This window comes from Erithacus rubecula (assembly GCF_903797595.1).
Source record: "Erithacus rubecula genome assembly, chromosome: 2".
Classification (NCBI taxonomy): Eukaryota; Metazoa; Chordata; class Aves; order Passeriformes; family Muscicapidae; genus Erithacus; species Erithacus rubecula.
The window spans coordinates 37,758,179-37,830,267 of NC_136685.1; the positions used below are offsets into that span (position 1 = coordinate 37,758,179).

Sequence of the window (72,089 nt, forward strand, 5' to 3'; positions counted from 1 at the left end):
TGAAACAAGAATAGACTTGAAGCTGAACATAACCCTTATCTGCAGCTTCAGGTGAGTCCAATTCTCTTTTCAATTTATTTGCCTGTTTGAGTATTGAGATAGTGCTTCATGGTGTCATCATTCTCATGTGATAAGGCATGTCCCAGAACACCCAGCCAAGCATGAGCTGCAGAGTATTCCTGGGACAGTACTACACTGTGTTGAGGTTCTCATTAAGCCCAAAACCAGTTATTGCTATAAGGTGTGATGGCTGCAAGGGCTTCCTGTGGAAGGGGAGAAACCTGAATTTAAGTCCTTGTGTAATGAATGTGTTTTATTAAAGTCCTGGTCTCTTGATGAAAAGAGTGTGCATAAGATAACTGTATCATCTCTGTAGGCAAGAGTTGCATTAAATTCCTGGACCCTTGCAGGGCTTTGGTGTGGCTTAAGCAACTCCATCACAGTCAGATGAGGACACAGCTGCTCCTATACACGTCCGAAGAACCTACTTCACATAGCCTGGAAGTGTAGACACCTGCTGACCCTCAGTGCTTCCAGGGACAAGGAAGCATCTAACTAGAGGTTATGTTTATTTCATTTCTCTAAAAATTAGTATCTCTTTTGTCTCCCTGGTCACTTCATAAAATTTTGGATAATAACAAATATTTCTTTCATGATGTCAGAAGATATATTGTTAAAATAAACTGTGAATGTAATGATCAGAACAGTTAGAAAATATTTGGATTTCTCTGCTTACAACTGCTTTGTATATTCTGTTCTTACCTTTGGGGAGATATTTTTAACTCAAATATTTAGAATATTTTACTTATTTCCAGATACCCTACATGTACCATGATTAGTAGGTTTAGTTGCAAGATATTGTAAAGTTTATGAATTCTATTGAACAAATAGTGAAATTCACCTCACACAAATTGTATGCTAGAAAACAACACCATTTACAGAATCACCCAAATTGAACACAAGAAAGAAAAGAACAAGACTAAACATTTAAAAAGTATTGGAAGTAATTGAGGGGTTTGGGGTTCTCCCCCCTTTTATAATTTGTACCTTGTATTTAGCTAAGCCAGTGGCTAAAGGCCAATTGAGAGGACAGAATGAAATCTCTATCCTCAAAAAGCTGAATATCCAGGTGTGCCTTTTTACTTAAGCAAGGTGCAAATACGTATTTCTACTCTGGCACAAAGCTGCATAGAAGATGGCACCATCTTGTGACTCAAGAAAGCACTCCTGTGTTTCATTTCCCTCTGCTCTCACAGCTGGAATAACCATTCTTCCTTTAATATATTAGTATATATATATAAAAATATATATATATAAAAATATAAATTTATATAAATATATTAGTTATAAATTTATATATATTAGTACATATATATATATATATATATAAAGTATATTACAGGTGATTGCTTTTCTCTGAAAAATTATGGGTGCAGAAATACATTTGGGACTAGGACTATTTTTCCCTTGGTGATGCTCTGGTGTACCTCTACTCTTGAGCAGAGGCTCAGCCTTGCATTACAATCACCACAGATGGTGATATGGTTCGTGCTGATCTTTTGCTCCTGCAGGAACTTTCCTAATGGCGAAAAAAAGCTTTCAAGGAAGTAGACTCCAAACCAGGCCCTGGCCATGGTACTATTTGTGGCCTCTGTGTCTGGGGATAGTATTTCATCAGTTTTTGTACTGTGTTTTGCTTTACACCTTTGTACATATTACAATTTCAGCCCCCCCAGGAGACATTCTGCAGAATCTGTTGCTTAGTAATAGTAACCCTCATGGAAATTAGCTTGAACTTCAAAAGAACAAAACATCTTTCATTAGTCACAGGTTTTCAGTTAATGAATTCCTCTGAGAAAGTTGATTAGAAAAGCAAACTTTCCAGAATCAAGTGCCACCAATGTTGACCTAGGATGATTTACCCTCTTGAAAGTGTCATTTCTTTGTCCTCTTCAAATTATGTTTGAGATAGTTTCTATCAATAGTCAGGCTTACCTTGACAATGGCACTAATAAAATTAAGTTTCATGAAAGTAGAATCAGGATCTTATACAGAATACAGCCAGAAAAAGTTACTACAGTCATGTAGTCTGACCTCCTGTGTAATATAAACTACATTAATTAATCATTGTGCTAACAAAAGCACTTCTCAAATTATCTCAATATAAAATATTTATAGAAATTTTATTTTCTTGAAACCTGCTTTAGTTTAAAAAAAACTGTTGTGTAATAAAGACGAGGTATTAAGGACCAGAAGGGCACCAGAATTGCTGCAGACTCCTATTGAGAGGGTCAGAGGTAGGGACCTACACCTGCTGCCCTGGGAGTGAGGAAATCAGCCACCTCTGCAGACTATCTCAGGTCGTCCAAGTGACAGAAAAGCAGCTGTTCAGTAGAAAGGCTTGGCAGGACTGACACCTTCCTGCTGAAGTCCTGGTTTCCATCCCCCAGAGCACCTACCTGAAATCCTACATTTCCAGGTCATGTGGAGGAAGGCAGGGATGTAATGATAAAGAACTCTCCTTTTAAATCACTGACACATGGAAAAGGACTTACCCTCAGCAGGATAGTTCAGAACGTGCTGCTGAAGAGACAAAGTGAGATCCAAGTGCCTCTCCCACCACTTACCTGGGAGACACACCTGGGAGTGCAAGAGGCCACAAAACTTCGTGGGGACAGAATGAGGGGAACAGGAATCCATGGGATGCTGGTGCCTGTAGATAGGACATGTAAAGCTTCAGCTCTCACTGACATTTACAGGATTGTTCCTGCATTTCACATCAGGAAATGCAGGTGCAATCCTGTAAATACCCAAACAAAATGTGAAATCAAATGGGCAGTTAGGGCTGTCTGCAAGGATTCTGACTTGCCCAAATTTGTAGGCTGCAAAGTCAGGTCCTGTCAAGAGTCTCTCGGCTTTGGTCTTAGTTAAATTTAGTCTTACAAATCTTCCATTGCTCCCTCTATCTAGTCTAACAAAATAGATATAAAAGCAGCTCAGCCTATGTAGTGATATCTTCTGAATTTCTAAATTTGACATAACAGAAACAGAATAATTAACAGAATTTTGAAAATTCATGCTAGAAGGCTGGGTAATTTTAGAAGTGACCTTATAAAGACTTGTCTACATTGGAACATGAGAAATCAAAGACCAAGTAACTAAAGGTATAAGGGCAATGCATTCTATTTTAACAATACTAACTCTCATTTTAGGCATTTCCACATAGAAGCAAAGGGCTTTAATTCCTTCTGAAAAATTGAACCAAACTGAGCCAAATTTAATTTTTCAGGAGAAAAATCCACATCATGGTTAGAAGTGCAGGAATTTGCATCTGATCTACAAAGAAGCCCTAGAGGAATTGAATCAAGTTCTACAATGAACAATCTTTTTTCCAGTGGAGTCATCACCAGAAATAAAATAAAAAATGTTTAGGGCTTTTTAATGCTGTTTCACTCACTCCTTTTGGAAGGTAACCTTCCAGAAGAGCTCCTAAACACTTGAAAGCATTCACTTATCTCCACTGGCTGCAAAAGAGCCTCAAGTGATTGACTGAGTTGCCAATGTTATAGATAGCTAAAGTATCAGAGATGTATCTCATCATATACAACTGCTTCTGCATATGTCCAGAAGTGCAGCAGCACTGATGGCAGTAAGCCATGCCCATCCCAAACTGGAATTTACAAAACAGGCTTTATATTATCTGTGCCACAGAGAAGATTCTGCCATAGGCATTTTCAGAGCTCAACCATCTTAAGCTGAAATAAAAAAAAAAATTTAAAAAAAAAAAAAGCCCATAAATGAAACAGAAAATCTTAGTAGACCACTCCCTTAACCTAGTAATTCAGTAGTGAAAATATCAGGATGGAGAAGTAGTTTGTTGTTCTCAGGACCCTAGGGGATTTTCAACAGTCTCTCCTCATCTCTTGAATCAGTGGATTATTACCCAATCTCAGTTGGGAAGAGAAAGGGCACCCTCCCTTCCCTCTGTGAAAGCTGTTTCATTTTTAAAGACTAATTAAATGCTCAGCAGAAGGGAGACACGTGGGCTGGGGTAGTTACTGCACTGATGGAAAGAGCCTGGCTTCCACTGCTGCTCTCCCAACAGCCAAACTGTGAAACTCTGCATCATCATCCAACAGTGGCAGGAGCACATCCTCCCACTTCCTTCCCACACTCACCTTTTCTCTCCAGCCCAAGGAGTGTTAAGTGTGAAAGAGTTCACAGCAGGGACTGATGGTACTGTTCATCTCCTCTAGATCAGATGCAGAACACAGGCTGATAAATGACAGCTCCAATTCCCTTTCAGTGAAAGAAACCCAAGCCCAGGGAACCAAATTTAGAATTACTATTCTCACAGTTAAAGTGTCAATAAAGAAGCAAGACATGATGGAAGAGATGTCATTTAATGTCTCATCCTCAGGCAACACTGACACCTGAAAGAACAGTGGGGCTCAAACTACAGCACTGAGTATTTCATATAGGCTTCAGTGGCTCCCTCTTGCCATCCTGGGTGTTCAGGCAAGACCCTCAGCCACCAAAAGCTTCCCTCTGTCTTTGACACAGAGCTTAAGGCCACTAAATCAAAGGAAGATATTGGTAAATTTATTACAGCTGTGATTACATCCCCTCTGGAGATCAGATTAACTGACTCTTGGAGGTGGAGGAACTGTCATTTATTTCACTAGATCTTCTCTTTCAAAAGACAGGGAAATGTTAGTGGAATTTCTACTCATGATGGCAAATGCACCTAATTTTATTTCAGGTCAACCACAGAGGTTTGGCTTGCAGTAACCTATTGAAGGCAGAGCACTGAATAAATGAGGAGTACATCTCATTATTGCCATGTTCTGTGCCCGCACATTGGCAAAGCTAGTTATGTAGATAGGAAGGTAGGATAATAATATAAGCCAGGAACAAGTTCTAATGTGGTATTTATGAACACTGTGTTACTTACCAGCAGTACTGTAATGATTTGGGATCAAACTGCATTCACTGTCACACAATAAGGCAGAACAACACAACCCAACAGTCTGTGCATAAATATCCATACATCAATTTTAAAAACATACTGTCTCTCTAATGGGGGCTTAAGAATTCCCATTATAACTCACATTTTCCTACACCACACAGTGCAGCCACTGACCTATGGCTGTTTTACCACTGACATCTGAGTAGAGTTATGGTTGTCTCCATGTATGCCATTCTGCTTTGAGAGCAACCTGGAGGAATTTTGTATGCTGGAAGCTCACTGGCAGATCATGTGCCCAGAACGCTCCTAGAGACACAGGTCAGCTCAGGGATTCTTATTCAGTCATGAACTGGCTAAAGATGGATGAAGATCAGTTGCTGAAAGATGAGGTAGAATAAAATTTCTAACACTACAGGGGATAATAAAAGGATCCTGAACAAGCACTAGAGGCAACCATGCATACTTCTGTAACACCTCTCCTATGATGGCTCCAATGTCAAAACCAGAGGTGGTAAAACTCATCCTCAGCCTGCCAGTGATGACCCAACCTGAACACAAGACAGTAAAGAATGGGGTCAGATGTTTGCTGCCACAACAGCTTGCCCAGGGACCTCCACCTCCTCCTGCCACCACTGCACCTGCTGCAACATAGTGATGAAGAAGGAGTTGCCTTGGGGGTGGCACCAGGAGAGGATGAGGGGAGAAAAACTAGCTGTTGCAGAAGTATGGAGTCTCAGAACAAGGCACTGCAGCAGCTGAGCACAGCCATTTTCAAGCAACCAGAAATAACCATCCCCTCTCAGGCACTCTGGGGACAGGTCTTTATCACTTAGAGAAATTACTCCAGCAGCATTTCTGCTAAATCATTGCCAAGCTGAAAGTTTTCCCCAACACAGCCAAGATGCTGCACTTTTTCACTCTACTGCTATGGGGAATAATCCATCACATGCAAACATGCAGCACTTGAATCACAAAGGTCACTGTCTTGTGTTGATATGAATCATGCCCTGCAATACTACTGCCTGCTATATTTATTGCACAGCAAGATGATCTTAATTACTTAGTGCAAGCTAAAAGGTAGGACACCCAGTTCAGGTAGTATTTTAGGAAAGTTACCTTCTTATTGGGCTCACTCTCTGCTTGCTGGATACTATTCCAATTTTGCTAGATATCTTGACATGCTTCTACCCCAGTGTCTCAGAAAAGAGCATTCTGCAAATGCTTCATACAAGAAACATTTTGACTTAAACATAACCGTCTAAATCAAGCAACTCTGGTTATTTCACAAACAGATAAAATAAGTGATGAAATTGTGGAAGTGGGCATTAAACACAAGAAACAAGTGCACATGCAAACAAGAGAGTCAATTCTAAAGACTTGCTACATTTGTGGAGAATGATTACGTTTATTTCTCTTTTTTTTTTCTTTTTTTTTTTGTTTTTGTTTCTCAGGGATTTTCATGAGTGTATTATGTACAGAAAAGACAATGCCAATGCCATTCTACTTAACAGGGGTTTTTTTTAAAACAATAATTCAAGGTTTCTCCACATCAGAAAAATACTAGTCTGACAAAAAGGAAAAAAAAAAAAAAAAATCAAATCGGTTAAAAGTAGTGACAGGTAGTGGCTCCTGGAAAACTGGACTTAAGATATTCCTCACCATTACAACTACAACAAACTTGTGCTCTGAATCTTAGTTTTCACGCTAAAAAAATTAAAATCTCTTTCAGGGAGGATGTTGTTGAATGATTAAAGAATTAAAAATCTCAAATGGTTTCAGAAAGATCATTGAAATCTTACAGTTATTTATGCATATGCCCAAAATAAATTATGAAAGTATTAAGAATATTAGTGAAAAAAATACTGACAGAAAGCAATAAGAGGCAAAACAATTTTCTTCTCTATATACAGAAATAATTTTACATAAGTAACAAGAAATGTCAAAAATACACAATTTTGAGTACAAAATAATCATTTCAGCAATATATTTGTACAATTGAGAACTGTGTAAGCAGCATGCTTTGACTGAATGAATAAACTGCAACATACTTCAAAATACATTCATTTAAATCCTCCATACTAAAGATATCTGAAAATAGAACATGAGGGAATACAGATTAGTAATGACTATCATCTCTGGAGAAGAAGAAAATTATAATTCCCCAGTAAAGTCAAGAGGGATCAGTCTGAGTTTTTAAAAATCCTTGGTCTTGGTCAAGACCATTAAATTGCCTCAGGAGACCCACTTCTGCCAATATGTATGTGTTTTAACATCACAAGTCTCAGAGAGGTTGTGCAGGATTCTTGGCAGGATCACAGACAGCAAGAATGAGCAGTTCAGAGGTCTTCAACTTGGTTCTAGGACTTCAGCTGTAATTATCAAGGCACTGCTCTCAAGACAGTACATAGACACAATAGCTCAAATGATTATGTAAACACGTAATTACCCTGGAGATATTTCTAGACCACTTTGTTTCTCTTTTTGAACACCCTTTTGTTCACTATATGCTTTGATCACCTCAAAAAACCTGGTAAGTGTGAATACTGTATCACTATGGAAATCACCTCTGAATTTAGGCCACACAATATGGGTTTCTTTTCTCTGAGGATCAGTACATGCAGCTTTGACCAGAAATCTTGTTACAGTCAGTGTAAACAAACAAGACAAATTAGCTGTCTTTGATGTTTGCAATTTATACTTCACAGCCATTACATACAGAAATCATGAAAATCCCACAAAACCTTTTTCCCTCTTCCTTCAGGAATGCAATTTCACTAATTTTCCTGTATTGCTCATCTTCTTTCCTTCTTGAATTACTGTGTTTTACAACATTCAAATTGCTTGCATCATAAAGCTGGAAGACAGCAAAAATACCTGTTCTTGCCATTTAGACAATGTACACTCTCACTCTGTTACATTAACTCTAAGCACAATTTTGCTGCTTTCAGAGATAAAGAGGTATGACAGCTTTGAAACAGAAAATCCATACTAACCAGGTCATAAACTTGTGCTGCCAATGTAAATGTAATTGAAAAACAAAAGCCTTACTGCAAAGACACACTAAAACACTCTGCTTTATAGTGGAACTCCTTTAGATCAAAAAAAATCTATACCATCATCAGTAAAAGTGACAAGGAAGGGAAAGCATGGTCATTGATAACATCACCACTGACAGATGCCTTTACATGTAACCCAGTCTCAGTTTGTAGCTTTTTTTTTTTTAATTAAATTACTGAATTCAAAGTCTTTCCTTTTATACTCCTAAAATTTAAATAACGACAACAGTTTTACCAATAGCTGTAAATGAGAAAAACAGAGATAACTTAAATTAGTTCTTTTCTGAAGACCTTTAAAAAAAAAAAAAACTGGGGTGTGAACATTTTGTTGCCCTCAGGAAGCAGCAGTCCCTGGACACCCACATAGGACAAGGCATTTGCTTCATACACATGTGTACTGTGTGGATACATAGAAGAAGATAAAATTGCTATTATTTTTGCTCCTCTGGTAAAACAGCAACACAGAGGTCCCCATGTTTAGGGGGACTGAAATACAGATGGAAGCAAGAGAAGCCTAAACCCCAGCTCTGGATGTTTTTTGTTGTACATCAATCCCTCTGTTTTCAGTCACAGCCCCAAAAAGCTGATTCTGCAGGCATTCTTCCAAGTCTCAGAGCAACTGGGGATATGGCTGTAAAGCCCAAACCTAAGTCTTCATTCTAACTGTTTCACATTAAATATTTATTTAGCAGATCGGGGAAAAAAAATAAAAAAAAAAACAGTGTGAGTTTGGTTTGCTATCATCAAGGAAAATCTTTGTCTCTCTGCTTTCCAGGAGGATACCAATACAGCCTGACATTAATCAAAAAGGTAGTTTGGCATTTTAGGGAGAGAAGCTGATGCCTAATAGATGAGAACAGCAAGTAAACCCTTGAGGCAGCAGCCACTACAGAGACAAAGAGGTAATGAAAAAAATCAATGTGAAGTAGTATCAGAGGGAAAAGGGGAATTTAACTTCTATCCTCAGCAAACTCTGCTAGCTGACTATTATAAGGGGTAATGACTGAAAACGAGTAGATTTATAAAAAATATAGAAGATATTCTTCCATGTGAGGGTGGTGAAGCACTGGAACAGTTTTCCCAAAGAAGCTGTGGATGTTCCATCCCTGGAAAAGTTCAAGGGCAAGTTGAATGGGGCTCTGAGTAGCCTGGTAGAAGGTGTGTGTGCTGATGGCAGGGGAGTTAGAGCAGGATGGTATTTATGGTTCCTTCCAAACCAAGCCATTTTATGATTCTGTGACTGTTTATGGTTTTGATCCAATACTTAAATTGCAAAACAAACCCAGGATTATTTTCTCCCTGTAATTACTATGTTCTATGCTATGGTTCATTTGCTATCTGTGTGCTGGCTTACCCTACAATGGCTAATCCTATCCCAACAAATGCCTGACAGCATGATTTCGGCAGGGGAGAGCACACCTAGCCTTACATGAGCTCCAAGCAGAAACAACATTACACCAACACAGTACAAACTGCAAGGCAAAAAATCACTATTTCAGATAGGTTTTCAGGCATACCATCAGGTTTGGATAACTTGTAACAGCCTCAAGCAACAACTACAGTCACCATTTACCGTGTAACAATTTTAACATGAACACTATTCTTCTAAACCATGGTTTAAAACATGGTTATGTGCTAGCCTGAATCTCAGGTCATGATATTTTCATAGCTTTCTCTTTCATTCCTCTGTTTTCTCCAACTCTCCTGATAACTGAGCAGGTAATTTTGATCAATTGTTAGAAAATCAGTAAATCTATGACTGTAGATGTAATTACAAGGTCATAAATCACCCTCCTAGAGCTTACATGGGTCTTTCATTGAAATTCACCAATATATCAAATGATAACAAGACAAATAATTATACACCTTCAACAGAGAACAAAATATTTAAATGAACAAACTATACAGAAAATTTTGTAAAGTGCACAAAAGTATTAATGGAAATATTTTAAAAAAAAGGTTTTTAATGTTACCATGAAAACTTCTGAAATATCATTAAATTAGATAGAAATAATCTAATGAGACTTTTTGGCTCTAATATATTGACAGCAGCAACAGTTTTTAAAGAAAAAAATTACACCAACGAAATACATCATATCTTAGCAGCATAAAAAAAGTCCCCACAATTAGATAAAATTGCAGGCCTAGTAAGCATAAACCTGACAAGATGTTCCAAATATAGTTTTCATTAAAAGAACGGATTTCCATGGAATCCTAGAGGTAACATTTATTATTCAGTTAACATTGTATTCTGGTAGTAAACCTAACTATAACCAATCACATTCCCTCCCTCTATCTTCTCAAAATTGCAGAGTACTGAAAACTTAATCAAGTTATAAGATATGGCCACACTGAAAAAGCCATATGAAACAAAACAAAATTCAACCTAAAGCCTAAAAACAAATGATCCCAGCAAACAACAATCATTGTCAAAGCATCCACAGTTTCAAACTACCGACCGATGCTCCCCACAGACGTAGATGGCACTGGGCCGGATGCGCCGCCTCGTATGGCCAGGGAGCTGTGGCAAGAACTTGAAGAACCTGGGCATCAAGTCTAAGCATGCATCGTGAAACTTCTTAATCCTCCAGTAGTAAATCAGTGGGTTCAGTGCAGACTTGAGGTAGCAGAGCCAAAGGAGCCAAGTGCTTATCTCAAAAAAGTTGTGCTTGTAGTAGAAGTGGCTGTTGAACGTGGCAATAAGGCTGTAAGTGGTGAATGGTGCCCAACAGACTATGAAGACAAGGAACAAAATCAAGATGGTTGTGAAGGCACGAGTTTTAAAGCTCATATCAATATTCATCTGAAAAGGTCTCTGTAAGCTCATGAGACCAAGTTTGCTGGCCTGGCTGAGACATATGCTATCAGGGTGGCTGTGGATACGAACTGCGTTGTGGCGGACGGTGTTGAGTATGCCCATGAAAGAATACAGCATTATCAGGAATGGAATAAAAAAAGAAATTAGCAAGATAATGATCACATAGGCTCGGTATCCTGGGCTTGTAGAGTAGCCAAAAACACACTGAGGTGCTCTCGAGGGTATCTGCAGGTTGGGATTCCCTACTGATAACGGAAAAGCAACAACAAAGGATGCTGCCCAGGAAATTACAATAAGAATCTTTGCACGGTAGGGGTTCAGTTTATCTTGCCTCTGAACTATGATAAGAAATCGGTCAATACTAATAATAAGAAGAATGGCTACCCCCTCTATGACAAAAAGCCAGAAGAACATGGCAGAAACTCTGCAAAATATATCCCCAAAAATCCAATGTGTGGTAATGATTGTTATCAGAGCAAATGGCATGTTCAACACTGCCAGCAGCAGGTCTGCAAAAGCCAGGCTTGCTAAGAGGATATTAATTGCAGATCGCATAGCTGCCTTCTGGTAGACCATCAGGCAGACAACAAAGTTCCCAAGGAAAGAAACCAATAGGATAAATATCATAGCAGCAGAAAGAATGATCTGGAGTGGCAAACTCAAGCTCCTGAAAACTTCTTGTGATGGCAGGATAGCTGTGGTGTTTACCAGGAAAGTGCTTCTCTCAGTGGTGAGCACAGCACCTGAACCGTATCTCAACGGCTGTGTTGTGCCACTATGAAGCAAGAACTGGGGGGTGGTAAAATTCGTATAGGCATTTTCATAAACAATGAAAGTAGCATTTGAGGTCCCAGAGTGGGCCAGCGTCAACATTGCTGAGAAAACCATTGCTTCAGGAAAAATGAAAGCAGAACCAAAGGTCTTCAAGGCATTTCATCTTGTTCAGGCAGTATTTTGAACTGGTCATTTAACAATCAAAATTCAGCATTTGAAAGCATCCAAGTTCTCAAGTCCATGTCAGTATTTCCATCTGAAAAAGAAGAAAGGAATGTAAATACACAAAGTAAAACTCTCTGAAACCAGTGGGAATGTAATGATTTCTCAGCTTTCCTTAATGAGAATAGTATCCTTTATATATGTTTACACTTCAGATTGGCACAATTTACTTAAGCACCAGACGTGCAAGTCTCATAATATTTGGCCTCTCTCACAGATCATATTCCCATAGTCCTTCTGACACTGTACAATACTCTCAACTCACCACACTTTTTTTCTACCATTACCAAGGCTGAGGACTTATGTGTTTGAAAACAAACTTTACTGATTAAGATTGAAAAAATCAAACAAGTATTTTTATTTAAATCTCATAATTTTTGAACTAACTTCATTACTTTGTTTTGAAATTGCCTACAGGTGGAAACTTGAATAACATTTCTAAATAGCTTAAATAGTATCAGTATATTGCCTATTTGCCTGTTTGGTAAGCACTGAAAGCCTATTTATCCAAGTTATTGCACATAATACAGAATTCTTTGTTCCATGACAGTTGTCCACATCAGACATGTCAGGAAAAATGTGCAAAACACCCTAACCTGATATTATGAAATAACTCATCTACAGGATAAAATAATTTCTCGATTTGTTTTGTTTAGGGGATGACACACCAAGGTGCAAGAAACCATCCCTTCTTTGGTCACTACAACTCTTCCCCTAACAGTAAGCTTTCCTGCTTCCACTGGTCTGGGCATGTTTTTGTTGATTTATCTTGGTATCCCATACAGTTTAACCACGTGCACTCTTTTTCCTTGTAAATCTAGTCCTTAGACATTTTGCAGAACTCCTTCCCTTGTCATTACAGCAATACAATGGTTTGGGCTGGAAGGGACTGCAAAGATCTTTAGTTTCGACCCCCTGCTCTAGCAGTGACACTTTCCACTAGACCAGGTTACTCAGAGCCCCATCCAGCCAAGCCTTGAACACTTCCAGGGATAGGACATCCACAATATCCATGAGTACCCTGTACCAGTGCCTCAACAACCATAGGCACCCTGTACCAGTGCCTCAGCAGTCTCACAGTAAAGAATTACTTCCTAATATCTAGTGTGAATCTGTCATGCCTTCAGCTTAAGGCCATTGCCCTGACCTTGTAGAAAGCCCCTCTCCAGTCCTTCTCCAGGCCCCTATAGATACTGACACAATGCAACATTTCCTTCTATAGTTTACAAGCACTGTCTTGTTGCACTAATACTACAAGTATTGTATTGTTACATATATCTGTATACACATATTCTTGACAAATAAAACACAAAAGAGTTGAGAGCTCCCTCTTTTCAGTGCTAGCTCCTCATCTCTATCTTGAACTATTAAAAACTCTGAGAACAGTGGCATCTGATCAAGCTGGAAACCAGAAGGACTCTATGCCCTTTTCAAAAAACGATCACTACAGCCAGAAACAAAGTGGGCTTCACCTCATTCATTCTGAATGACTGCAATACTCCCTTCTGGCTGTTTTCATGTTTATCATTAGAAAAATGATAAAGGCATCTTCAGAGGGCAATCTCTCTCCTCCATCTCTGCACAGGATGACAAACTTGTGCTACTAACACAAGCAGCTTATGGTAGCACAAACCCTGCCCACAGTATTTATGCAGGTTCTGTTCAGTATCAATGTCAGGCAAAAATAAAGGAAGGAAGAAATGTTTTCTATGAACACAAGGACCACAAGCTTTGTGTAGGATAAAAAGTTTACCCTTTGCTGGATAATACTTCACCAACAAAGGAATTAACTGTAAAACCACAAAACCTAATCCATGCCCCCAGTTTGGACTTCTGGCAATCTGAAAGCAAGCCTGCTTAGGCTGCTGTCAAGAATTCATCAAATAACATAGGCACTATGACCTGCTCCTTTCATTCCCTGACTATCTGCAAGCTCTATCACTAGATGATTTCCACTGCCAGACTGCCATCAGTATTTTTATTTCAGATAAATGATTAACCTCTCTGTGCCCTTTAATTTTCAACGGTATCACAAAAAGATATTACTATAAACTTCCTAATTTAACTGACTCTCATGGTGGGCTGATCCTGGCTGGACACCATGTGCCCCACAAGAGCTGCTCTTTCACTCCCCTCCTCAACTGGCCAGGAGAGAAGCAGTATTACAAAAGGCTTGTATATGAAATAACAAGAGAGAGAGATCATTCACATGTTGCTATAACAGGTAGAACCTCAGCTTGGGGAAATTAGATTAAATTATTATCAATTAAATCACAGTAGGGTAATGAGAAAATAGAGCCAAATCTTAAAAACACCTGCACCCCACCCTTCCCTTCTTCCTGAGTTTCAGGTTCTGCCTAATTATCTCTATCTCCTCCCCACCAGCAATGCAGAGGGAGAGGGAACAGGAGTTGCAGTCAGTTCATCACACTTTTTTTTCTGCTGCTCCTCCCTCATCAAGGGAAAGACTCAAACTCTTCCTCTCCTCCAGTGTGGATTTTTCCCATGGGAGAGAGTCCCCTATGAACTTCTCCAATACAAGTCCTTCCTGTAGGCTGCAGTTTCTCTTGAACACTCATGTGTGGGTTCCTTCCACTGACATTGGCTCTACTGGTCATAGAGGAAGTTTCTGACAGCTTCTCACTAAAGCTACCCCTGTGCCTCTCAGCTACCAAAATCTTGTCACACAAAACTAATACTGAGTCACAAAAATTCCACTTTCTAGAGGTCTTACTGATTGAATGAAAGTTATAATAGGACAAAAGAGAAAATTATATTTCAAAGATTGTAAAACTCAGCAAAAGTATATAAATCTATCTACATTTTCCTCTACTAGTCTTTAACATTTTTTAGAATAAAATATGTAACCAATAGGAAAAAGGTTAACAGAACTTTCCAGAATAAATAAGAAATATTTTAATAATGAACAAGAAAATCTCACCCAAAGTTCCACTGAGGTTTATGATTCCACAAGCTGAGAACACTATGAAGGAAAGGAAGCTGTAGCATTCTGCAGGGACTGCAAAAGAACATAAAATCAACAAATAATTCTGGATTTAAAATCTTGGAGCAAGAAAATTAGATCCCCAGGGTAGTATCTTTTAGAGCTGTGTAAGCAATAAGTCAGCAAAGGTAACTTCTGCATTTCTGATTGACTTTGTATAGGTCTTTCCACCAAGACTCTAAAAGAAACTAATCTGCCATAAGATAAATGCAAAACTCTCCTACAGACAATAACTAGTTTCACAGAGAAAACAAAAAAAAGAAGCAGTTAGTTGTACAAAGAAAAGAGGTCAGTAGAATGATCCTACAAATAAAATCTTTACTGGAGTTCAAGCTCTTTAATCTATAGAGGAGAAGAAGGAAATGCAAAACCAAGACATTTGCTGATGATGAACATGAACTGTTTTTCAGGTCAATTTAATAAAAACAAAGGTCAACTACAAAAAGGTACAGAGGACTCTCTTGAGAGATGGTAGCAAGATAACTGTCTACCTCATAAAATTCACCACTAGACATAAAGCTATGCCTGTACTGAAAAAAGTTATCTGCACAGTAACAGATGCTAAACCAATATTTACCACCCAGAAGAAAAACAGATCTTCAAATTTTCATAGTCTGCTCTAGGAAAACATCAGTCAGATGTTCAGAATTGTAAGCAAAGGAACTGAGAAGAAAACCAGGACCCAGCTATATACACAGTATATTTAGATACACCACCTGCTACAACATACATCTACAGCATCTCTTCAGCACTATGTTCAGTTCTGTACCATTTGATCTCTATTAAAAAGCAACTGAAAAAAAGGTATCATAGAGGTCTACCAAGTTTTTAGTGACACAGGGAAAGTGAACGATTGCTGTCTCTCATAACATAAGAACAGAAAAAGTCAAAGAAATCACAAAACACAGAGATCATCTCCAACCTCTCCAATCTCTCTGCTCAAGCAGGGCAGCCTAGCAGAGGGCCACAGTAGAGAAAAATTGCCTCCTGATGCTCAGGGGGAATTTCCTGTTTCAGTTTTTTCCAACTGCCTCTATCACCTGGCACCACTGAAAAGATCCTGGCTCTGTCCTCTTTGTATCCTCTCCTCAAGTATTTATATACATTGATAAAAACTGTGCTACTCTGCATTTCTCAAGTCAGTAGCACCCAGTATATAGCAAAGGACAAAGGACTCACAAATGCTATAGTTTATTTCTAACAAACTCAAAAATGAAAGAAAACCTCACACATGTTCTCCCACCATCCCAGCTCTCTGTACAAATAGCTACATCCCCTTTTGTGCATCTAATCCAGTAAGAGGACTGAAGGCTTTAGATCCTGTGTTGCTCCTGTGCTCCCTGATGGTCTCCAGCAGCACCCTTCTCTGTGCTCTGTTTACCACTCTGAGTATAAAGTGTGTGCAGTGCATACAGAATCTGCGTGCTCAGATACTGGTTTGGATTTACATTTACCTAACCTGCAGGCAACGCTCTTTCTTGGCTATCATCCTTCATGGAAATGACCAACCAATTCAGCCAATAAACTCAAGAGCTTCCCTTCTGTTGCCACCATATATAATTTTTTTTTCTCCCTACTTTAAGGCTTTCTCCCATGAGCATGCACATGATTATCAAACATGTGCCTCCACCCTTCTTCCTACTCTTCCAACATCTCTAAAATTACGTAAAGATGAAAGAGACCAATAAGATAATTTCACAGCAACAGCATTTCAGTCCTCACTCGCTCCTTGAGAAAGGAGTAATTTCAAAGCCCCAGTCCTCGTTGAATGGTAATCACACAGCTTGTAAAAGACAACCATGCTTTGATAGTTTAAATGGGTAAGTTTACTGATGGTCAGGTACTCAAGCAAGAGGCAGACAGGCACCTTTTTGTCACAGCATTCTCACTTTTGGAATATGTACTCTCACAGATTCTTTTCAGATGCAGAAAAGCTTCATAGAGTCACTTTTTTCAATTTCAGTGCTGAAATTTACTGTGTATGCACATTTTCTCTCAAGCAAGGTTCTCACTCATATACAACTTTCTTTTTATGGAACAGAATAGACAATTATTTCAATGAAGTACATACTTAAACCTAAATAACACACAAATTCCATTCATCAAGTATAATTATTGCTAGAACTATGGTGTCTGTTTTTAACAGCTTTAGAAGCTAAAAGGTTCCTGTTCAAAATTTGGATAGCATGTTCAACTGGAAATAAAAGATTATATGTTATATGCAAAGCTGACATCAGTCAAAGCCAGGAACTTCAAAAAAGACAAAAGAGGGAATATAATAGTGCCATAATAACAGTCAAGTTTAACGCATATCAGAACACACCATGAACAGCTGCCAAAGTGTTCAGTGACTTAATAAATTTGTCTGCTAAAAGCAAGCATATATTGGCAATACTGACCAGCACAAAGATTTCACCCAGTATACAAAAATCATTCTTATTCAGAAACCTGAAGGCAGCACTGCCTGGTACAGTGATCCTATTTCTTTGGGATATTTTAAGTGGGCCCAGCAGCTTTTGCATGCTTTATAGCTACTATCAATGGTTTTATTTTACAGACAAACTTCAGCAAAAAATTATTTTTCACAACATAAAAAACATTTAAAAAGCAAAATATTTTTAGGGGGAAGAAAAATAAAAAGAAGCATGAAGGGCATGGGCTTATTTTATTTTCAAAAGAATTAGTGTGCCATGAGAATGCTTGAGTACATGCTCTCCAACACCACATTATTGCATGAAGTAGCCCAGGACAGACACCCCTCTAAAAATGAACCAAGCATTGTTTTCTATGCAATTAAGCAGAGGCAGGAACATGTTACAATGGAATCCTTTCTGCTAACACCAGTGAAAAGAATGAGTCAGAGCACAAAGCAGCAGGGACAATGTTCTTACCTAAAAGAAACAAGCAGTTTTCAATTTTAATACCTATTTACATATAACCTAAATTGAAACTAATCAACTACACTGCATGAGTAGATGACCCATAAAACTGTTCACAAGAGGCATGACTTTAATTTAGGAAATTGTTCTTTTTTCCACTCCATAAACACTGCTGTGGCAATCTTCATAGGAAGGTACTGTGGGAAAAAGTCACCTATGCTTTGGGTCATTTAATACAACTAATTGCCCTCTCAATGATATTTCCTTATGACCTTAATTCAGAGAGCTATTAACTGCCAAGAAACGTCAGTTGTGCTAATCATTATCACTACTATAAACCACAAACATTCAAAATGTAAAAAAAAAAAAATTATATTGTCTTAGCTCTTGGGAAAAATCATATTCTCAATCTGGAGATCATATGAAAGGACTTGAGCAGTTCTAGGTTCATTTCTAACTCTGTCATATTTCCCCTGACTTCTAACTTTCCCACTAGCTCTATGGTCACATTAACCATAACATGATGAAGAGCTCAGTGAGTACTGTACTACCTCGAGCAACAGCAAACATTGAACATTATTGAAAACACACTATTTTAATTCATATCCTCTGCCTAGTTATTAACATGCAACTAACAAGTTGAAAGCTTCCTAGGAGATTTGATTCCTAAATTTTAAGTGGATCTTTGAATTATGCATGCAATCTCTATATGTCAAGAGTAGAAAACAAAAAACATCCCAAAAAACTAACACACAAAACCCAAAGCATACCAATCCAGACAGGCTCCCATGAAGAGCAGGAATCATAAGTCATCTTGTGCTGTTTTATTCAGCTAATTATTGTCTTCCCAAATAATCTGCCAAAAAAAAAAAAAAAAAGACATATTTACATTCAAGGCAAGACAAGAGCAGAACAGCAAATTTTTTCTTGGAATAAAACTTTACTGGGAGAAGTAGAATATGCTGTGTCTCCTGACAGAAAGCAAATTGCATGCCCCCTTTCTGACAGAAGGAATAGAAAGGCATCAAAGTTTCATCAAACCAGAGATCCTCAGCTATGTCACCCGTGGGTCGTAAGAATCTCACCATTTCATACTAGTATCTGCCATGGCTGGAGAAACAAGTCTTTTCAGGTCTCACTCAGCCTTGTTTATTTCACTTGTAGACAAGCACAGAGCAGCCAGCTGCCCTAAGTCTTACTCAATATATCAAAATAAGTTCTTACCCTTAACCATCAGGATCCTGATCTTTATATTCCTAAAGATGCTCAAAACAGTGATATTTAAATCTACTACTGAGAGCTACAAAGAAGGAAAATAAATTTTCCCCAAACAGCAAAGATAACAGCATTGGCAAAACAAAGGACAAGAAAATAGGCCCAGAGAGGAAGAATAAACCATTAAGTTTCAATGCTTCAATGCAGGATCCCAGCACTTCCTTTACACATGCTTGTACAAATCAATCATCACACAGCTAATATATCTCAGATAGCTAAATTATTTCTGCAAACTGGGCCTAACATAGTTAAAAAGCTGCATATTCTATCATGAGTTCATGACAGAATCAATTATCACATCAGTTCTTAAATGAGAATGTCAATTTTCAAGGTAGCTTTACCTTATATACTTAGAAAGAAGCCATAAAATTTCAGTGTACCTTGAAAACTGAGTTTATATCACACTAATAATTTTAAGTGATCTAATACCAAGAGGACAAATACATGAGACATTTTACATGCTTGTTTTTAAAATGCTACATAACTTTTAATTTCTGCAAGAATAAGCTTTAGGAACCTCTTAAGTCACCTCCACACTGGAACAAAAGATATTGGGATCCTTCAGGAAAAGGTTTCTAAATAAATGATGCACGCAGGGGCTGAAGGACAAACCAGCCTTGCCTCCAGCAAGGGAAGCAGTAACAACAAGCTGAACTCCAGACCACCCATAATGTACTGACCCCTCTGATCATTCAGTGTTGAGTTTCTGTACCTGCAGCCAACTCAACACAGACTTCAAAGACCCAAAACATAAGGCTTGATTTGCCAGACTGGAGTCTGCTGAGACATCTGCCTTTTGCAGAACACATTATCTAGCCACAAGGGAAGCCAGGGTCTGAAAGATTCTTCTGATCATCTATTAATACAAGTTGTTTTCCATGAGCACAAAAATTTGATTTTTGCATTTATTCCATAGAAAAAGGAGGGAAGGAAAACAATTCTCAGATATACCTATGTATAAAAGAGATAAAATGTAGCCACTGTATTATTACAGACTTTCTCCATTTGGTTTTTAGTGAGGTAAGTAATATAAATTGGTAATCTTTCCTTTTCTGCTTTCTGAAGTGTCAAATAAGTGAATAGGTTTGTTGGGGCCTGGACAAGAATAAATACCTCAATAACCTGTAAGATCTTCCCACCAGACAAGTGCATCCTCTGACACAAGAGCCATTTCCAATCTCCACTTACATGATCATAGAAAATATTCCAAACTCTCAATAAAATAAAAGTATCTTTAAAATCAATTTAGACAAGCATCTGAAACATCACAATGGACTAGGAAATTCTTTCACTTCAAACCTCCAAGAAGGAAAAAAACAGAAGTATTTTTTCAAAGTAAATCTGGAAAATTTTATTTAATTGGAGTACCTTACAGAGCTTGCTGAGCAAGATTGCTTTGGGTAGTTTTCTGTTGACAGTTAGGGATTAACACTGTTTCATAATTAAATTCCCTTTCTTCCACTCCATTATAAATGATTAGTCAAACTTTTTTCTAAGAACAGAGAGGAAAAGCTTCATAACCCTTCCTGAAATTTGAGTGCAAGGACTTCTGATCCTGCAAAGAGCTCTACTTGTGGAATTACAACCTCGATAATATCAGTGTTTAGATCTGGCAGAGCTACTGACAGGTTAGTCCTGACCTTTTCCTCCTTCATTTACTTATTCCTGAATCCAGCTCCCCAGTCCCAAAGCACAAAGAATAGATTGGACTAAACCAGAGCCTGGCAAGCAAATTTAAAATCTTCGCATTTCTGGTCTGAAGCTGTGAGATGCTGGGAAACACAGAAGAAGGCTTATGATGTAGATTTAGCTTCTACATACTAAGAAGTATTTTAATGCAAGACAGTCTTGTCTTGTGTCACAAGCAAGAATGCTGCAAAACCCATACTTACTGCAAAAAATTTGCATCTTACTTTGATTCCCCAAGCCAGGAGCTGTCATTTCCAAAGAAGTGAAATAGTGGAAATAAAATCACAAAGACCTTAAACATAATTAAATGTAAAGGTGTTTCCCACAAGTATTCACATTACATTAAACACTTAGCAAGAGCCTAGAGAAGATCAGAAATATGATGAAATTGCATTTCAAGCGAGTTGTAATTTTGTTATGTACTTTACTGACAATTCTCTACGTCTCCTCATGCCTAGTCTATAGCCATATTTTATCAAGTTTTCTTAACATTTTCTTGGGATACTAAGTCTAACCACAAGCAACAATGAAGTGAAATACTGAAAGTTTACTTCCTTCACAAAAGAGTCAGTCCATCAGAAGACAATAAGGAAGTAAAAGAGTCTGCATCAAGTCAGAAAGCTTTAAGAGAGTTGTCCTGGGGCTATTTTGGCTTTTCAACTTCAGAAACTTCTCCACTATGTTCTCTGAATGAAAGACTGAGCTCTGTGAAAAAGTTCCACTTTCAGATACCTTAAGGTAAAGATCTAAAGGCTCCTTGCATTACATCATTCTTACTTCCTCTGTAGAGCCCCAGTATACCCAATATGCACTATTGCATTTCCTTCTGCTAAAAAACAGGGGAAGAGTAATTTTTTTTGTCAGTAGTTTGGACAACAGCTGTTAGCACACTGTCTTCTCTTGTCAGTGAGGGCTTACAAAATTCATTTACAAAAATGGTAATGCCAGCAGCTGTACTCTACACTGGTGGAATTTAAGCTGTCTCTCCCAAAGAAACAAGCCTGTTTCTTGAAACAAAATTTAATTCAACAAAAATTCATCACTGTATAAAAAGATGCATGGATACTAGTGAAAAAGTGATTAGAACAATCAGATTTGTATACTCTTTGCACTGTGCTGTCCACAAGTTGCTGATATTTGATTTAGCTCCCAGAGCAAAGTGTCCAAGCCTGCTTCTGTTTACCCCCAGGGGTTCAGGTCATGCTAGAGCCAAGTTCTGTGCCTGCCCAGGAGTCTTGCTGCTGCAGTACAGGTGGTTATGGATCTCTTCTTGGCACTTGGCTCACATGGAAGAGGTGCTGGCATCAAGTCACATGAGATGACCCCCACTCACAGCACCCTGCTCAGAGAGTGCTCAAAGGCCACAATGATAAGATTTAGCTGTGAACTAAGGAAAGATTTATTTTATATGCCTATTTCTATTATAACTTTTCTTCTCATATATATATACACATGTGTGCACACATGCATATATTTTCAATACTTATTAACATCTCTATTCAACCAAAGACAAAGATAAAATGCTTAATACAAAAAAAATAAGTTATAAGGTTCCATTGATTTTTTCCCTCCACATTTACCTTATACTTTGCTTTTAGTTTAAATTAGTCTATTAAAATCAGCTACATGTTTCTATTGTAACTTATTTTTCCTAATATAGAAAGAGAGAATAAATAAATAATCAAATTCTTGATAGTGTCATCTAATTGATTTGATAGGTTCAGAATTATTTTTGGGTCATGTCAGCCAACTGGAATAAAGCTTTTAAGACAGCAACTATTTTGGAGAAACAATCCTAGCCAAAAATATATTCATGGTAGAGATTAAAAGACAGTTAAATTAAGAGTTCCCATCTGGACAACTCTCAGGGTGAGATGATGTATTACAGACATTAAGACCCTATGCAATACAGGCACTAAATTTCTGTACAGACCCAACAAGCAGGGCCTATAACATGCATCCCAAAGAGGTTAAAAACAAATTGATTACATTTGCAAGCCAAAAACATTTAAATGAGCTAGTCTGATGATTTTTAAAGCACACTTTTTTCATGTAATACAAGAGATCATACTTCAATTTTTTTCTGAGGTTTTAAATTATAAAAATGCAAAGCAAACAAATATATGCATCAACTGAAGAATTCAAATCCTTTTTAGAAACAATTTTAAGTACCTTATAATTCCTTGTTACAAAAAAATTAACAGTTAATTGGGATTTTGCATACTCATCAGTTTTGTCCTATTTGAGACCTTTTAAACAAACAGAAGACCAAACCTAATGCCTTCCAAACATAGTTACAGCAGTTCTAACTTCATGAACTTCACATTTAAGAAAGGTTTCTTTCCATGGAAAAGCTCCTTCAGTAAAAAGTTAGGGATTTTTAAAAAGTAGAGAAATAAAAACCCAAAAATCTACAAAAGCACATACACCCCAAAAAAACAGCAAACCAACCAACCAAAAAAATCCACTGAAAAATAAAAACATCCCAAATCCCTCAAACCTACAAAGAGAATATTACCTTGGCAGAAAAGTGCAATCCACTATTTCCTGTTGTCTTCCACTTTGGTAGCTAAAGATCATCTTTCCCTACTCAACCAAAGGCTGTTTAAGTATGTTCAACTAATTTGCAAATTTTGCAAATAACAACAGTGCTTCTTTGGTTACGGAGAAGTTTATTTAGTCTCTATTTAAATATGAAATTGAAGCTGAGAAAATATTGTATGGAATTTATCATCCTGCATCCAGAATAACTCTAAATAGCATAAATGTAACATATAGCTTCTACTTCAATTATAACTATTCAGTAACAGCTGAAAAATTCAGACCAAGAGACTCATATCAACCTTTTAAAACACTGAAACACACAAAAGTTAGAAACACTCAAAGTTATGGGCATGATTTATAGGAAAACAAGTGCAATGACATCTGCCAAGAGATCAGAAAATTAAACCCTTGCCCCAATGCTCTCTCTAAATATCTTTATAGACCGCAATGATAATTAACACTATCCAGCATAAGACATCAAAAACCAACACACAAAAATCAGAAGTGATGCTTCTCCTGTATTTCCAGCTCAGCAGAAAAGAAGAAAAAAGCTCTTTTAAAGACCCAGCTTTCTCATGGGTCCTACTGGCTCCTTCTACCATACAATGAGCACAGAGTGACTTATAGGAAAGATTCAAGGCATCAGGAGCAACCAGCCACCAGGACAATTAAACTTGCTCAGTTGCAAAGCCTATCAGCAAAAGAGTGATAATAGAGGAAAAGTCATGTTTTACATGCCATGGAGTTCTAGTCTGTGCCTAGCTAAAAAAAAAACCTAAAAAAACCACCTCTGCTGTACCATTCATTAACCCTGGTCTGGAAGCCTGATACATTTTCAGCAAAAGCACTAGGAAAAAAGAGCCAGGTATCTTCTTGGGCAGAGCAAGTACCAAAACCCCAATTCAATTCCTTTGCTCTGAGCAACTTCCTGTATGTATATCAAATAGCTATAATGTAGATGTTCATACATTAAATTCAAAACCTGTAACTTCACCCAGGTCTGCAGAAGTTCTGTTCTTTCCCAAGTACTCTGAAGCAACTCAGCTCACTTCCTCAGATCAGTTTTTCAGTCAGACCATACTGCTGCCAGGTCTTTATACACTGTTATCTATCCACTAGTCAGTAGTTTGAATGATTATTTTAGAACCTGTTCCTCTGTACAGCTTCTGTCCATTTTTTAATTTCCATAGCAATATTTGTTCAGTGACCCACATGCCAGGCAGTTTGAGTGGGAAGTTAAGGTACCTTTTGTAAATACTAATAAAGCAATGAAAATTAACGAACCATAAAATACAGGAAATTAACTTCTCATCACATCATCTAGCTACCCACCTAAATGAGTTTAAAATACCAGCTTCAAGCAGTCTGATATTCTAGGGACACCCAGTTGCCACTTCATTTATAGTCTGTTTCCTTAGCAACACTATAATCCATCTGGCTGCAGAAAGCTAAATTCTCAAACCATATCCTCCCATACACCGGAAATAGGCTCAAAACCATTTATCTTTTAAACAGACATCGTGATTACAGAGCATATAAATTAATCTGAAAAGCCAATGTCCTCAAAACACATATGCAAATTCTCACTGCTCTAGTTTGAAAAGCTGGTTCCCATACTGAGAATATCTTCCACCGAGAGTTTCAGAAATGAAAATACTTTATCTTTGTTTCATGATGTCCAGCTGAAGAGGCCTTCAGAACTGCACCTGGCCAATCAGTTCTCTTAAGATTTTTCCAAGAAAAGTAATTTGCAAGACCTAGGACACAATGTCATTAATGGTGGCCAAAAAAAGCCCTGACAGAAGTTTATCACATTACAGAGTAGAGTCACTTGTCTTAGAAGTACTTCCTCTTCAACTTTTTGCATCTTAAACTAAAAACATTTTATCTACACAAACTAAACTAAAAATCCAATCCACAACACTAACTTTGAACATTAAGAGTGTAAAAATAACAGGTTCAAAATATCCAGGAAATCCAGGTGAAATACTGGAAGGTAACTAGCAACTTCCCAATGAACCTGGCTAATATCAGACCTTCTATCACCAGGATGAACGGATACTACTTAAAATCACAGCATGTATCTTAAACATACGCTGCTTTGCATGAATTTGGCCACTTCAACCTTGCAAAGGACATTCTACCTATCTAGTTATGTAGACTAGAACAACCACTGTCTGTATCTCAAAGGCTCATCAACATCAAGCCAGTCTTTAATCCACAGAATACCTCTGGCATGCAGCGAACCATTTCAGTTCTGCATAACTTTTGTGTGACTCAGCTGTACAGTGGCAGCACACGAGTCCACATTTCCTGACCTCCTGACAGCAATGAAGAGAGATTTGAGCAGGCTGAGCATTAAAGTGGGTAGGCCTTTTAGCAATGTCTGGCAAAACTGGTAAATGCTTATCAATATGAAGACCCAACTTCAGACCCTAGGGAAGTCTGTTTCCTCAGCAGCATCTGGTTTTGCACATGCCATCCTCCTCCTTTTCTTCCTGCTAAGGTTGAGACCGATCTCACCAAATTTTAACACAGCTTTGAGGTAAACACATAAGCTTAGTCAGCAGTCAGACAGATCATGCATTTTTGGAAAGTGAATTCACCTAAATAATTTCATGTAGCTATTTTATTTCTTGTTTTGTAACAGTGCTGTATGTGAACACCTCTGAGTACCTATAATGGTCTGCACACATCTGCCTGAAAATCTGACTCATGCCTCTATGTAAGAGCAACATAGTGCTTAATAGGTACATTCTGAAATTCTGTAGTTTCAGCAAACTACAGAAATTGCCCTGTCAACAGCTGACACCAGCCTCCCAAGGAGTGATTTACCAGCACCTCCCTTCCTGGAGTTAATATGCTGGGATCCTCAGTGTGCTCTGGAGTTTCCCAGGATAACACGAACACTGTAACAGAATCAAGACAACACATTTTTCCCATCATTTCAGAAGTGTAAAATCTTGGAAGATCACCAAAGCAACTGGTCAGTTTCTAGCCCAAAGCCTAACTCACACTCACTTATACTAGCAGCAAGAAACAAAGAATCTTATTATTTTTCAAATAGTTACATATCCAAGAACAGAGAGAGACTTTGCAAACAGTGCAAAAAAAAAAAAAATAAAAAAAAAACAGAGACAATATTCCAGGGCTATTTTTTATTTTCAGCCTTGCTGATAATAGCTTGAAGTGTATCAGTGTACTGGCAGTGCATCATGAAGATGTTTTTCAAGTCTAGAATTTGTGGTGGCCTTGAAAACACACATTTAATCCAGTTCATTCAGATCTAACAGTTTAACAGCGTAAGTGCTCTTACCTGAGATTTCATGCTTTGATTTGATATCTCCAGAAAAGATGAATGCAGTCAGAAATTACCTTCTTATCAAAATGAAGGGAATGGGGAAGGAAAACACTCCTTAACTTCAGTCAGCAAATGCACTCAACTGCATCCCTATTGTCATAATAAATGCAATGAAAATTTCTGATGGCAGCTGCAGATGTCCCAATATCAGTAATGCATAGTATAACTCCTTGTTATAAATACTCTCAACATGCCTTTATGAGTCATTATTAAATATTGCCAAATTTCTTTTAAATGTCACCTCCTTATCATAAGTGACACACTTGGAGCTTGAGCAGACATGCTGAATGAATTCAGTCATGTAAAGGATAGAATTAGCTTTTCTCAGCTCTACCAACTCATGAACACTTCAAACCAGAAATAAGGCATGTGGTGGGAGGCCCCACTGCAATTCAGTTGATTTTGCTTCAAAAATAGAGGTAGTTCCTTACCAGGCCACATGATTTTCCCAGAGTACTCAAGCATATGAGGGTCTGGGGTACTAGTGGGCACTGTTAAGAGAATGGAAGCAGAAATACAGCACACACATTTCTTCTACATGTCATAATGTGTCTTGGACTAGATGTAGGAAACTTGGATTTTTGTTTGGAGATCTACTTTGGTTTTTAAAGTCATTTTGGTAGTAGGATGAAGCACAGGAAATTTGGATAGGAATTTTAAATCATTATCTACACTTTGGAGTTTGTAAATGCAAAAGTATATGCACATATATGTTCAATGCTTTTAAACACATCCACAAATCTCATGTAAGACTCAAGAAAATGGTCTAGAGAAAATTCAGAAGTGACAACTGACAGAAGAATCAAAATCAAAATTATCAAGTAATAAAAGGCTTGTTGGAATATTATCTGCTGAAAATAAGAACTTTATTAAGATACATAATGTGTTTTCAAATTACATTTCAAGTTTTTGTCAAAAAGAAAGTAATGTCTATTTTCCACAAGATATTAGTCTCTATCATTATACAAAATGAACTTGGTACAATCCTTTGAAAGGATTAGTAGCAATAACCACTTCTAAGTTGTATCAGGTTTTGAAGTTCTAAGACAGCTTTAGAAAGGATTATTTCACAATTTGCATTAAAAAAAAAACGCTTTTTCTTCTGCTTTGTTGCATGGTTTTTCCCTTGTGCTCAATGCAATCAAAACTGAACACTTCTTGGTTGTGAAATTTTCTGCCCTCACCTCATCATTTTTTTGCCTTTTTAAAAGGGAAGATAATTTGCACAAGATAGTAGGGTAATGAAGATAATTTAACTTTTCCTGGAGAATTGAGATACAGAGATGAACATCACCACAAACAAAATACACATTGAAGTTAATTATTACACATACAAAATAGGCTGCAAGTAAGACATGTGATCATATATTGAGCAATGTCAAGAAAATAAAGGATGGAAAGGATTAACCTCACCTCAACATAGCTGTCCTGAAAGCTGGATAGAAAGGCTAAGAGCCATTGAGACTCTAATGGCACAAAGCAGAGAGACACTGAGCAAATAATGCAGCCATATGTAGAATAAACTACTTTCTCAACAGGCTTATTTTTCTCCGCACCGACTGTGCCTGAAAGGCTAGTTGAGACTACCTCAATGCCAGTGTAGTACTCTGCAGATCATTTCTAACACAGCCCTCAAAAGTAGCCTTTAAGTAGGTTTAAATTTGCTATTCAGGGGGTCAACACCTAACAAGGTGGAAAAAAAAACCCCACACAATGACATAGCTGGCTTTCAGAAGCCCAGCCTGAAGACTTAGATTTATCTCCTAAACCACCAGCATCTATTCACTACACACAATATGGCAGTCCCCTGATGAAAAATACAATGCATGATCATGTGTGAGAAAGAAGAAATTTCAAACATCTAATGTGTTTCAAAAAGCCAAGTTAGAAAAACACTTTTATTTTGCCTCCATAAACAAGAAAGTAACCCAACTGAATTGATCAGCCTGTTATTGAATAAAGTGTGCAACCATGACTGGAACAGAAGTGTATTTTATGTACTTGGCAAAAATTATCTATATTCCTAATAGAAAGTGTGCTATTAAGCATTAGAAGAATATCTGTTACTTTTAAGAGCACAAGAACCTCATTCCTCTTGGAGGTTCACAGCAAAGGACCAGGACAATTGACACGAGCTGCAGTATAGTAATTTCAATTAGGCTTTAGGGAAAAAGCTTCATAGTGACAGTGGTCAAACAGTGGAACAGGTTCCTCATACAAGCTACATAATTTCTATCCTTTGTGATATTTAAAACTCAAGAGGATGTGACCCTGAGCAACCTCATCTAACTTTCAACCAGACTCTGAGCAGAGCAGTGCCCTACATAACCTCTGGAGCTCTCTTCCAACATCAATTATTCTGTAGTTCTGTGCCCCAGCCTCAGTTTACCTTGGTTATAACAGTGATTATTTCCTCACTACAGCCTGTAAAATCCAAGTACTGGATCTGAAAGCCAGTTTCCTCTTTGCTTTCTAGACCTGATCTGCTTGGCCAGCTGACCTACCCATAACAAATATAGGGCTGCACATGAGATTAGGACAAAACAGTCACACTGGCCAAATGAAATGATGAGCAATAAGATATCCCAGAAAGAAACAGGTAAGTAGAATATTGCAGGGAAAGCTATGGTGAAGTCATCAGACAGCATCACCCTGTGGCCAACAGAATGGGATTTGTGCATCAAAACTTCAAGTCAATTGTATTATACTACATAAAAACTAGGAAGTAATGTGGGTTATTTCATAACAGATGTATAAAGGCTGCCATCTCTCTTCATTGCCAATCCACCTATGGATCACAACCTACCACTACATTTTAGACAGTTACAGCCTAAATACAGTTGGCATTTAGAGGTTCTCACTCTACTAATGACATCAGAAATTATCAAAGACACCCCAGAAAAAAATACACCTTCTGCTTCTATTTATTTTAGGGGTAAGGAAGAAAAAAAAAAAAAGCACTGAGAAAATTACACACCCAAGAACAATGTTAAAAAATTAAGGTTTGAAGGTCAGGCTCTGAAGATTTGAAAAGCAGCAGTTAAACCCTGTGACTTCAATTAAACCCTGGGACATAGACTTTAACTATGTGACTAAATACTACTTGTCCACACAGAATTCATCTTCTTTCAGAAAATGCATTGCTCACCAAGATGAACAAGTGTTCAAAACCCTGCTTTCTCCACATATTTTATGTCACCATGTCACATTTAATCAAGATGATTCAAGCCTTGCTTTAATAACTACAAGGAGAAGAAAATCCAGGAGAGATGAAAAAGTCATAACAAGTTACTAATTTTGGTTGCTTTATTCAAGATGTAAAGTATTCTGAAAAAAACTGGGTCCTAGATTGTATAAGGCACAGTTCCCACAGGCCACATCATCTCTACTTCAAAGCTCCAAATTTACAAACTCTTCTGCGCTTATGTGGTCTTTATAATACTCTTTTAAACACAGCTTGTGTATAATAAACATCTAGATTGAGGTAAATTAGGTTACAGTTATGCAAGAGATTTCTCAAAGTACCATTCAAACCAGTGGGACTCCTTAGATACCTCCAACACATGTTTAAGTGTAAATACACCTTACAAAGGCAGGGGGAGAAAAAGATAAAAGATAAAAAAAAAAAAAAAAAAAAAAAATAAAGAAGGATAGCTCAGCTTTCTCCGAAATGACACACAGAAATAGCTCAATATTAATAACTGTGTTCTATAAGGTTTCATTCTAATGAAATCAACAGGAACTTCACTGTGCCAAGCTGCCTGTTTGGGAAAATACTTTAGAGCATTAATCAAGTCCCATCATATATTTCAGATTTACATTAAGTATCTAACTATTACCCTCAGCTGGAAATGAGATGGTTAAACAATTTTCCTATTCAAGTTCAAACTGTGCTACTAGCTAGGTTAGCAAAATAAAGATTGCCAGCAAATTACTGAGATAAAAAGTGCACTGTTCTATTAAAGTATTTTATATGTCTATGAGAGGCAGCACAACCTGACAATTTCCAACCTGAAATGCTACTTCAGGATACTACAAGTAGGTTTCTTAGATGATACTTACACTTCCTCTTGCCTCACTTAACTTTTAACAAGTAAGTCTGACATCCTTTGGAGCATTAAAAAACACCAAACAAAATTTGCTACTTGTAACAAAATAATTATGGAAGTTCCACATAAGGGCAGGCCATGAAGCTTCACATCTAGCCATCTGGGCTGCTTAGGGACATGCACTGCCCTGGGAGCACATTCCCAGACAACCAAACAAGTCATGTAAGTCTCTTTCTGATCCTCTTTAACTCTCCCTTATGAAGAAGTGGGAAAACCACCAAGCCTTCACATAGTTCCTCTTCATCCACATGCACAAGCAGAGAAAAAAGGAAGAAAGCAGCCCTGGCACTTCCAAGCAGCTGACTATGAAAAGCAGCATTTTATAGTGCCAGAGATTCTCAATGCAGGGATATTAGATCACTATGATTGAATACAGAGTTAAGGGAGGGTACCTGCAGATAGACTATGTCCACATCAGTAAACCAAGCAATGCCAGGAATCATTCCCTGGAAATGGAATTCACTGTCACACAGACTGCTGAGCTGCCATAAATCAGCACAGCATCCTTCTAACACAGCCTAGCTACAGGTCTCCCATGCAAATTTCCTGCTCTGGAAGGCAAGAGAGTTAAACAGCATTGACAAAGGCTAACCCACAGCACTTGCTTCAGAACCAGAAAATGGCCTTGGGTGAATTTCATTAACTGCAGAGAAGCAATCACAGCCTCTCCAAGCTTTATCTGCTATTTCTCCTAGAGGAATATTTTAAAAGTGGCAAATGCAGTGATGAAGCACACAAGCAATGCCTGATCAGCAGCACCTGACAAAAGTCACCCACGCATTGTAGCGCACAAGAAGAAAATTAGAAACTCGTAGAGTTCATCTTGCCTTCTTCCTGTTTCCTCTGAGTAGGCAGACATTGCATATGAACTACTAATTTCCAGAGTCTCATTTATTTTCTCACTTTAAAAAGTTTTATACATTTAGAATATATTCTTACAGTAAGGCTACTCTCTAATAAAGGAGTAAGGGAGAATAGCTGAAGAGAATGTACTTTAGAGTGCTGATCATTTGGCAGTAGGTATTTCAAAGAGAAGTTATTCAGAAATAATTCTTCTTCTAATTCCTAGTCATTAGCAAATTTGCTTCTGTAGGCTAAGAATGTAATTACTAATAGGTCTATATTGTTACACTGGAGCTATAGCAATGTTAGTAAATACATTTTCACAACAGATAACTACAAAAACAATAAAAAACCCCATATTTGACAACTGACAATATGCAGCTATTCTGTGTTACCAATCTTGCAACAAATCTCATTGACATTTCTTTGCATTTGCAGTAAATTTGAAATTATCTATTTTAAACTGCCCTTTTCACAATCTGATGCCTCTGACGCCTCTGCTCTAATGTTAGAATGTGCAATATGTCCCACAGAAAATGCATTATGTAAAATTCATTTGTCACTGCTTAAGCATTCATTATCCATTTCAGTAAGGAAAATTTTATTTCACAGCCTTCTTGGGCACGAACCTAACTTTCCAGCCATGCCTAGCTCTAACCATTGAAAATTCCTATGCCACATGTATCTTTTCGTAAATGAACTGTTTCCTTGGAAAAGTGTGTTGTTAATTTACAAGAAAAACTTTATCATATGCTTTGTTATATACATATACATACATTAGGCTACACTGTATAATTTGACTTTTACAAAACAAGTTTGGAAAATCATGTGGCACACCCAAACAAAAATTACACACTCTCTTAAGTAGATGAAAAACAATCAGAACCAAGCGAGACGTTTCTATGTATTTTTTCCAGGAGCGACACACACCGCACTGACACGGGCAGGTTTAAGAGTTGAGCACAAGCAGCAGCCCGACGAGCAGGTGACAGCACGCAGACAGCTCCCCCGTGCCTCGGGGCAGTGTCCCGGAGCGCCGGTCCCGGGGAGAGCCAGACCGGGACCGGGGACGGAGCGCCGGTCCCGGGGAGCCGGGGGCAGCCAGGCCGGCACGGGGACGGAGCCCCGGCCGGAAGCGCGGCCCCCGCCCGCCGCCCCCACCGGAGCAGGAAGCCCCCACAGGCGGCTCCACGGGCCCCGGGACGCGGCCGAGCCGAGCGCGCCCACCCGGCTCCGGCGGCGCTGCCGCCCCCACTGCCCGCTGACGGCTCCGGCGGGAGCAGAGGCGCCCGGCTCCCGGTGCCCACGCAGCCTCCTCGGGGCGCCGACCCCCGAGCAGTCCTGGCCCACGGGCACGAATCCCCGGGGCTAGAACGCCTTCCCGGTGGTGGAACCGCGGCCGGGGGAAGCGGCACAGCCGCGGGCGCTCCCCGCGGTCCCCAGCACAACTCCGTCCGCGCTCCCGCCGCCCGTCCCGCCGCCCTCGGCCGGGCAGGGCAGCAGCCGGTCCCGCGGAACTGCGGCGCGCCTCACCTCACGATGTGACCGGAGCCCTGCGGAGCCCGGCGCAGCACAAGCCCGGCCTGAGCCCATCCCTCCGGGAAGTTTCCTGCCATCACAGTGGCCGGGGAAAACAAAAGCTTCAGAGCCGGTAGCGGGAGGAGAAGGAGGAAGGGCAGCGTAAGCAGAGGAGTGAGGAGCATTGCTCGCTCGCCCGCCGCGCCGCTGCCCCCGGCTGCCGACTCCCGCGGAGGGCAGCCCGCTCAGCGCCGCCTCCCCATTTGCTTTAGCGGCGGCTGTGCTGCCGGGGCAGCGCCGCGGAACCGGCGGACCGAGGAGCAGCCAGGCGAGGCAGCGCCTCCCTCCTTCCCTCGGTCCCTGCCCGCCCGCCGGCAGCGCGCCCCGCGCCGCCCGTCCCGCCCGCCGCCGCCGCAGAGCCCCGCCCGCGCCGCGGCTCCGCCCCCGGGGGCGCGCGCACGCTGCGGCCCGGCCGCTCCCGCCGCCCCCGGTGGCCGTGGGCGCTTCCCGGCGGAGCGGCCGCGCCGCCCCCGTGCCCCGCTCCCGCGGGCTGGGCTCCGCGCATCCGCACCCCTCCCGTGCCACTTCTCACCGCCCAGCCGAGCAGGCTCTTCCTGTAAAGTTGGAGGCATCTCCTGAAAAATCCAGATAAAAGATGCTGAGGAACAGAATTAACGAATCCAACGGGGCGCCAAGCCTCCTGCCAGGCTGGGACGTAAATACCGTATGCGCTTAGTGGTACTGCAGTCCTGGTGTACATAAAGGCATCTCTAAGCGTCTCTTTATTATATAGAGTTGTTCCAGCTGATTTTTAAGGACTAGGATAAGCCGTTATGTCTCCTCAGTGCCCACAGAGCTAACTTGGTAAGGAGGATCTTCCAAATAGGATGTAGTTGCAATGCTAAGGTTGCATTGTATAGTATTGGCAGCCATATCACTTCCAAACTGGGACAGGGTGACTACTGATTCTGAGATGGGCGAAGCCATAGATGATAATTTCAGGTCAAAGACGAAGCTGGGTGTCTGAAGAAAGAGTTTCACGATCCCTATTCCTATTCAAAGTGCATTGATCTGATTGCCAGAAAACACGTCCCTCTCTACATCAGACTGCAACTGCGCAAAGTGGACTCAGACCATTGAAGAAGAGAATAAGGAAGCTTCTGGTTCTCCCAAATGGATCTCTTAAGCACACAGCTGATGGGATGCCAGCAGAATGCTAGCAGCTACATCTAATCAAAACCCTGATACTGCTTTGATTTTTGAGGAGTTCAGCTCTTGATTGAGTTCGGCAGCCCTGCACCCACAAGGCTGTGACTGTGAACTACAAGGCACAGAAAAAGCAATTCTCTCTGTCTTCTTTACAAAATTCTTGACTGAGTAAAGTTATTCCTTTATTCTTAAATTTTCTTTTACAAGTGGGTGTCAGAACTATCTTTGGGTTGCAATTTCCTGTCAGAGTTAAGTTCAGTTCTCATCACTCTTAAATTCTGCTGCTCATTTTGAATGCAAAAGACCCAAAATAACCTGTGGGCTTTGTTTTTTGGGATGCACTCTGAACTCCTCTCATCTGAAATACCCACATCTAACCTCTTCTGCACGGGCTTCTGATTTGTCTTGCTGTGGTTGGATGAAGTTTTTAAAGGGTTTATCTAGCATAGGGGAGACATGATATATTGATTCACTTTGAAAATCCTCAGATATTATCACTGCACTCCATCTTGTGGAAGAGACAACAACATATTTTAAAATGATTCTGTAGTGGTTTGAGTAATTAAACCTAACAATATTTGGTTCGTACTGCCAAAGCAAAGAACCACATATAGCAATGGATACAAGAAGTTGCTTAAGTCTTAATTTGCCTAATTGTACCCAGTGGATTCATGTAAATGTCCCTTGGTTTTAGATATGAGCTTCACATCTTTGTTTTGGAAAGGAGCTTTAGGAAAGCATTCGAAGATCCTAATTTGAAAAGTGAAACTAAAGAAGAAAATAATCTCCTTTCTAGGTCAGGTTGTCAAGAAGCACTCCAGATTTGGGAGAGATTTGGGGATGGTGTTCTGTTGAGAATATGTGGCTGGGGTGAAGACTCTGCTAAGCAAGATTGCTCTGTAGAGAATTTACTGGGTTGGTCTGTGCAAGGTTTTTTGTTACCCCTGTATTAAGTACAATAATCTAGTTGTATCTGGACAGGGTATTGAGGATCACCGCCTTACCCCCCCCCCCAAAAAAAAAAAAAAAAAATGTGATGAGGTTCACTCATGTCTTTCTGAAACTGACTTTCATGGCTTGTGACCTTTTTCCCCTTGTGTTCAGTGCTGCTTTGGGAAATCAAAATGGGTATTGAGGCAACAACTGTGAACCATAGCAAGGGCATAGTCATACATATTTGTGTCTGACCAGATTCAGAGAAAATTGAGAAAAACTTATCTGAATTCACTGCTATAAAAAGGTTAACCTTATAATAGTTGCCCTAGGACAAGCTTGAAGATAAAGCCATTTAACTTTAATGAATAACTTAAAATACAAAGGGCTAGTTATTCTAACTGCTCCTTGGGCAGAAGCAAAAAGGTTTTATTGAAAGAAGACTGTAGAAAAGCTTAGTCATTCAGACCCAAAGAAGCAGGGAAAAACAGGTCTTGCATGGGAAGGAGTTAGGAGAAAATTCTATTGTACAAATGAGGATCCTCTGAATTACCTCACTCCAGAAATAGGTTCCACAAGGAGAGTAAACTTAATTGGCAGCCATGAACTATGCTTTTTCTTTTTCTTTCTTTTTCATTTTCTTTTTTGTTTTTTTCCCCATAACTCTCCTCTCTCTTGCAGTAGGAAGTAGCAGTAATGTCTGTGCCTCTCCCTGTGATGTGGTGTGGAACAGCAGGGCTGTATGAAGCACTGGCTTTTTCTGTTTCATTTACCAGGGAGGGGGTTGGACAACAACTTGCTGAAGGCTGGTGTGCTTTCCTGCTCCAGACTGAGCTGTCTGGTAAGGTAGAATTGATCTAAAGCCTCAGTGCAAACAAAGCCTTGGAGATGGAGTGTCTCTGCTATTCTAATAGTGGAGACAGGTCTCATTAATTCCTGATGTATACTAAAGGCAGGGAATCTTCATTGATTACAGTGTTAGCCTTTTCTAGACTCCTTGGTCATTTTCCTAAAGCAATGACTCACTACTCCATCACTGCACTGATTACTTTAAATTGTTACTATTATTACAATGAAAGTAACATAATGCTTATGTTAATCCACTTTGTGTGCAACTGTCAGAATTCTTACAGTCCTCAATTGAAAGAAACCTACACAAGCATTTGGGCATTATTTAGACTCTTTCTGATTATGCTTTTCTATATTGTATGTAAAAACTTGGAGCAAATAACCAGACCTTTTTGTGAAACCATTAGTATTTTGTGAGGGGAAATCCAGACATTACTGCTCTTGAATATCTACTCCAGTTCAGCCTCACAGATTTTTTTTTTCCTTACAGAGCAGGCCAAAAGTAATGTTGGGGCAGGGGTAACAGGGAAGATTCCCCAAAATAAAGTCTACATTTTCAAAGAATTAAATATGGATGATAAAGCAATCAAGTTAGGTTTGGGGTTTTTTCTAACAGTAGCAATAAAACATGCAGTGAACAGAACAAAAGTCAAATGTTAAGAGAATTTATATTTGCATTTACTTTATTAAGCAGAGAGTTGTGTACTATCCCAATAGGGTCTTGAGTTTCAAGGCTGCCTCTGAACTCTGTGCCCAGGAGAAAAGAGACTTCAAAATGTAGTTTCTTCTATATGCAACATAAAAAAAAAAACACCTTATCATCCTTTTTGCCCACTTTTTTCTTTGTAATAGAATGAATTTGAAGACATGAAAAAACACAGTATAGTGTAACAAGGAAGAGACAGTACTGAGGACAGGACCTTGGTGGATTATTCATGTGCTTGAAGTTACACAAGTATTTTGTTCTGCTTACCGCAATAACTGGAGCAAGGGAAGAAAGACTGGGTCAGTAAGGATTATAGTGGGAAAACAGGCTGCTATTTGAAATGGAAATTCATGACATTGACCTGAGAATTGGTGCAGAAGGCTGGTGAATTTGAGCTGAATTTGAAATGTAGCATGAAAATGCTTTCACACCTTTTCTCTAGAAAAATTAAATCCTGTAGAGCTGTGTTTGCAGTGGAGCACATATCAACTAATAATTTCCTCACAGATTCATTACTTTGTTTTCTATCCTGTTTTTGCTCTGAGAGGAAGAGAGAGAAAGCATGTTGGCAATTTTTTCTCATTGCCAAGCAAATATGAGATAGTTTAGTATACAAATTTCAGGTATTGCCACACATTCAGTGTCTCTTGTCCTCTTTTGGCCATCTGACAGCTATTGAAGTAATTTCTTCTTTATTTCTTATGACAAAGATGAAAATATGGTCAACAAACCTCACAAATTCACCTGCCTCTCAAAGCCATTTGCTGCTTCAGTTGCTACTGTTTGCCTTTGAAGCAAGACAAACCAAAGCTCTATTACATCTGTGCATCATCCACTTCAGCACAAAAAAGTGTTGAGAAAATTCAGCTTTCAGTTTCCAGTCTACAAGACCCTGTAGTCTGGGCTGTAGCTTCTGTAGTTATAATAATTTAAGGAGCTTGTGGAAGTGAACAACATGACATAGAATATTCTGCTCTTAAAGCTTAATTCAGAGAACCATGTATCTTCATCCCGTATTCTAGTTTTAAGAAAGGAATGAAACTCACAACATTTCTCTTCATTTGAGCCCTCCCATAGTAGAACCAGCAAACTTCTTCTTGTAGTTAATAAGCTGGACAGGGAGGCTATGTTCAGTATTATTGAAACTGATAATTCTTTGTGTTTCCTTTTGTTCCAGGAACCAGGGGCAAAAAATATTTCCTGGATTTCCTAGAGAGAAGCTATAAACTTTCCCCACTCTCTGCCCTCCCAGTTCAGTGTTTCCCATGCTTCCATGACTAGGGTGTAATAAAAGAAGTGTAGTCTTTCTGCCATTCCCATCCCATCTGTGCCTGTTTTTCAAAATTTTCTATATTGTGTAATTTTCAGCCTAGATTTATATCTACTTCAGTTACTTGATATAATTTTCAGTAGGATCTCTATGACAGATATTGGTATCTGTTTCAAAACAGTTATTTTTACTGATAACAAAGGAATTAAAATTAATAGTCTTAGTTTTCAGCAAATCCTTTGGGATACTTACAATACAGTCTAGTGAAACTGGCTGGAATGATTTTCCAATGTCTTTGTGAAGGCAACTATCTACAGTGTAGTGTCTGAGTGTGTCCAGTTTTGTGTTCAACTACACTCTAAGAAAAGAGTAACAAAATAGAACTTCTGCCACAAGCACCTTTCTTTTGTGATGGCACAAATTTGATAATCTAATCTGTGCATCATATTAGAATTGTTGCCATTAATTCATCAGCAAATTTGACTTTCAGAAGATGCAAGAAGTGAAGATGGACAACATAGATGTTATTTATTAGAAACATTATGATTTCTTTTTATTCAGAATCTAAATCAATGCCCCATGAACTTAATTTTATGAAGTTATCTCTATAACAAAAGATGTTTCTGAACTGAAAAACAATAAAAAAATGCTTTAAAAATCCTCCAGTTAAATAAAAATTATGGTGAAAAACTAACTGATCTTTGAAAAAGAGCATTACATAAGGTAAGGTATACCATTTACCAGTGGGAAATACCTGTGTTGGAATCCAGTTCTCTGAACTGGTAAGTAACTTCAGCAAAGAATGAGCATGGATTAGTGCTTCAAAACAAAATTTTCTGTTCAGTAAATTTAATGAAAATATAACAATTTTACTAAGATGTTGCACTTAATTTTTAGTTCTCTCTTCAAAATAGTTTCTACCCTTTTTTAATTGCACCTGGGATTAGCCAATTTTTCAAATTCTCTGTAAATTCCCTTTGTCCTAAATACCATATCATTTTTTGAACAACACTAGTAACTCAAGCATGACTTTCACCTGTGGAGGCCTTTACAAGTCACACCCCTCAAGAGGAAAAAAATCTCCTAAAAACATCCATGAATGGGGAAAATGCCCCACTGAGTTGGATTGTGGATCTTTTTTTTTTCTTCAGAGATTGGCAAGAGACCTTAGCAAACATTAGGTATTTTGAGTGTACATCAAATGCTATCTCTCCTCCACAAAGGTTCACTGAAGTTCCAGCTGTGCTTTTCCCTCTGCACTTTTTGTTTATAACTTAACCAAGACCCTTTCAAGTTGCAGGATCTCCTCATCAACATCTTCCAGGCCCTGTTGGTTGTTCATGTCACCATAAGAAGAAAGCTGGATGGGAGGATCCTGGTGATAGTGAAAGCTGTATATATTCATTTCATCATTCTCCCACATCTCCAGGCAGAGCATCACTGGGAAGCATCCACCTGCTCCTTGGTTAACCTTCAAGAAGTGATGAGTGATGTCAGGGTTTCTCTGCTTCATGCCCTCCTCCAGTTCCCTTGCTCTGTACTTTCAGTGCCATAACTCTTCCCTTTCTATCATTTGTTGTTTGTTGTTGCCTATTTTTCATCCTTTTTTTCCCATTACCCATAGCCCTCTCCCTCCCTTAGGAGTCTTCAAGGTTTTGCTTATACAAAGTTCTGTTTTTCTAAACAGAAAAGCAAATAAATGGCAGCAGTAGGAGAAACAACTATTTACAGAGTGCACACAAGCTTGGCCACCTTCTTCAAATTCTTTTCTTTGTACTCCCCTGGCTTCTGTGGCTCTTAAAAAGATAAATTCTTGCTAGTTCTTTCACTGTACTTTTTAGGACTTGTTGTACATGAACTTATCCAATTCCTGTCTGAACCTATTGCTAGGATCTGCTTCTACAACCTCTTTTGTCAACAAGTCCAGAAATACACGAGGCACTGTAAAGTAATGTGTTCTTTTTATCTGTTTTCATTTAATTCCATTAAATGAGCCAAACTCTGAAATTTTATGAAAAATATTCATCCTTATAGCCTCCTTCATGATTTCATAAAGATTGAACAAGTCTCATCACTGCCTTCTCTCAATTGAAAATTTTTGAGTATGATCTCCTAAGACAGCCTGTCCTGTTAATCCCTTTAAAACTCCCTTTTGTCTTCTATGTGTCTTCCCTACCTTTTTCATGTCCTATTCCAGATACTTTGACCAATTTCTTTTTAGGTCCTGTGAGCAATTACTTTTACCATTTTTGTATAATGCATGAATATGTCTATTGATCCATTGTTCAGTGCTGTTAGTCTTCCAAAGGAACAGCTCTACCTGGAGTGAAGTGGAATTCCTACTTAAATAAGCTCAAACTTATCTTTGTTATAAGGTAGATGATAGAATAGATCTTACCTAGGAAGATAGCAGAGAGCATATTAGAGTTGCTTTTGGATCAGTATCTGAGATTGAAAAACCAGCTGTTTATTTTGGGGCTGGTGATCTCCATGCTAAGTATGGAAAGAGGAGAGGAAGGGGTGTTCCTTAAGAACCATTGAAGTCTTCAGAGATTTTGGTTTCTTTTTCTTAATTTGATTTCCAGTTTTTGGATGCATAAGTGCCAAAAGTGAACAACTAGAACATCTAGGAGGTTTTTATCAGAGACTTTATGACATTGACCTGTTTGTGTGTGTGTGTGTGTGTGGATATAGCCCTCATGATGCACTCTGACTTGAAGGCCTTGAACTAGAGTTCAAACAAAGGCATACAGGCCGAAGAAAGATTGTTTTTTAAATCTATTTTCCTTTAGTAAATGCTTTCTAGAAATCAGACATTTTGTATATTCCATTTTTCTTGGCACAGTAGCTCTTGCCAATTTAGTATTCATGTAAAATAACAATGTAGGATACCTGTAAAGGCAATTGCACAGACAGCAGACTTTTCTTTTATAAGGTTTGTTCTAAAAAAACCTGCTTTAGTTTTGCATTTTAAATCCAGATATTTTTCATATCATTTTATAGCAAATAAAAGAAGGTGCTATCTTTTGGGGGTTTTAGGGCATAAGTGTTATACAATATCAAAAAAATACATAAAATACCTATTTAAAAATTAATATTTTCACACTGTTCAATTCTTATGAATGCTGGTTACTGGAGAGGAAAGAATTGTTAATGTGAAAGCCCTATGTCCTTTTAAAGCAACTGTATGTTATTAAAGAAAAAAAGCTTGAAGAATGAATCTTTTACTGATGATCAGCATACCCTCTCCATTTTCCATTTTTGTCTTCAAATAGACCAACTGATGCCAGATCTGATATTTGGTTATTTTAATGCAGGGAGGAGACAATTACAGCAAAGTTGTGTTTTAACCGAAAAAACTTGATAGAGCCATCCCTTTTTCAATTTCAGATCATGTTTACTGAAGCATAAATCTGCAGACTGCTCTACATAAAGTCCTTTCTAATATTATGATTGATGCCTATAAATACACAGTGAGATGGCAATCACCAAAGAAGGAGAAGAGCTATGAATAAATTTACAATTGAAATTTAGAATGTTTCTAATAATCAGAAGAATCAGGTTCTGGAATTTCAACAGAAGTCTTGATGGGATGATCTTTCAGTACAGAGATTATATATCTGATTTCTAGCTCTGCCAACTTAATCACAAGACTGTAACATAGCCTGCAACCTTTATTTCTTGTGCAGAATCAAAAAATAAAAACCCCAATCCTGAATACCACAGTCTAAGCACCCTACTGTCTATGTGGGACATAGCTGCATTTCTAATTTAGGGATTAAAAGGAAAAAAGCCACATTTTTCTCCACTGCACCTTGCCTGTGAAGATAGTGAGCTCTTACTGAGCTGTGGAGTTATTTAACGTATCTTTTGTGAAAGCATTGGTGGAAGTTTTAGATATGACTGTTTTTCTGCTGGAGGGCACTGCCATCAGAATAGAGCTGGCAGAAAGCCTCATACAAGTGTTTCTTATTTTCTTCAGCAAAAGGTCAGCCAAGATTAGCTCAAAATACATTAAACAATAAGTCAAACTATACCATCTGACTTTGTGAGAAGTAGATTAGGAGTGCCCACAAAGGCCATTCCACAACTGAGCTCCAGAAGCAAGTGAACTTGGAAAGAAAGGACAGCAACAGCTTCTGCCATTTCTGTGGTGACTGACACAGCTCAGTATCTGTATCCATGCAACCAGTGATTTCTGCTTCAATCTGAATTACAGTCTCCTTGCAGAGAGGACTGTTGAAATACTAGGCTTGTAACATTTCTGGACAGGTTGAAAATGCTGTGCTTCCGGATATATGCATTCTGAGATGCTTTCCTGTGGTGCACTGAGAAATGCCTGATATCTGAAAGGAAAAATCAATGGGCAATACAGACTTGTGCTGCTTCCATGCTGCCCTGCTGCCCATTTCTTCTTGGCCTTTTTGGATGGTTCTGTACCACACTGCTGGTCCTTGCAAGTGCTGACATGCTGCTGAATGGGTGTTTGACACCTTGACCAATGAATGTCAGTAGATCATTACAGGAGCCGAAAGGAACACGTACCAAATGGCAGCATGTGCTTTCCAGCAGCGAGTGATTATGAATATCCTAAACCACTTGTTCTTCCTAAGAGTTACACCCCAACTGCTGTGTTTATTAACTACACATGAACTTTTACTTCAGTGTTGATATTCTGGGATGTTTTGCACTTTGTTTTAAATCTACTTAAGCTTTTGACCTCCATAATGTCTCATGGCAATGAGTTCTACAATTTAATTATACATTAAAAGAGGGACTGGTTTGCAGGACTTTCAATGCACTGTAGCTACACATTCCTCAAAGCCTGTTTGCCATTTTAGTGCCTTCATTGCAATATTCCAGCCTACAGGGACACACAGAGAAACTAGAAATGGAAAAGATCTATTGTGTCACAGTGTTAGCTCCAGTCTTAATAGAAAATGTTTCAGTCACAGCTTGACATAATAACATCAGTGTACTTAAAAGATACAGCAGGTCTCAGAACATTCTGCAGGGTGTGAAAACAAAGACTTCTACAGCCCCCAGGGTGTTTTTCCTCAACAGCAGGAGCAGGGCACGATTCATCCTAGAGCAGCTGTGAACATCTCTATTGGAATACCTGATGTTTTGAGTGGGCTTGTCATTTTCCTGACCATTGTCGTTCTAAAGATATTTCCTGTCCTTCTTCAACAGTTGCTAGACTGTGTGTGTGTATTTCCTTGCATAGGTACTACAGAGATTACATTGTTGTATTAATGAGCCACAGTTTGTAAGTATCTTCATGAGGAATGCAGTTGGTTTTCCATACCATAAACATTGGTTAAAGAAGAGGCAACAAATTGGTGACAGTTTACCACAGTCAGTCAGTCTAGAAAGCAGAGTTCAGTCTTGAAATGTGAACGTAGTAACTCACTGTGGCAATTTTCTAAGGATTATGCAGGATTGTTTCTCACTGGAAATTACTTGATCAATAGTGGCTTCCTTTTTTTCCCCCTAAGCTTCTTCTTTATTTCAAAGAAATGGGAAATTAAGGAAGCATTACATCGCTTTATTTTAGATCACAGTAGGGCATCACAGTGGTCATGTCTAAGATTATATAAATTATGAACTAAGAACAAAAGAAGAACTCAATAACCATAAATGATTGAAAACCACAATTTCCTCTGCAATAATTCAGAATAAAGATCAGCTAGTTTAAACAAAAACTCCTCCAGTAACCTACTGAGGGCTTTTCCTAACAAACAACAACACCAACACTGCAAATTTATATAATACGTTTATTTAGTGGCAATTCAAAGTGGTATACATATGATTTATGGGAATTTTTCATGCATCTCTAAAAAGCCATCTTCTTGAGTAGAAAAAATTCTAATTATCAACAATAACACACTGCATTCTAGATCAGCAGTGTGATTTCTGGATATCTGGATAATTCAATCTGTAAGCAAAATATATGAGCTGCTGTTCATTTTCCTCTTCTCAGAAAATAATAATAAACAAATGCTGAAGAAAATCCCTAGCTGTGTGCTAAAAACATTCCTCCAAATCAATCCTCAATATTTGATTAAGATATCATAATTTTTACATTAACAGTTTGTTTTTTTTCTTGAGAGAAAACCTATATTGTGGTTTTTTACTCAGGACATTTTAAATCCTTCAGTCCTGTTATTGGATGAAAAGTTTCATTTTCATCCTTTTTAAAGTTTCTAAGCCTTGTGATTGTAGAGAAAATATTATGAAACTGCAGCAAAGGTTCAGTAACTGTAACCCCATACTTCTTTTAAAATTCTTTGATGCTTGAGGGCAGTAATACAATTCTTGACAACTGGGACAAAAGACTTTGTCATGCTTGGGACTGAACAATATTGTAATTCCTACCTTTTTGTAGCCATTTGTTGTAATAAGAAATAACTTAGATGGTTTTATAGCCTCACTTTGCATTCCAACAAACTCATACAGATTGACTGCAAAGTGAAGATGTTACTTATTATCAAATGTATGTCCTTTGTTTCAAAGTGCCCTCAATTAATGGAAACATTCAGTGGTATGCTGAACAACAACACAAAGCTTTTGTAACATAAATTTTTGAAAAACTCAGTAATTCATCACATCACCTACTTTATTTTACCTAAATAGAAATGTCATACACATTTTAATTAGCACAGTATGTACTACTGCTAGGTTTTAAACCATGTACAGGTTTTTAATGTCTGATAATATATGTAGCAAGAAGAATAAATCGCCAGTTTGTAGTTAGCTGAACACAAAATTGGCAAAATTTGGTAGAGGGCAGTTACTTAAAAGAACTCAGTTCTGTCGAGCCAGAACTCAAAACTCATCATAGGCTTTTTATATACTTTTAACCATTATAAGTGGCTCTGATTTATATATGTTTCTAACTGAAGCAAGCCTTCCAGACTGCACATGCATGAAATCCACCTACCAGGTACAGGGGGACTGTGGAGCAAAAAAGATGCAAGCAGCTCCACAACTGTGCATGGATTTTGAGGAAAAAATTAATGCCTATTGAACCATTAGCATCACCACAATAAGTTTTGGAAGTCTGGTCAAAGCTGCCCTTCTCCATCCCCACTGAGAATTCACACAGTTAAAAGTAGTAAAATAGTTTTATTCAATATTCCTTTTTTTTTTTTTTTTTTTTTTTTGGGATACTCAACATTAATTTTAAGTGCAATTCTGTTCTAGGTGTTTGTGTTCTACAAAAGGTTTTTGTTTCTAAGTACATGTTCTTCTCTGGTAATTATCCCCCCTGCACTGTAATTCAAGCCTGAAAGTTGATTTATTCTCCATGTGTTCTTTGTACAGTTAAACGTGTCGCCTTTGTAACTGACTTACATCTGGCAAAGCTGATCTAAACAGTTGCAGAAATGTCTCATTGCCTTTGCAGTTATGAGCCCAATTAACTTGTCAACATTTTCCAATTGTTATTTACTACAGATTTAGCACAGCTGTAATCAGCTACAGGAGCAGGAGAAGGAAGGACAATTGGAGTAGGGAGTGTCCTTCCTTGCAGTTTTCTAGGTACCAGTGGAGCCTCATTACACAAGTACTTTAGGATCTGTAGGAGTAAAAATGGTGATGGGTCAGAAAATCACGAAGACATTTGTTCAGTGATTGTGATCTGACTCTGAAGCCTACTGAAATTAGTTTTTGTATGACCAATTATTTCATTCCTGGTTGTTTCTACAGCCACATTTGAAAATGAGATTACCCCGTTTTAGCATACTTCAGATGTCATTGGCATGCAATTTGCTACCTAAAGACCAGCTTCTGCTATCTTCATATCTCAGAATACCATAGCTGCATGGAAAAGGTGAAAAAAGAGCAAAATGAGAACATAAGGTATTGTTCTGATAGCATTAGTCCCTTTCATAATCCCTTTTTGCATGTATGCTGATTCACCCAAACTAAATTACTGTGAATCCTCCTAGGGAAGTATCACAATAAAAGCTGTGTGATTTAAATATAGCTAGAGACAGCAAGGTGCCTTGCTAGAGAGCAGGTCAGTGCACATTGCACTTCTGGAGCTGTTGGAAAGCACAGAGATCAGAAGCTGTTGATCTAGCGTGACACCTTTATAATAAATACTGTGTTCAAAACACCTTCATTCTTTTATGAGACAACAAGCAGCTCTTCCCTTTGAGAGGGCTTTGCTCTCACACTGTGCATCTGTTTTCTTCACCACAACCATCAGAGCAGCAGAGCATTCCCCCTGTTAGGGGGGCAGGAGCAGCAGCAGCACTGGTGCTGCCAGAGGTTCCCAGCAGCCTCCTCCAGCTCTTAGGTCCATCACTGCCCACTTGGTGGTGCCATGTGGATTGGGAGACACATTTGCTATCAGAGTTCTTCAAAACCTGTGATGTTCAGAAGGTTTGGCACTCTTTGAGAAAAGGCATCCCTGTGAGTGTGGTTATTTTCAAACCTTGCTTGGGGGGAAAGGAGATGCTTTGGATCTGGAAAAGTATGCATTGTGTTCAAACAGAAAATCATGTTGATCTGTCCACAGGTCAAGTTGTAATTCTGGTTTTAAGATAATTTGAGTTGTAATTTTGGTTTTAAAATACCTAGAAGTTATATATAATGAATATAAAATTAAAGTTGTTTCTTTTCCAAGAGGGCGCTGTGGCTGAATGGAAACCATGGTAACTAAGGTGGCATAATGCTGGTACCTTGCTCCTGAGTGATAAAATGCATGTACTTTTGTGCTTAGCAACAAAAAGGTTGGGTTTTCAAATAGCTCCCTCTAGCCCTCCATTACAGGTGCCACCCTTGTCCTATGCAGTATGTATCCCAGGCTTCATTCTTTCATGTTCATTAATCCTTTAGGAATTCAGTAAGCAGCAGAAAATACATTTCACACAAAAGAAAGTAATTTAATATTTTTGGCCATTGCTTTAGAAAAATACACAATTCAGATCTCTTCCCTGTAGAGCTGTTGTGGAGTATGACTCATCCTTGCCCAACATGCTGGCTGTTCACTTTAATTAGAATATGTGCATCTAAAGATTGTTGTAAACACTTGCTGTTAATAGCATATTACTCCCTCTTTTACAATGGGAAATATAAGCAATCCTAATACATTTAATACATTAAGCTGTACATTTTAAGTCATGTTAGGGCAGCACACTAACAGAAATTTATTAGGGAAATTCTCTCATTAGCATATGTTGGCCGCCTTACAAATCACATTGGCATGAAAAATCGGAATAATGCAAATTTTACTTTAGAGTGATGCTTAAATATTTTCTAAACACTAAATATTGTTACATAAATCTTTGATCAATCTACCTATGTGGTAAATCTGGATGGAGATCCAGTTTATTTGTAATAGTTAGTGAAAAGAGATGAAGTATTGCTACTTTCTTGTTAGTGATGGTACATGTGAAATAGGCTAACCTTTATAGAATCACAGAATAGTTTGGTTAAGAAGGGTCATTTAAAGTCCAGCCCCTCTGCAATGAGCACGGACACCTTCAGCTGGCTCTGGTTGCTCAGAGCCCCATCCAACCTGACCTTCAGTGTTTCCAGAGATGTGGCAGCTACCACCTCTCTGAGCTACTTGTTCCAGGGTTTTGCCACCTATGTCATAAAAACAAAAAATATTCCTTATATTAGTCTACATCAACCCTCTTTTAATTTAAAGCCATTCCCTCTTGTTTTATCACTGTCTGCCTGTGAAAAAAGTTTGTCCCTTTCTTTCTTACAGGCCCTCCTTAAGTACCAAAAGGCACAAATAAGGTTTGCCCAGAGCCCTCTTCAGGCCTCTCCAGCCCCAGCTCTCTCAGCACTCACTCATTAGGAGAGGTGCTACAGCCCTTTGATCATCTTCATGGTCTTCTCCAGACCCATTCTGACAGGTCCATGTCCTTCCTCTGCTGGGGACCCCAGGCTGGATGCAGTACTCCATGTGGGGTCTCACTAGATTGGAGTAGAGGAGTCCTCCCTTGACTTGCTGGTCACACTTCTTTTTCCTTTCACATATTTTCCTTGGTGCAGGCAGGTGAAATGTTTTTATACTTAGCTGGGATCTAACCAACCCACACACCAGTGCCAGCATATGACACAACACAAATTGATGATCCAGAGATTTTACAATCTCTCTCTTGGGAGACTGTAAAAAAGAGCAGGAATATTATGTCTTTCCAAATGTGGCTTAGCATACTTGAGTGAGCTTGACTGCTCTCAAAATCCAGTACAAGAGTGATAATACCATGTGGTTTTGTGTATAAGTCTTTCTCTGTTGTGCAGAAATGAATCATATTTGTCTGTAAGCAACATATCTTTTTTCTCTTTTTAAAGTTCACTGACATTTACTGACTCAGGATGTACTGTATTTCATAACCATAATGCTGGATCACCATGTGTTAAAAGGAAGGCTCTAGGGTGTTAGACTAACTGACTTTATTAGCATCATCTGTACTCTAACAGTGTTCTCACATGGTCAGATCAATAGCACTTGATTTAAACATTATGGTGCCTTTTACTGCTCAGAAATCTTCACAGGGTGCCACTTCACACTTTCACAGAAGACTACATTTCAATGTTTTTATCTGTCAACCAAAAAAATCCATGAACAGCAGAATCTGAACTAGTCGTATCTCTGAGAAATTTATGGACACCTTAGTGTTAATCTATTAGACCTAACTGTACATATTTTTGATCACATCATCTTTTTTTTGGTGAAAATCTGACCATTTATGTAAATAATGCTCATATCTAAGCTGCAGTGAAAGGCCTTGAGAGTCTAGCTCGTTCCATTCACTTGATGAGGATAATGGTGCATCCCTGCACTGGCACAGGCTGGACTCCACCAGTTCTCCCACAGTCCTTGTGTGGCAGGTCAGAATGTTTTGGCTTTCTTTTACCTTTGATTTGAACTTAAGCACCTGCCAGAAAGACAAATGTGTGTATGTGACAGGAGTATCAGAGAGTCTTCCTGGAGTGATTTAAGTAACATGACAACAATTTGGTGTATCCTCCTAAGGCAATGATCAAAAATGTAGTAACCACATTTCTTCATGTGTCTGATCTAGACCTGAGGTGTTAAAAAATTGTGGAATTTTTTGTGTGGTATCATTAAGAAAATGTGGGAGAACTTGAAAGTAAAATGTCACCTCTCTTGTGCCTATCACTACCACTAAACATAGAATCAAGGCATCATAACTGCCTGTAACAGATTTGTTTCCAAATATTTCAGTAAGTTTGATGCCTTAGAAAATGAATAACAACTATGGATCTTTTAAGCATGTAATAAATGGAAACAATTTTCAGAAAGTGTTCAGACTGTAATGTGGATCCTGTAACCTTATTACCAGAAAATGTTACTACAGACGAGTTGCTAAGAGAAGAGGAGCAGTTGTGAGCTTATGTATAATTTTTCTACATTACTGTTCATTAAATAAAATAAGGAAATATCATTACCATTGGTAAGTCACAGAGAAAAAAAAGGAGTGAGTTTTGCCTGGATTTTTGCTCATTGCCTTGTTCACCCACCCACAGCTCTGGCTGCTGCTTTCCAGAGACAAATGCGTTGTCTGGTACTAAGTATGTATAGAGAAAACATGCAAGCTGACAGGAAGAGTGATGGTGTTACTATTGCAGGAATAATCCTTAAATTGTGCATTTATAGTCTGTTGAATGATTTATCTTTTAAGTTATATTATAGTGCCTTTTCACTCTATTCATTGAATAAAACATTATTCATGTTTTATAGATGAGGTGATAGAGTTAGTTCCCAGTAGAAACAGAAATTGGGAGGATGACATTCCAGCAAAGGAGTAAAGTACAGATGGATGAAACCAAGTTTCTTTCAGATAAATTTTAATATTCTGGTGATTCTGGAAGATATTTGGCCAGGCATAAGCAATATGGAGTCACTCTTCCATCTTCCAGTCTTCTAGCAGAGCAACAATGGGGAACAGTCACAAGTTGCAACAGGAAATTCTGCCCAGCTGTGAAGAAATTACTTTTCCCACAAAGACAGTTAAGCACTGGAATGGGTTGCCTATGTTGTAGAATCTACAGCTTTGGAAGTATTCAAAGATTGATGGCACAAGATAAATCATTCCCTTACAATCTAAATTACCCTGTGATTCTATGAATTCAAAAATGTTTATAAAAGAGTTTTGAGGTAGCAAGTGGTCTTCCTGGTTTCCAAATGAAATGCTCAGTTTTTCTTCCAAGATCATTCCTCCTGCCATTAGACCCCAAGTCTCTGGATGGCTACCTGCAGGTGACTTGGAAGCTGCCCAGCTATGGTTAAAACTGTCACCTAGGTCCTGCAAGTCAGTAAGACCTCAGTGCTCCTTATTCCTGTTGCCTTTGTATGACCTTGATGGAACAGGAACAAGCTTTGAAAGTATTACAGACCTTATAGATGCTGCTAATGATCTGCAACTTTATGAGCAAAATTTGAAAGTGAAATGGAAATATTCTGTTAGCATGGCAATAGATGCATATGTAAAAAAGCATGCCTAGGAAAAGTCTGTATTAATTTCTCAACCTATAATTTTTTATTTCTACTCTGCTGCTAGCAGTCTTCAGAAAAAAAAAAAAAAAAAAAAAAAAAAAAAAAAAAGTAATATTATTCCTAATAGCAAAATGAAGAAAAACATAGCAGTAAATCAAGTAATGTTTTGTGTAATGACTTATCCAAGAGCTATGAAGTGAAGCATCCTTGCAGAACACAGAGAAAACAAATACTATTCTTGTTCTTATAGTTTATATTTAGTAGTTGATCCTGGTAAGTCACCTTCTCAAATGATGCAAATAGGACCCTTGAGATGTCACTGAATAAACTGAATGATGTTCTTATAAAAATCTCTGGCCACCTGCAGCATATATATATTTGCCAGGGCTTTGGGGAAAAGTTTGATTTGCAGAGAGGGGTTATTTGCAAAAATTCAGCAACAAAACCATCTGCCTACATCTCTATTTTTGTCTAGCGAAGGGATACAACAGATAAGCTGTTTTCTCATCTTTAAGCCACATTTTTTCATCTTTAGATAAATACTCTGCAACTCCAGAAGCAGTTTGACCAAATGGAATGCACACTGGATTTTTATCTCTTATGTAACCATTTTTTCTTATCATGAAAATCGCTTGAAAACCAACAGAATGTGAAGTTAGTTCAGATTCAAGTTGTCTTCCATTTGACACAAGCTTTTGATGAAGACTGGAAAAATGCAGTGTATCCATGTCTACTGCCAAGTGTAGAAAGGACATAACATTTGAAAATCCTTCATGACACATCCTTCAACCTGACATTTGAATATTTATCTACCCTTTCCCTCTCTCATTCGGGAAGCAAAGAAAATCTGTGCAGGAGAAGGCAAAGGAGATGCTATCATTTCACCAAGGACAAAAGATTATTTTAGAAAAGGCATTTCATGTTGTTAAAAACTAAAAATAAGGGCAATTGTCAAAGAGCCTGTGTTAAATTCAAGACAGAAAGGAGTAGTAGCACATTAAGAGTCCTATGTAATTTATATCAATATGTCCAGCATTTTGACTTTAACTACATTCAGGTTTTCATCTTTCATTTTCAGAAGTATTGAGCAGCTAAGACAGAGGAAGCAGTTCGTTTTTCACAAAGTATGTTTTGAGTCACAGCAAACTCAGGAGGATTTGAGTAAGCATGGCTTACACTCAGTTCTGCTTTTGTTCTTGATTGAGAACTAATTACACTTCTTTAGCAACATTAAACATGTTATGCTAAGAGTGCAATGTTGTAGCAAGGACTGCATTCTCTAACAAGTTCCACAGCAGCAGAATTGTAGCACCAATTTTTGAGCCAAACAATCTAACAAGGTTTTGTCATGTTGTTCTGTCAGTAAAACTATGTTTTTTTTCCTTATTGTATCTCCAAAACATTGCAGCTTCACTACTTTCTGAAGGCTAGAGAATTATATATGTATGTATAGGGTCATGGACCCTGTGCATCACAAGCAAGTATTTATGCAATTGGTTGAAAGAACAGACTTACTTTTAGTAGCATCTTCCCAGCTTTTAATCATAGCTATGTGTCCATGGTAAAAGACAAGTAATTTTTATTCAAAATGTACTCAACAGTGAATTTATTTCAAAAGGGTTAAGAAGCCATGATTAAATGTCAACCTATTAAGAGAGTAACAAGAAAAATGGTTTCATTTCTCAAATTGCTACATTAATGAAAACTTTGCAATATAAAAAGGGTTTAATATTGAAGAATTGCATGTGCTGAAGTGAGCTGATGGAATCTATCTTTGTTAAAGTGATGACAACTGTGAATTTGTTCCCACAAAGGAAATTTTTAACTGATGACAGCTAATTGAGAAAGGCAGAACACAGTATGAAATTTATTTCCACTTTCCTTCTCTGTGGAGAAGCAAAGCCAAGAGTCTGGCATTATTTCTTCCTGAAGACATCTTCAGTAGCCTGTTTTGCACTGATACATTGCTATTCAATGCACTTGCTTTCTGTTTATTCCAGTTTCACTATAGCTTTAGGTAGACAGTAAATCACTCAATGTACACAGTTAATTGCCTGTCTATGAAACAGGACTAGAAACTCAACAAATGATACTTGTCAACAAAGTGGAGGGTATGAGGAGGACTGGATTTAGGTAAGGGTGGGAATGGTAGTAATTAGAATGGGACAAACTGTTTAACACAACACTTGGCATTTGAGATTGACCAAAGCAAAAAAAGAGCCTCATTATTTTGTTAAAAAAAAAAAAATGTCTGAACAAAATATTTTGAACTATTCTTAGAAATACATGTCATACCACCACACCTAAATATGCTTCTAAAATTAAAAAAAAGAGAAAGGTTTTAACAGTATGTTTTTCAAATAAATAACCTGAGGATAATGCATTTCAAAAACTTTATAGCAGCATTTTGGTACATCCGTATGTTCAGCTTTTTGCCCTAAATTTTGTGCAATAAAACCATACCCAGTTTCAGTAACTTGTTTCCCCCTCTAGGTGTGTTTGATAATGCAAGTAAGCGAAATATATTGTGGCTCCAGCCAAAGGATAGCCACTGGTGCTGATAGTGGTAAATATTTTCTTCTTCTCAGTTTTAAAAATACCTCTTTCGGTTTGTTTTCTGCCATCTTAGTGAATTAAAGTAGTTCATAAAGTGGTCTGACAATTGCCTGACCTAGCAAAAAGAGAGGAGGTGGGCTGTAGCACTGGGAACAGGGTGGGGTGGTAAGGAACAAAGGTAGCTTCCCTCCCTGAGCTGCAGGAAGCCCCTTCCCCTGCCCCACTGCAAGAGGGACTTCAGCCCTGCTACACTTGGTTGTCATGAAGAAAAATCATGATGTGAAGGAATTGTGCAGCTGAGATACATAGGTTCCAGCTTCTAGGGGGCATAGAGACTGCTAAGATAGAGGGATGCAAATGCACAACCCCACCTTACAAGGGCACAGCTAACCATCAAGTCTGTGGCATCCTTCAGGCTACAGTGCTGTGCTGTGAACACCAGAAATTGGGATAGAGGGCAATGAAGGGTGACATGCAATGCACAAAACCCATACATATGGCAGCTGAACAAAGATCTGACCATCCAGGCTTACTGTGCTCTGCCCCTACCTCATTCCTCTGCCTCTACTCCATACTCAACACATTGCTGACCTGTCATGAAATGTGTTGATTTCTCTTTGGAACAAAGCCCTGTGCAATTAACAAAAGGGCATACTTTAAGTCAGAGGAAATGTCTCGAAGACTTCACCTTTCTCTTTTTTCACTCTGCCAGCACAGGCAATTATAACCAGCTCTGCACTCCCAGTGCACCTAAGTTACCAGTGCTGTCTGTTGTCCTTCCTCCAGACCCCAATCCTGTGTAAGCAGAGCTTCCAGCAGTGACTTTACACTCAGGCTTCCAGTCCCAGCAGCCATGGCTGGACCGACTCTAGCTCTCACCAGCACCATATGCAGCTCATTAGCAGTGGGATTCCTCACTCCCTGTTTGATCCCAGCTTCCAGGTGTGGGTGCCACTGGATGACTTGAAAAAGTAGAGATTCATGCAACTGCACCATCACTTCCCTCACCTTATTAAAAAACAGTAGCCTCATGCTTACAAGACATCATACATTTTCTATCCCCATGCAAGGAATCCTTACAGGAGATATCACAGGATCTGTCCAGCCCCAGTTGCTTTCCTCTAGGGTAATGCAGAACTATTCCTCTCAGGAGCTAAAACACCTCATCTAAAAACAGCTTCTGCAGTTGATGTAACCACAGTCACAAAAGAACCATCTTGGCAGACTTAGTTTTAAAATTATTTTCCTGTTTGTAGACACATCACACCCTACTCCACCCTGCAGAGGCACAAGAATACTACAGTGCTCTCCCTCCAGCACGATACAGGAGATGTGCTTTGTTACTTACCAATGCTGCTTAGACTGCATCTAAGTCTCTCTTTCAGACCAAGAAAACTAATGTTAAGTTTCTAAGATGATTTAATGCATGGGATTTGTGGCTTTATTCAGGAGAAAATACTTAGCTCTGGTAACAACACAGCAGTACTTAAATTGTGAAAGGTTAACAGAATTCATTAGACTTGTAGATTGCTGGAAACAGATTTAATAACAGGCACAAACAAGGTGTTTTGATTGGTAGCAGCACATCAATTGGTGCACAACTTCCTAGAGTCTCAGATACCAAAATCTGTTTGCACCTGAAGCTTACTTGCTCTGGTCATGCCTGCCTGTCAGTTCAACACTGGCATCATCTGATTTACAGCCAGGAAATTCTTGTACAGAAAGAGGATTCAGAAAGAGCTGTGGAATGTGAAGCTTCATGCAATCTCAAACATGCTAGCATGATGCTCATATGTAACAAAGTGATACAGCCACCTTTTTTAACTTTTGCATTTTGATCCTATTGTACAACTGCTTGAGCTTTGATTTTCCAATACAGAAATAAGACATTCCATATTGTAAGTTTAATACAAACCTCTCACGTATAATTTTCTTTTCTCCTTGAGCAAAAAAAGGCAGATTAAAAGACAAGTTCCCTGTGTTGGGAGGCTCCAGAAAAATCACATTTTGTACTGAAGGTCCCTCTGACTATACTGCATTGGAAGCAGAGTTAAAACTCACTCCTGCCTCACAGCTCCAGTCTTGCTATCTTGCCATCAGTCTGCATGAACCAAGCTACAGTGATGTGGTGAGACAGATTACTTGGGTTCACATATCCCTAAAGAGCAGCTTTGGAAGATGTGAAAGCTAAATTCCTTTTGAAAACCTGTTCTATTCATAAATTCTGCAGCAAAATGTGCTCAGTCTTCTCATCTTTACCTCACCAGATGTTCTGCAGAAATAAAATAATTGTTACTGAAAGGGCAGAATATAACCAACATTTGCATGTGAGAAAGAATGCAACTGCATGAAGTTTTCATAGCAGCAAAGACTGACTGCAGAAGACTGGGAATAGACTTAGTGATAGAACAAGGCTAGAGAAACAGGACCATGTCCAAGAAAATCTGGGTAAGTTAGCTACTAGAGTGCCCCTAAATAAATTTTGTTTTAAAAAGGTCAATTTTTTGAATATAGGTGCTGGAACTCCCATGAAGAAATTCAATTTTATCTCTCACCAGGAATGTAAGCCTCATTTTCAAATGAGGCTCAGCCTTATCCTGTGTATTCACTCTGCCAAAGTGGCCTTGGATTTATTCAGTAACTTTTGAAGAACTGGCATAATAATGTCATATATAAGAAGTTTCTCAACCATGTGCCACATTAGAAATGAAACAAATCCCTTACAGGCTCACAAAGCTAATACCTGCTACACATTGTACATTAATTCCATAACAACAAAGCAGTCTGAGTGAGACAGATTGTTCCCTACAAATGTCATGTTTCTATATGGTGGCCAAAACCACCTGAGCTAAACTTGTATATGCATGTATATGCATGGCAATGAGACATGAAAAATTCTTCACATAGAAGTACCTGAAAACTGAACTGCAAGTTCCCACAAATTTCCCATAATTACCTCTTCAAAACAGTTGCTTGAAGAATACCTCTTTCTTAAGCTGCCAGCCAAAAAGGAAAGGGAGATAGACATAAAGGGACACAGACAAAATCATGTTTCAAGTGTAAACAAAAGAAAAACATTATTCTTCCAATCAGAAACTAGTAACCAGGCAAGACTGCTGATGAGTAAAATGTCCCTGGAAACTGGAAGAAAGGATATAAGTAGTTGTAGAAAACATGCAATAGTGAGAATAGTCTTGTTCCAGACATCAACTCTAAAGACAGTATTATCTTCATACTCAAACTTTCTAGAACACTAGGCACACACAAATGCTGTGGTCAGTATCCTACACAGGACAAGATGGTAGCACTGGAAAGCTTGATCAGGAGCAGGCTTTTCCATCAAAGATCCATGCTCCTGCCTCTTGTGAGCTTTGGGCAACTAAATGCTCCACGTCATCAGACACAGTGAAAGCTAAACATGGAGACCTCACACAATTTGGATAGATAATGGTACAAATTTTTACATGATCCCTTACCATTGGCAATATCTTTGTAATACTGGTTTGATGCTGCCCACCAGGTGGGGCAGGTGACCAGCAGAAGAATCTGTGCTGACAAATTGCATTGCATCTAATTTTCCCGGGGTGAACAGACTTTACCAGAGAACCACCCTGCTCCAGAGAAGCCTTCTGGGCCACAAGCTCACCTGCTTGCAGGGAGATGGTTCCCTCCACCAACTCTGCTGTGGGACATCTGCTTTCCCACTGTGGATAATGTATTCTGAGGAGGAAATCCTGGCTCCACAAAAACTGGGAACAGCTTTGCAATCATCAGAGGTGTGGATAGGATTTTGTCCTGAAAGTATGGCTGGGGCACTGACTGTGATGACACCAAACATCCCAAAGTGCATGCCTGCTGGAGGGTGTAAGCAGCACAGTAGTGTACCATAAAGTGAATCAGAGCACTCTCATGGTACAGCCACATCACAAGACTTTTCATGAAGGCAGACAAAAGATGCCAAAATAGATATCAAGGTGGTCAAAGGGCATGGTTGAACTATTGTCTGGTGCTGGCTGTAGTGTGTTTTTAATCAACTTCAATCCATAATTAAAATTCACTTTAAAGAAAATTGCAGCATCTTCAATATCTGCACCAAATCCATTCCACGTCTGTTTTCTGAATGTTACCTTAAATATTACAGTAGGATGAACAGTACTGAAACAATTAAGTATTTCTGTTACAACATTTTATAAAACAGAGTATTTGTGCAAAACAAAGAAATCCTAATGTGGTACATAACTCAGGGGCATATCAGTTTCAGAGTGCAGCTCTGTATCCCATTGTATTAGAGGACAAGTGACAAGCCACACATCCAGAGACTTTTGAATTTTGATACAATGCACATAGTGTCATCTTCCACTGTTGTACAGTGTTATGTACTTCAGACATGAATCAAACACAAACCTTCAAATACTCTGTGGCAAACTCTACTGGAGATACCAGTACAGTTCTAACTCAGAGAAGGTGAAGGAATCTTGCTTTGAAACAACAAAGCTGATCATCTTCTTGTTAAGACATTTACCAGACTCCAAATCAAAGACTTGGCAAAAAGGTTCTTGAAAAGAAAGTTACAATGTAAGCCTGGCACTGACTTATACCCTTTAAATTCACCTTCTTTGGTGACAGGCATAAAATTTGATTCTGGGGAGGTTTTTTTGAAGGAAGACAATTTTAAAATATCAATTCGGATTGTCTGCTGCCCCATCTCCCCAGCTTATCTGACCACATTTTGCTACAGGATTAACAATCAGTACAGAACTTCTTACCTACACAGACATGAACAGTCACAGTATCAGAATTAAAATCCACCACTAGCTCACAGTTTGTGTCACCTGTCATCTGTCTAGATGAATGCTGGGAGTAAATATGAGCTGATCTAGCCACACTTGGATCAGACAAGGCTTCCATAGGGAAAAAGAATTGTTGTAACAGAATGGGCAAACATTCACAGAAGTCCTCCTAGTGGGTCCAGTTAGTACATCCAGTTGCATGTCCTTGCTACCTATTAATATGAAGCATTGTTCCTCACAGCAGATGCCATGGGCTGCTGCAAGAGACTTATGCCACAAGATCATCACTTTACAAATTCCCTAACAGCACCTGGAGAGGTGCAGGCATTTAAGCTAAATCAGAATACAGTAGGAGAGGAGTTACATATGAGCCATTATTGTTCCAGCACCAGAAAGAGGCCTTCTTGCTGTTCACCTTCTTTTATTTTATGTTTGACACAGCAGAATTTTCAAATGCCCTTGTGGTTAACCTTCTTTCCAAAGTACAAATACCATTCCACTCTCATACAAAAGAAATACAGCTGTTTGTTAAGTACACACACCTTGACAGCAAGTCCTTGAAAGAATAGTGCAACATGAAATTACAGAGCCAACATCCACAGAGCACCTCTTTAGCTGCAGGCCAGGAAGTCTCTGCTGAGAAAGGCAATCTCCTAAGGTAAAATGCTTTAAATGAACTCATAACATTTCAATGGGATAATGAGAACTGTGTAATGTGCTGTCATACCATGAATTAATCATATTCTGGTTTACAAACTAGTTGCTGCATTTCACTGAAGCCATCCAATGTTGAATGGAATTGCTTGAATTCATCTCACTGGCATCTCTCTGCAGCCTTGCAGACATGGAATATACTTGAGAGTAAAATGAAGACACGAGTGAGATCACAAAAGGTTTTGGCAAGTATTTTTATGTTAACTGCTTTGGTTTATGGCTTGTTATGGCTTTTTTGGTTTCTTTAGGAAATTTCATCACGGTGAAAGGAATGAAGAACTCCAGAAGAGAGTTGACATCTTTCAGTTCCAGACTATATTCTGCTGCTATTTTCTCTGCAGTCCATATTTGAGGTTGAAGTTTATGATTATTAAGAAGTGTCAGAGCCTCCACAAGGGAAATTTTGCCTTTGGAAACTTTCTTAATATCTAGAGCTTCCAAGTGGCCCAATTTGGTAAGTCTCTTTTCCTTCTGTTTGCTTGGAAGATGTTCACTACCTCCATCTTTTACCTAATTGAGGGAAGGAAAACAAAAAGAGCTCAGCAGCAGTTCTGTTTACTATGCATACTGTAGCAGCTAAGCTGCTTTCCTAAATATGGCATTTACTATTACCTTTCCCCATTTTTAAAAAAAAGCTTAGCCAGCCTTGCTTCTTCCACAGCCATTCTACACAGAGTGTCAACTCCCAACCAAATGCTGAAAAGCTCTTGTTCACTGCATTCTAAGTGGTGAATTGGCTAGACAGCCCTTCATACAAGGAAAACTACAGATTCTGGTAGGCAAATGTAAATCCAGATAACTAATATTCATTGGAAGGGACAAAAAAAATCATACAACTCGGTATCCTTCTGATACTGACAGAAAACTTTCTCATGTAGTCTCTCTCCCCTTCCTTTTGTTTTCAAATTTTAGTTTTGCTACTAAAAGAAATTCCTTCTTTTGCTCTGGCTAGAGAACAAGCTTTCCAGCTATTTTGCAGTATCATATGGAGTTTAACTGCCATCACTACTGCAACATGTACACAAAAGGCTCTTATCTAAGGTCCCTTCACATTTCCAAATCTCCAAAACAGCTTTCACTTCTTCATATTTCCTTTTATTAACATTTAATCAGTGAATCACACTGAAAAAAAATATACAATTAAACCTTTCTTAAATTTAAAAATATTTATATAGTAATCAGAGTGCACAACCACTGATTATCACACAGACACTGTATCAACTCACATGCTGAGAAAATGGATGTGGATGCCACAGCATCTGTGAGATTGTTTCTGAGCTACAAAGAATGTCTGGCCTGCACTCCATGTCTTCTACTTTTTCCTAAAACTGCTTGGATAATGATTTTTCAACTCTTTTCAATTTGCCTCTGGGAATCTGCCACTTCAGGACTCCCAGGCTGGTGCTTTTCCACTTACCACAGGCAGACACCCCAAACATACACAGAGGTGTGTACACATCATGTACACAATGGACAAAGTCATCAGGATAACATCAGGAATGGGAGAAAGCTTGTGTATTGCTTTGCCCACATATCTGTGATTTCACTTCAATTGTGCCCTAACAACTGCAAGCAGACACAGCACAAGGGCAAGTCAAAAGCAGGCATGAAATAAAGCAAAGATTTGTTCTACTTCGGGCTTTTTTTCAGATCTCTCTTGACAGGTTTACACATGAATATTGAAAGATACTGAAATTAGACCTTCAGCACTTCAAGATTAGACATCCAACCTCTATGATGGAAATTAATGATAGAGATTTTTTGAAAATTTCAGGCAGAGATTGAAGACAACTATTAGCATTTTAAATATTTTTAGACCTGAATACCGTATACATGGCAAATTAGAGAGACTTTGGGATTTTGCTAGATGACTATAAAAATGTTATTGCTGAATAAAGTAGCTGGAATAAAGCTGGAATAAAGCTTGAATAATGCAACAGGTAAAACACACAGTATGATGAAAAAAGAGAACACTGAACCCCAGTCTGCATTTTACAAAGGAGTATGCTTCCCCTTTCAAGTAAAAGATTGCAGCCAGTGGAAATGAGGAAATGATGACCATACAACCCAAAAGATTATGTAGAGAAAACCTAAGGGACTTCATGAGCTAGATTTAAAAAACTCTCTGCACTGTATAAAATTAAATGGAGTTGAAGACTCCATTAAAGAGTAAATATCTTTGTCCTCTACCATATCCCTGCTCACCCAGCAGTCCCAGTCTCTTCTAACAACTCCACAAATGATCTCTGGCACACTACTTTATCTTTGCAAAAGGCTGGAGAACTATCCTGCCTCATAGGAAGCAGAAATGGGAATTTAGATAAAAACAATATAAGATTAATGCTATGTTAAAAAGGAAGACTGTGTCAGCATTTACAAGCTTATATAATCACAATCTGTCACACCTGGGGTCAGACACAGTGTTGCTGATGTACAGAAGGGTAATAAAAACCACTTTTGTCTACTGAAAAAAGGTAGCTTTTATGCACAGAGCATTTTTATTAACACTGACTTTGTGCTGAGTTTGAAGACCACAAAGCTGATGCTGGTATGGCTCATACAGAGGCACGCTTACCTGCACTGGTGGATCTCTGGACTCGACATAAACATCTTTGAGCAAGGTGAGGAACCTATCATCCTTTCTGAGAACTTCTTCTTTTATCTCTGGGCTATCTAAAGGCAGCGAGAAAAAGGAGTAAAAAGGCGAAAAGATTGATCTGAGTCAAATAGTTTCCTTTTTGTCAGTTCTGTCAGCTCATGGCTTACCCAGAGGCAGGGCATGGCTCCTACAAAATGCATGAAAGTGTCATTCTTCCCAGAGCCCTGACCTTGGCAGCAACAGTTCACACGGTGGGGCTGGGGTGACCTGTCACAGCACGCTGGGTACAGCTCTGCAGCACTGCCTCAACAACCCTGAGGATCCCTGCCACCCCAGCTACCCCTCGTCATAAATACATATTATGGTATTGGCTTTATGCAAATACTAGGGTGGTACTATATGTTTACTGTTGAAATAGTTTTAAGATACAGTTTTAGTTTAGGAATAACATAGGCTAAGTGTCTTTGTAGTAAGTGAACTAGCTGTCTGGTTGGGTAACACCCAGTGAAGACACCTGCTACTGATACACCAGTTACCAGCACCGACTGTCTCCAGAAATTGAAAGCCACAGCCCAAATTAAAACCTCAGCCAAGAAACACACATGCTCGAAAAAGGCGGACTCGGGGAGTGGCCATGTAAAACAACTCTTGGCATATGGAAAATAATTGGTAGAAAAGTTTGAAGATGTATGATGGGTCTATGAATCTGCAACGGGTTGATGAATTTAAGGGGTGTCTCCAAAACAGCAGGTGTGCTCCTGACTGAAACCCAAGCAGCCGGTTATAATCTTTGGCGTTACTGTTTGTCTCTTACTGTCTTCCATTAAACCTCTTAAAATGTAGCACTCCCATTCCACCGCCTCCAGCAGGTGTCCCAGGAACCACCCGCCCCATCAATGCCCTCAGCTCCCGGCCCCATCACCGACCGCCCGTCAGCCAGCGGCCCCCGGGGCCTCGCCCGTCCCTCCGCACCGCCCCGCAGCCGCGGCTCCCGGCATGCCCCGCGCGCCCCGCTCAATGTCACCGGCCCCGCACCGGGAGCCGCCGCGGCCGAGCCGCCGCCGCTCGTCCCCGCACCCGGCACCCGGCCTGCTCCTCCTCCGCCCGCGCCGCGGCCCCGCAACGGGCCCACAGGGGCCGCCCCCACCGCCGGGGTCGCCCCGCGGCCGGGCGGGCGAGGCCGGCACTCACCGGCCATGGTGTCCAGCCGGGCCGTGCGGTGCCGCGGTGCCGGCGTGGGCTTCTCCTTGCTGATCACGCGGCGGGCCCGGTTCTCCACGTTAAAATTCCGGAACACGCGGGTCAGCCGCCCGCCCATCGCCGCCGCCAGCCGCGCCTGCGCAGGGGCGCGCCGGGCACGGCTGCTGCGCCGCGCCCGCCAATGCACCGGAAGAAAACAAACCGAGTAGCGCAGGCAAACAAACAAATAAACAAGCGACCGAGAGCGCAGACCAGGCGCTTCGCTTGTCACTTCACGGCGCTGCTTTCTCCCTGCCCGCGGCGCCGCCTCGGGGCGGCGTTGGTCCCCCGTGGCTTTTCCAGCCGTGTGTGAGGGAGCGGGGCCGGGCGCTCCCGTCGGGAATGCTCTCCAAGCCGCCCCAGTTTCCTTCTCGGCCGGGGCCGCTGCCGCTGAGCCCCCGGACGCGTCATGTCGTGACTATAGCGACTTATTTATCAGCGCGGGTCGGGACTGCAGCGAGGGACAATCCCCCTGTACTGTTGGGAATCTGTGGGCTACACAATGCTTTCAGGGTGCAGACCCTCTTTTTTCGGCTCAACCAAATAACCTAGCTTCTGACTTAGCAAAAATTGCGAAAACTGCTTGCGAGAAAATCCTGTTAAGGGCGTGAGCCGTGCATGATAAGAAAGGTAAATTTGTCGACAGAATCAAAACTGTTGAGATGGAATCAGCAGTTCATAGATGCAGGAAGCGAAGTGTGAAAAGAATACAGGATGAAAATACAGAATCCTCAGAGAAAGAAAGGCAGCAAGAGTGAGAGCTCCTGTCCTGATACAAAAAGCGATAAAGCCTGATTAACTATTTTATTCAGCCACGACTGATAAGGTGTCTTACCAATAGAGATTAATGGCTCGTTCATTCCAACTGCTGCGTGAATTCGCCAATAAGTACTTCCCTTATGGTTTTAAATTGTGTATGCACTGTTTGCAGACTCTTAGTGCACTCTGGGTCACTCGTTAGTTCATGGTTTCCTGAATAAAGTGACCTGAAGTGGGTGTGTTAATGAAGGACAGAGAAAAGACCAGACTTCTTGTGCCTTTTAAATTTTATTTTATTTATTTTAGGTGGGAAACACCTTTTTTTTTCTGCCCTTGCATCTATCTAGTTTTTCTTATTATTATGGGCATACAAAACCTGGGATTTCAGAACCTGGTCTCTTCTACTAGTAGCATTATTTAGTAATAATAATATTTGTGATAGGTGTCAAGGCTACAGTGTGCTTTAATGCTGGATTAATGAATGGCTGTGTTTTCTTTAGAAAGAAGCCAAATAAATTTAGAAAGGCAATGCAATGTCAAGGCAATATGGTGTGTGTTGGATTTCTGCTCTCTTTGGGAATCAGGAAGGTGCAGTTTCTCCACTTGTTTATTTTGAAGACTCTCACAGTCTGTAGGAGGATAGAAACATATTTTTGTTCTCTGGTAATAAGCTTACTGACCCTGTCTTATTTTAGACATTGCATGCGAATGAATTAAGAAGACAAGTGATACAGTGATAATAGAAAGCTGTTAAAATCTGCTGAAGTCAGACTGGTGGCAAGTTTAATTAAATATATATAGTCAATTACTTGCTGACTAAACCTGTGTTCTTGAGTCCAGGACTTGATAGTTTTGTAAGTGGTTAGTCTGTGTGGTGTGGCTATAATAGAAAAATCCACATGGATGTCTTTGGTTGTAGACCTTCAATAGGTGCTTTAGCATTTCTCTGAGACATGTTCTTACTGATCTGTCTGGGGATCAGCTATGGTGCCAAATTTGGAAACCAAGTTTCCCCTTCAAAAGCTAAGCAATCCCAGCTTGTGGAATCAAACTCAGCACAGAGCTTCTGTCTTGGTAATTACTGAATGTCATTAACACTCCTGTGATATGTATTGACAGCAAAATAAATTCACCAGAAGTCAGTCAGTTAAAAATAAAGAGTGATGTCATGCTCTGCCTGTCATTTCCCACCACTGAGGATGGCACAAGGCTGTTCTTTTCATGTAAAAAAATGCATCAAAACTTTAAGATTTTTATTCTGAAGAATCTTTCTTAAACTGTAGCAAGCAGAAAAACTGATTGAAAACAATTTTTGATATAATTTGATATTTTACCAATGTAGCCATATTGATATTAAATATCAGTAATCAAGAGGTTTTATTTTTTTCCGTATAAAAAAATCTGCAAATGGGATGATTAAAAAATGCATGTATATGTACTCACCTTAGAATTTCGAGTGGGATGCATTTATCTTAAATGAGGAATCTGAATTTTTCCAGGAAATTAAAAAATAACAAAACAGCCCATGAGAAGAACACAGACTATCCAGCTGGATTCACGTGCACCTGTTCTCAGCAGGTTCTCATAGCAGCCTATTCTCAACACTGGACAGCACCAAACACATCAGAGAAAAATACTGTAACTCTCATGATATATGTGTGCCATAGGCTGCCACTCTAGACCTCCTTGTAATACTTCCATATGTCTTAAGAGAGAAATTTCTAAAGCTACTGTGTAGCTGGGAAGTAAAAAGTACATTTGTGACTGTTCTTTGAATCTTCTTGGTTTTCCATCTCAGTTTTGATTAAATGTTGTGTATATTTTTTTTCTTTCTCAGTTCTATAGCTGAGTGGAAAATTAGAAATTAATTTTTGTATTTAATTAGTATCAAAAGTCTGATTCACCTATTGAAAATTCCCTTTAGAGAAGGGAAAATAGGAATATCTGTTGTTAATTTGTGTTATTGTGTGGTACTACTAAAGTTTCTTTGTTGTCTTTACTACTCAGAAGATCAGGCTCAGAATATGAGTCCAGATGGGCAGATAATCTCAGTGAAATAAGAATCTTTTGTTGATAATAGGGCCCAACTGGAGAATTTTGGAGAGGAGGCAGGTGAAGTTTGCTTTGTGGTTTGTGGTCTGGAAATGGCACAGCAGTTGACCACAGTGGAAAATGAAGAATGCCCTTATACAGCAGCAGCAGCACAGGTTTATATTTGATTCTGTCCACAGTTTCTACCACTGAAACTGTTTTCCTGTTCTCATCTTTCTGTTGTTGTTTGTTCATAATTCATGTCAGTCTAAATGGATACTTGAGCATTAGGATTCAGGATTGAGTCCTCTATCCTGGTTGCTGGTTTACCAGCAAACACAATGAAAGCATTGATCCTTTTGTTCCTTATCTCATCAGTGTTAGGCAGAGCCAGAGAACATGGCATTAGCAAGAATTGATTATGAGCCAAGTAAAAATGACTGTCCTGCAACTTTGTAGAGATGCACTCAGGAGAGGTGGACTTACTGATGGATCACTTTTGCCTTTCAGTGATTTTTGGTTGTTCTGTTACTTAATTCAGATAATTTCTCACTGGTTTCAACTGATCCGTCTTTTATGGGCTTCTGAAGTATCTACAGAAGAATCTTCATTGAAGGATTTTGCTTCATTCTAGTCTGTGATCAGAGTGTTCTTGAACACTTGCATATTTTCAAGGCTAGGTGGCTGCAGTGCTTTATTTAAAGGAGTTTTTGTCAAGTCCTTATGTGGATGAAGTTTATGGGAAGTGAAGCAAGCTCAGTGTTACAGACTCACACACCAGCCCAGACAGATCACTAGCTGCTTGTCAGTTAATATTAATTTCAAAGACAGTGCATTTAAATTCTCCTGATTGACTGTGGCTTGATATACTTGACATCATCTTCCATATTTTTGCTCTCTGGTTGTTGTATCTCAATTAGCAAGTTACTTTGACTTGGAAATGCACAGTAGGAGAATGCACATATTTGAGAATGAGACAGCCTGGTACAATCAGTTACACATGCCTTTTTACTTCATTTTTACTCACAGGGTTCAGTACCCCATGTTTTCTTCTCAGTGGCAGTACTAGTTGAGACAACTGCCAGCCTTATTATTGCCTGTAACCCCTCCAGAGCAAACAGCATCACACAGATGATCTAATTTAAGAAAGAGAAGAGCTTCCATAACTTTTCTAAGCTGATCAATCACTGATGATTTGACTGGTCCACAGAAAGCTACTCGAAACACAGGAGGGAAAACAAAATGCTGTGACAGGATGAGTGTGAATACCTTGAACTGGTATTGCTGCCAGGTTGGTTGGCTGATTGGTTTGTTTGGTTAATTTATTTGTGAGAGTTTGCACTTTGCTCCCAGACTGTTTCCCTCCATTAGTGACAGAAACAACTGTACCAGCTCCAATAAGGAAGAGATGAACCAGCAGGAAGAGACTGGATGGAATGGAGAGGTGGCTGGCTCATTTTGGACTGGCTCTGCTGGTGCTCCATCATCATCAAAGACAAACATCCTTTGTACTGACTTGAGGCAGTACTACAGCCACTTAAGTAGCTGTCTGATAGTCCAGAAGAGTGCTGGTGAATGGATTCAGAATATTAGCTGTCTGCTGAAGTTTCTTTCATGAAATATAATGCATAAAAAATAACAAATATATAATCTAAATGTGCTGGCAGGATGTTCTTCTACAGTAATGTAATTTTTTTCCAACCCCAGAGGATATTCCTGTTCTCTCTATATGGTTTTAATTTATGATGATGCATAAATATTTATAACTTTATAATTTATTTGTATTATCTGTGACTTGATGTATCAAGGGATTGATTTTCCATGCTTCTATAAGTAGTTGCAGAACCAGTTTTATTTATTCATATTACACTTTAATTACATCCTTCTGCAATTTACAAATTGTGTACTTGCAGGTGTGAATTACATGAAAAACTGAAATATTTTGTTTACTTGTGGAAAGCCAAATTTTGTGCAGAGCAGGAAAGCCAAAATGACCTTAGTGAACACTTCTAAAACCATTTTATATATATCTCAGTCCTAAAGAAGGCTTATATATAGATCTTAAGAAGCTGGAGAAGTTACAGTGTGGTTTAATAGCTCAGTAGCTTAATCAGTGTTATGCTGGGTAAGTAGCATTTGAGTCCATGTCCTGTACCTGTATTTTTTTAGATGCAGTAGCTAAAAATCTGCCTGGCACACGCAAAGGATTCTTTCCAGATATTCAAGAAATACCATACTCAGATTGCATATCTTTCCTGGCTGCTTCCACAAGCCTTTTCAAGTCCTCTAATTTCTAAAAAGCAAATGTGTGTATACTAAAGCTGGAAGAGGATTCTATCAAGGGAAGTTACCAGACTGCAGAGCAAAGAAAATGTGACCACAGGGTTACAACTTAGAACCTTTGATTAAAACCCATGAAGTAAAGATGAATGTGCAATATTGCATTAAATACATTAAATTCATTTAGCATTTATTCCAAGAAACAAATCAATATTTTGAGATGTATAGAGTTATAATATTAAAGTCTTGCTGATTTAAACACATTTTTTTTCCTTGAATTTCTGGTTGAAATAACTTTATTCTAAACTCTAAGTTTAGGAACTCATGTCAAAACATATAAAACAGATAAAATCCTATTGACTTCAATAACATTTATACAGAACAGGATTAATAAGAATGAAAATAGTGGAAAAGAATCTAAAGCTCTAGACAAAGATATGTATTTGAAATTAATAAAAATTATTGGAATTTGGAGTGTAATTCAGTGATTGTCAGGTGAAAAATCTACAAGGGAAGATTTTTCATAATTATGTCCTGTCTACTACATGGGTTTTATTTCTTTTACATCTTACTGTGAAATACCCTGTGGAAGTGCTTATTAGAGAAACAGTTTTAGATAACATGTATTCATATTGATGATCTGGGAAAAACAGATTTATTATCTACTTGCTTTATTTACCATAAAATATTACATTTTATTTGATTTAGGAATATACCAGTTATGGATTATTGTAGCAGTGTTGTAACAGGGATAATGTCAACTACAAATTATTTGGTCAACACCTAATAGTACCCATAAATGTATGTCACAGAGAAGGATATAGCTAAAACAAATTATTCTGCATTGTTTTAGTTAATTTTGCATTATTCCCTAATACTCTATGTACAATAATACAGAAAATCAATTACATTCTTCCTACAGGTCTTCTGAGCATTTTCATTTGTATGTATCCTCATTTACCTGAATGAGTACATATCCAAATTGTGCTGGTAGAGAATGCATTAAAGACAAAAGAAAAGGTTTCAATGATACCAACACATAGTCATGTAAACCAGTATTAGAGTTCAAGTGGAAATAATTACTGAAATGAGAGAGCCCTTTTGTGTGCCTCTTCTTCCCACAGCATCAAAAATCTAGGGGCAGCATGTGGGACACAGATGTATTTTGAACAGTAACATTTACTAATTATATAGAAAGGTACAATGGTTAAGTATGCAAGTGTCAGGTTGCTTTGGGGCCGACTAAAATAGACTATTAAAGAGGTCCCCAAATATTTAAGTTACTAACTCTGGGTACTAAAAGTTCATTTTTAGATTGTATAATAAGGACATGATTAAGCTTCAAAGCTCCAGCATTTTAGTGCAGACTTACTGAGACTCCTTAAAGGCAGAGTTCTTTCTTTATGTAAGATGTCTTTGGGATCATGATGAAACTGCCACACTTGCCTGTATATACATAATAAAATACAAGCCAGTGTTCTCAAGCATTAGTTCAGGAACTCTATAGGTACTATTGTGCTTTTTTGGGCTAGAAAATGCTGAGAAATGGTCACGTTTTCTTTAGTTCATAAACAGTTTGTCAGGATGTCTCATATTTTTCTAATAAGAAAATAGAAATTAAGAAATTCTCTACTGGATATATGATGAGTGATAATTCATGTGCACAAAGAAGCTAGGTGCTCAGAGGGATTTTTGGAACTTTCTGTGGGACTAGGTGTCAGCTTCTAAGAGCTGCCAGGAGATGAGGTTCCCTGCTGTCCCTACAAGTAGTAGGATTCAGCCTGTGGATGACAGACTTTAAATAATTCAGCACACTGAGTTACTCCAGAGGAAATGTCTGTTGATGGCCTGTCTGAATTACAGCTGCAAAGCTTTTCTTGTCAGAAGTGCTGCCAGACTCTCATCAATGGACTGTGACATGGGCCAGTTTCATCCTGGTGTAAAATCTCATCAGACTGTAAAAATGATCCCTGCAGGGCATCTCTCTTTGCAGCAGGGGGAAATTCACCTCTCACCCCAAGAACAATTGAGATTTTTAGATTTCTGCAAGCTGCTCCTGTAGTCTTTCACTTTTTCTTCAGACATCAGAGGGAACATGGTAAATTTGTTCTTGTTCAATACTTTAATCTGTTTGGAAAATGTGAGCCATCTTGTATTATGGTTAATTGCTACAACAATGAGGTGCTTTCAATTTTTTCTGACACCCCTATGGATGGACTATATGCTGTTTTTGGACATGGAGTCAAGAAGCAGAACTGCAGACTCCTCACATGAGAGACAGAACAGCATTGATTTCAGAATCTGTTCTCTCTTCACATGCTGAAATGCACATACCAGTGATCTCCACAAGCTGTTGCAGCTCCCAGGAACAAAGCAAGATATATTTTTCTCCTTTTACAGAGTGGATTATGTCAACCACTGCTTTTTGTTCTTTCTAGTGGTTCACATGTATTTCAGGCTCTTCCACTATCCTAAGACAGGTTAGAAAACGGAGTGGAAAGTAACACTGCAATTTTTAAAAGATAAGTTACACTTTTTGCTGAAATTAAATATTTTTTTTCAGATGTTTTGTCCTTCTGAGGCATGGGGGTTTTTGTGTTTTTGGTTTTTTTTTTTTTTTTAATTTTGTTTGTTTGTTTGTTTGGTAGTACAGTGTATAAATTGAAAATAGAGAGTAAAATGCTAAAGTTTAGTACGCAAATGTGTAATGAAAAATTATGAAAAACTGACAAAGTGTGTTCCTATTTCCTAACAATACGGGAAATATGAAAGGTTTAAATTTTCATATTTTTTTCAACTTGGCATTTTATTAATGCATTACATGTGTTTGCCAGAGGTGACCATATGTATGTTTTCTTTACTTCCCCTGTTGAATGGGGCTTAAATGGAAACAATATTTGGTTTAATGCCAAAATTTTATCTGCTGTTTCTGATTTTGCAGATTATTCCCACTGGGCAAAACAGAAGATGGCTTCAACGGCTCTTCTGAAGGCATCTTGCTCATTTTTCTGTTCCTTTCAGACTCTATACATAAACCCCTTTTTTTGTCTGGGCACAGCAGGAAACAGGAGACAGTTTCCATGCTCAGTGTCAGGCCTGCCAGGCACCATTCACGCACATGTGTACACAGATACACAATTGTATGCTGTTGTTGCTTTTGTGGACAGGAGGGGCTGTTGCTGTCTATAGCTCTTCCTGTCACAATCCTAGTTTTTCATTTGATGACCTTCATAACCTGTCTCCCTCCATGCTGCTTTTTGTATCTTCATCTTAGATGTACAGAGTCACTCCCCAGAAAACAACAAAAAAACCCCTTCCTTGTTTCAGACCAGATTATTCAACTTTCACTCCATGCCTGTCATTCTGGTGAATGATTTGAGCAGTGACTTCAGCTGTTTTGAATAAAATAAATTTAAAAAACCCAACAAGCCAAAAAGCATATTTGACTGTAGTTGGAATTAGGCTATCATTCCTAGTAACCTTAAATAGGATTTAGACTTTCCATAAATCAGAGGTACATCTCTTGAAAGCTAGTTGCAATCTGCCTCTTGGTGTCTCCTGCACCATTACACCTTTCTGTCTATATGAGCAGACAAGTGCCAGCTTCCCAGAGTGGAATCCATCATCTTGGAATTGCTTTCAAGTGTCTTTTTTGTGTGCTTACCAGAAGCAATTTAAGTCTGCAGTCCAAAAGTGCATTGTCTCAAGAAGAGAATCTTCTGCCAGTAGGCAGCCCTCAGCCCCCTTGGTAAGAAGGGCTCCTCTGCCTGCATGATAAGCCAGCTCAACCTACTGACTGTGCAGAAAACCACTCACTTTCTTTTCTTTCATTCTATTTTTTTTTCAGATATTCCTGGTTTAAGAGGGTGAGTAAGCACATATATCTTCTTCAAGATTGCTTTCAGGAAACTGTCTATTCCAGATTTCTACTGTTCCTTAACTAAGGAGTTAAGGATTGGGATGTCAACCTTTGAGGATTCAGTTACACTGTATTAGGTGAATCTTTGGTCTGACTAAGTATGGTTACTATTCTGCCACCCTTATGAGAACCCATAAGAAAGTTCTTCCTCCACTGATTTAACAGCACCAGTCATGCACATGAAAATAGCAGGCTTTCAGACAGAAACTAAGGTTTTCATATTACTTAAGTACCTCTGTGAGTGGACTTGTCTATTCTGTGAATGTGTTGATTAGAATATCTTCCCTTTCCAGTGCTCAAATCCTGATGGAGGTGTAGGGGTCTTAGTTCAGACACTGAGGAAAAGAGTAAGCTGTGACCTTGTACTGCTGGTATCTACAGAATACCATTATTTTGGTATCTACCTTTCCTGCCACTGTCTATGAATTCATGCTCTGATAACATGAAACTAATACAGAATTTTCAATAATGCCCTAAAAACCACAGGGAACTGTTAGAACATGTACTGAGAAGGATAAAAGGCTGGTAGTATTTGCTGAAACAATCGAAAATGGTTTAAACTATAAGCAGTGGGAGTAGCAGCCTAAGATAACTGATTTCTGCAGGTGCTTTTGCATGGGGAAATATGGGAAGTCCTTGATCAGATATGGAATCAACTGTTCTCAAGATAGTGCCTGGCAAGTG

The 72,089-nt window shown here is 39.0% G+C and overlaps 2 protein-coding genes and 1 long non-coding RNA gene across 6 annotated transcripts; 1 reads left to right on the top strand and 2 right to left on the bottom strand.

Moving 5' to 3' along the window:
- Positions 1-6,845: 6,845 nt before the first annotated feature.
- Positions 6,846-33,437, bottom strand: GPR63 (G protein-coupled receptor 63). 3 transcript variants are annotated; one of them, XM_079298793.1, is made up of 5 exons: positions 33,077-33,437; positions 18,493-18,578; positions 14,781-14,858; positions 10,485-11,873; positions 6,846-7,338 (listed from the first exon to the last, which is right to left on the bottom strand). In XM_079298793.1, exons 4-5 carry the CDS (start codon positions 11,729-11,731, stop codon positions 7,335-7,337), a joined length of 1,251 nt encoding a protein of 416 aa, XP_079154919.1. In that variant the 5' UTR covers positions 11,732-11,873; positions 14,781-14,858; positions 18,493-18,578; positions 33,077-33,437; the 3' UTR covers positions 6,846-7,334. The 3 variants fall into 3 exon arrangements, with proteins under 3 accessions (XP_079154919.1, XP_079154917.1, XP_079154918.1); XM_079298791.1 differs by having other exon boundaries at positions 6,846-11,873; XM_079298792.1 differs by lacking the exon at positions 14,781-14,858 and having other exon boundaries at positions 6,846-11,873.
- Positions 33,438-57,394: 23,957 nt separating this feature from the next.
- Positions 57,395-63,185, bottom strand: NDUFAF4 (NADH:ubiquinone oxidoreductase complex assembly factor 4). 2 transcript variants are annotated; one of them, XM_079298800.1, is made up of 3 exons: positions 62,369-63,185; positions 61,154-61,251; positions 57,395-59,088 (listed from the first exon to the last, which is right to left on the bottom strand). In XM_079298800.1, exons 1-3 carry the CDS (start codon positions 62,493-62,495, stop codon positions 58,774-58,776), a joined length of 540 nt encoding a protein of 179 aa, XP_079154926.1. In that variant the 5' UTR covers positions 62,496-63,185; the 3' UTR covers positions 57,395-58,773. The 2 variants fall into 2 exon arrangements, with proteins under 2 accessions (XP_079154926.1, XP_079154927.1); XM_079298801.1 differs by having other exon boundaries at positions 61,160-61,251; positions 62,369-62,698.
- LOC306798630 lies at positions 62,959-70,901 on the top strand. Its single transcript, XR_013773418.1, has 3 exons — positions 62,959-63,046; positions 66,578-66,727; positions 70,428-70,901. It is a non-coding gene; the product is annotated as an uncharacterized lncRNA (long non-coding RNA).
- The last annotated feature ends 1,188 nt before the right edge of the window (positions 70,902-72,089 follow it).

Bases quoted from the DNA above. Each gene is read 5' to 3' on its own strand.
- NDUFAF4 (XM_079298800.1), bottom strand. From the start codon at position 62,495: ATGGGCGGGCGGCTGACCCGCGTGTTCCGGAATTTTAACGTGGAGAAC. The intron at 61,252-62,368 runs GTGAGTGCCGGC...CGCTGCCTTTAG, and splicing joins CCGGCTGGACACCATGGCCG to ATAGCCCAGAGATAAAAGAA. The intron at 59,089-61,153 runs GTAAGCGTGCCT...TCCCTCAATTAG, and splicing joins CCAGAGATCCACCAGTGCAG to GTAAAAGATGGAGGTAGTGA.
- GPR63 (XM_079298792.1), bottom strand. From the start codon at position 11,731: ATGGTTTTCTCAGCAATGTTGACGCTGGCCCACTCTGGGACCTCAAAT.